We start from the raw sequence: 71745 nt of genomic DNA, 5'->3' as shown, positions 1-71745 counted from the left end.
TGTGAATTCAGACAAACAATCTATTCTTTGTCCTGGTAAAAGATTTATGGGTTTAATGGTCTTGATCCTTTCGACTTTTTCTTCAGATTCAAGCTCATGCTTCATGATTTGAAGTAAAGTCAGGTTTTTGTTTCCGTCCTTTTTGTTTCTTTTTTTGTTTTCCATTCTTTTGAAAGAGGCAGACAACCTTGGAACGACTTGTTGTTCCTTTCCTATTCTGAACACAATACAGTCCCTATTTCGTCCAATGTTACGGACCCTAATCCGATGTCATGTCCGGCATCATCGATCTGTACAAAATTTGCACTGATCGTTTTTCTCTTATTTTAACCGAGACATTTAAGGCAAAATTATGAAGCCTTCTTTCTCCGTTCATTGTTTCAACCCTGGTTCCTTCGGGATAATATAGTCAGTTGCTAATTATCTCCTTTTTGCAAAAATTCATATTTGCACCAGTGTCGATGAAGGCTTGTCCTTTTTGTAAGAATCTTCACAAAGTACTCGTCTCTCCGTATGCAAAACAGATATATTGAGAGGAGAGGATGAAAGAAGACGATGGAGGAAAGGGAGCAGCCGGCTTAACACAAGCCCTGCGCTCCTTAATCTTTTAATTAAAAGAATAACCCTAATAGGTTACAACAGATTTGTACATAAAATTATAAAATATTACAAGAGAGCCACCACCTAGTAACTTTAGGCGTGTGGATATAAGGAGAATGGATCGGGTCTGAACAGACCCGATCCCCATACGCTAATAGCTCCCCTCAAGTTGTGCATAAGATTTGATCATGCACAACTTGTTCTTCAAATCCCAAAAATGCTGCCCTGTGAGACCTTTAGTAAAAAGATCAGCTATCTGTTCATTGGTGGATATATAAGTAGGCAAGATCTCGGCTTCTTCAACCTTCTGACGAATGAAATGTTGATCAATCTCTATATGTTTGGTGCGATTATGCAATGGGATTGAAAGCAATTTTTATCGCACTTTGATTGTCACATAGTAATGATGACCGAACAATAGGAAGATTGAGCTCCCCAAGTAAATGACGTAACCATGACGCTTCAGCTGTCCCTGTAGCCATTGCTCTAAACTCTGCCTCAGTGCTAGATCGTGCAACAGCACGCTGCTTTTTACTGCTCCAACAAATGAGATTAGAATCAAGAAAGAGACACAAACCTGAAACTGATCGTCGGTCATCGGGATCGCCTGCCCAGTTGGCATCAGTATATGTATATATGCTATGTCCAAGAGAAACATTGGAACATTTGGTGTAGACTAGTCCATCTCCAAGAGTAGCTTTGAGATACCGTAGGATCCGCTTAGCGGCATCCATATGTCCTTCAGTGGGTGCATGCATGAACTGAGAAATCTGATTTACAGCATATACTATGTCTGGGCGAGTAAAGGTAAAATATTTTTAACATACCAACAATGCTGCGATAGAATGTGGGATTGGAATATGCAGCAGTTCCATCAGATGCAGTCAATTTAGTATTCAGAACACTAGGGGTACTGATGGGTTTGCAATTAGTCATACCTGCCCTGTCCAAAACATCAAGGGTATACTTGTGTTGTGTAAGAGTCAAATTATCATTTGTCCTGTCAAGTTCAACACCCAAAAAATATCGTAATTCTCCCAGATCCTTCATCTTGAATTCTTGCTTCAACATACCTTTAACATAAAATATATGTGAAGAAGAATTCCCAGTTATAACAATATCATCAACATAGATAAGTAACCAGGTGGTAGCTTCTCCAGTGCGATAGATAAACAAAGAGTGATCGAGAGAGCTTCGGAGAAAACCAGCTTGTTGTATGTGATGAGAAAAACGATCAAACCATGACCTAGAAGCTTGCTTCAACCCATATAGAGACTTGTGTAATTTGCAAACCTATTTTTGAGAATCATGAGTAGCGTAGCTGGGAGGTTGCTCCATGTATACCTCTTCCTTAAGAATTCCATGAAGAAATAATCACACTGGAGAAGCTACAAGTCGTGCTTTGACATCTAACTGATAGAGAGGCCATTCATACGAGACTGCAAGAGAAATAATCACACGGATTGTTCCCATCTTGATGACTGGACTGAATGTTTCATCATAATCTTCCCCATATTGCTGAGTGAAACCGCGCGCCACAAGTCGTGCTTTATACCGATCAATGTTACCATCTGGTTTATATTTCAGTTTATAAACCCATTTGGATCCCCACAACATTCTTATCAGCTGGACGAGGGACAATCTGCCAAGTCTGACATTCATGCAAGGCTGCCATTTCCTCATTCATAGCTTCAACCCAATATTTTTCCTTACTCGCATTGTGATAAGATGTTGGTTCCACCTTTTTGCTGACTTCTGTCATAAACAGCTGAAAATCCAAAGAAAAACTGTTATAGCTCACCCATCTATCAATAGGATGTCGCACGCGTTGTGATTGGCGTGGAACTGCAGTAGGAACTGATCGTCTAGAATACACCAGGCCTGAGAACCGATTATGCATAGGTGGCTCACTGGGCTGAGAAGATGAAGGCATGTTGTCCAAGGAAGTAGTGCTGCTCAAGGAACTACTTACAGATGTCTCGGGCTCATTAACAACTTGCTCATTGTGCTAGTCAACATTGCTGCCCCTTGTCTTAAGATTTCAGCATGAAGCCAAGTATCATAAACTTCATTTTTGTCCTTGAGTGTCACAGAAGTAGCCTTGGGATCCTGTAACCTGTTCTCATCAAAGACAACATGCCGTGAAATATGTACACGCCCAGTTTTAGGGTTGTAACACCTATAACCCTTGTAATTTTCTGCATACCCTATAAATCTACATAAAACAGCACGATCTTGAAATTTGCTTTGCAAAGAAACATCAACATGCACATAGCACACACATCCAAAAACACGCAACTCCTCATAACGTGGCTGCTCTTGGTGTAAAAGAAAAAATGGTGATTTTCCATCAAACAAAGCCAATGGCAATCGATTTATAACATGTACAACCTAATGGAAAGCCTCGGTCCACAATGTCATAGGTAAGTCTGTTTCATGCATCATGCTTAGTGCACTTTCAACAATATGCCTATGTTTCCTTTCAGCAATTCCGTTTTGCTGAGGTGTATGCGGACATGAAATTTGTCTAGTGATCCCATTATCTAGTAAGTACTCAATAAATTCATTAGAAATAAATTCACCACCACCATCACATTGAAAATGCACAATATTACTAGAGTACTTATTTTGAACCAAGGCATGAAATTGAGTGAATAAGCGAAAAACTTCTGATTTGTGTTTCATGAAATGGATCCAAGTATGTCGGGAATATGAATCAACAAAAATGACATAGTATCTACTCCCAGAAGAAGAAAGAACTGGAGCAAGCCCCCAAACATCAGAATATATGGTGTCAAAAACCTTTGGAGCTCTTTTATTTATTAATTGAAAAGGAAGGGCATGGCTCTTACAAATATGACAACTCGAGCACATGCTGGACTCACTGACAGAACTCAGACTGGACTTATCTAAGAGCCCGTCTGCAACAAGATTTCGAACAAAAGATTGACTACAATGAGCTAACCGACCATGCCAAATTGATGGTTTATTATACTCTGTGACATTGACTTCACTATGACTTGGAAAACATGAATCGGAAAGGCGAGATTTTGACATCTGTGGAGCTCCTTCAAGGACATACATATCTCCTTTGCGAGTGCCCTCAGCGAATGTCTTCTTGGTTCGAGCATCCTTGACATAAACAGAAGAGGGTGTGAATTCAACAGAGGATTGAGTATCATCAATAAGCTTGGACACTGAAATAATATTTTTCTTGACACTTGGAACAACAAGAACATTCTTTAATGGAATCGAAGAAGAGCCCATAGAAATTTGTACATTTCCAATGTGTGATATTGTGTGATGGGAACCATCTCCCGTGACAACTGAGCCTTTATCTAAATAAGGGAGAGCACTAGAGAGATTACCTGCGTCACCAGTAACATGAGCTGTTGCTCCAGAGTCCACATACCATTCTCCTTGCTCGTTTTGTTTCAAATGAAGCTTAGACAGGGCTGTCATGAGGAGTTGCTGTACGTCTGCTGAAACATTAGATCCAAATGATGATGAAGCTGACCCTGCTGCTGCCTTGTTCTCACGTCTAATCTGATTATTTTTGTTCTGCGGGTTGTGTCAACATTCTGACTTTACATGCCCCCTCTTGTTGCAATAGAAACAAGTCGGAACCCTTCTAGATGTGGCAGAAGTAGTGTTCATGCCCTGTGGTGTTGGGAGAATCCCTCTTCCCATTCCTGCCTGAGGAATCCAAGTACGAGTGCGATTCCCTTGCAATGCATGTGTCCCTGTGATCAGTACATTGTGACTGTTGGAAGGAATCAAATTATGTCGCTGAACACAACTAGCTTCGTGTTGGAATAACTTAGCCTTGAAATCTTCGAAAGATGGAAGAATAGGTAGGACTTCCAAGGCTGTGCAAAAAATATCAAAATCTGTTCCCAGTCCACTCAAGGCTTGTTGCACTTTGTCCTTGTCGCTAACGGGATGTCCAATGGCAGCAAGTTGATCACTTACACTTTTAATTTCATTCAAATATTCCAAAACAGTACGCATCCCACGCTTGATGTCCTGAAATTGCCTTCTTAACTGCAGAAAACGTGCTTCGGATACTTGAGAATACGTGGTGGCAAGGGTAGACCACAACTCTAGGGCTGTTAAATCATCATCAATACCTCCTAATACTTCCTCTGACAAAGTAGAAGTAATATAGGCAACAAGGGACTGGTCGTGAGCCAGCCAAACTTCATACTCAGGATTATTTTCAGTAATGGTTTCATATTCAAATCTGATTTCACTCATAGCCGCAGCCCCAGCAGCTTGATCTCCCACTACGGTCTTCTTCACTTCACGGTCAATATACATAGGAGGTGCTGGAGTGGTCCCATCGATATGCCCGTAGAGTCTATGACTTTTAATAAAAGGGACTATTTGACGTTTCCAAGTCAAATAGTTACTATGATTCAGCTTTTGAGAAATAAGTTGGGAGAGAAAGCTAGAAGATAGAAGAGAGGGAGTCGGCTGATCCATAATTGATTTAGGGCAACGACAGAAATTAGGGCAAAACGATAAGAAAATTAGGGCACAACGATTAGGGAAAATCACGCAAGATTTAGGGCAGAAACTGAAAAGAGGGATGACCATGCCAGAAAAGAAAGAATTTAGGGCAAATTAGGGCTAATCACATCAAACTGAAATCACTCACCGGAGGACGATGCAACCTGGCTCTGATACCATGTAAGAATCTTCACAAAGTACTCGTCTCTCCGTATGCAAAACAGATATATTGAGAGGAGAGGATGAAAGAAGACGATGGAGGAAAGGGAGCAGCCGGCTTAACACAAGCCTTGCGTTCCTTAATCTTTTAATTAAAAGAATAACCCTAATAGGTTACAACAGATTTGTACATAAAATTATAAAATATTACAAGAGAGCCACCGCCTAGTAACTTTAGGCGTGTGGATATAAGGAGAATGGATCGGGTCTGAACAGACCCGATCCCCATACGCTAACACTTTTTTCCATTTTCCTTTTTTATCCGTAGCTATTTAAACTGGGATAATTACGGAAAGATCAGATAAGGACATCTTTTTGATCTGTTTGATCTCAAAAGTTTTGAGGCTACTTTTTGGTGTAAAATTCTAGAAATTGATAGGAGTTGTACCTTTTTCCTGTATTGCCTTTGCAACCTTTTTTGAGACCGCCCATTTCTCTTGTTGTTTTGGGGCTATTGAGACTTCATCATCTGAGTATACTCTGCTATTTTTTGAACCTGATTCTTCTGAAGTTGAGTCGTCCGAGTTAGTGTCCTTTTCACTACTGTTACTATGAATAATCTCATAGGGACTGGTTGATGCAAAATTGTTGCAAAATTCGCTTTTGCATTCTAACTCGTCAGGTTCTGATTCAGATTATGTTGAGATCATGACTTCTCTTTTCCTTTTTTTTGCTACCATGCAAATGTGTCCTGCTGCTTCTGACGATGATTCTGTAAGGATGCTCATTGTTTCATCATCTTCATAAAACACTTTCTAGATAGAACACATTTTTATTTTTGACGCATTCTTCAAATTCTGCCTCATTTTCTATCAGATCCCAGTCTTTTTCGATTTCTGGGACTTCAAACATCATCTTGATTTGTCTAGGAGCTCTGTGTGGGCATTTATTTGCATAATGTCCCTTCCTTCGGCAGGCAAAACACCTGTCGTCTTTTTTTTGTCACTATCTCTCCTTCTCCGGAAGAATCTGAATGGCTTGAACGGCCTCCTCGTTTTGGTTCGTCTGAACCTTGGTTTGAATCTTTTTGGCAGATTATATTCTTCTGCTTTGTCAATCTGACTACAAATATTTTTTTCAACTTTAGGCAGTTCAGTGTTTGCCTTAAGTCGGTAACAGAGCTTTTTAATCTTTTGTCGGACAATCTGTTGTAGATCAACCAGATTCAAACTTTCGACCAGGATATTTCTATGTGATAACTCGTCTAACACAATGTTACCAAGTGATTCTGGTAACGAAGCAAGGAAGGACATACCGATTGTTGAGAGGGCATGTGCGCCTAAGCGGTATGCTTCGTTGAGATAATCCTCTGCATATTGCTCAAATTGGCTTAGGTCCTTCAACTTTCTCTTCGTAAACATCAACCAATCAGATGACTAGTGTGCCAGAAGGTTGGGCTGAAATTCGAGAATTATGCGGTTGCCCAAAACTGATAAATCATCGTTCATAATTTTGATTTTCTCAGAGTTTGGCAGAAACTTCCACCAATTTGCCACTCGACTTGAGAAGGTAAACGGTAAAATTTTCCATGCCTGATCTGAAGACATCCGCTTCTGAGTTACCACCATAGCGAGCTTGTAGGCTGTAGCTGTAGCTGGGACTGCCTGTGAGCATGTTTTTCAGGATATTTGGAAAATATGCTCTGCCAAGATTTTCTTTCTTTGTACTTCTAGCGTTGCAAAAGAAGAATGATGACAAAACTCCGACACGAATATATTCGGAGCCAAAAAGCAACCCAATGAGTCATCTGTCGTCTTCTGATCATTGCACCTAAAGCAGAAGTCTTAGTCATGAGTCATCTTTGTCTTCTTTTGATCACTGTACTGGCGAATCTTGTAAAGCTTAAAGCCTATGTCACCAGAATGCAGGGTGTCGGTGCGGGTGCGGATGCGGGTGCCAATGTGCTACATCTCAAAAAATTACGGTGCGGCGGTGCGGGGAGGGTATTTATTATTATTATTAATTTATTATTATAATATATTAATAATATCAATTTTGATAAAAAAAACTGAAATCAATAGGGTGCGGGTTGGGTGCGAATCTGGGTCGCACCAGCACCCGCGTCGCGTCGACGCGGGTGCGTCACCAGGGTTGCCGCACCCTGGTGACATAGCTTAAAGCTTACCTTGTCACTGTTTTCTTTTTTTAAAAGCATCGCTCAATGCGTGCTACTTTTACAGGCGAATTTATTCGCTGAATTATTGTACCATCACTCGTTGTGTATAAATTGATACCACCGAGCCCCTTACCAAGCATCGGTCTTTTAAGCATGCTTTCTTATATATATATATATATATATATATATATATATATCTATTTTCTTCATGTTTGTTACTGGATTTGTATGTTCAGAAAATAATTACTTTTGGATTCATGTTGGACTTATACCCAAATCTGCTTTTTAGAGTTTGTAACTTTATATATACAGTTTTACTTTTACAGCTCATATACACATTCACACCCTTGTATATTATTTTTTTTTTCGTATTTGTTTTATATATAGTTCCTAGTTTCTTTGGACGGCATAAGGTTGTTTAGAACTTTTAGAAGATCAATCACCTAGGACCACCAGAACTTTTAATCGCTAAAATTGCAAGGGAGTGATATTTTTGAAATATAATCATATGCACAATAAATACAGTTCATTTATTTCTAGAAAAGGTGCCTCTTGAGCTTGAAGCAAGAACATGGAACTTTACATGTAATCATTTCCTCTAAGTCTAAGCAACACAGGTTCACTCTAAAGAATTGTTACTTTACTATGGAATAGAGATAACCTTAGTAGTCAAGAGTGCTAGGCAGGCTACGTGGTGGACCTTCAAAAAGTTCTAGATCGCAAAGCCAGGTGGGGCCTAGTCAGGCCACAAACAATAAAAGAGAAAAAGAAAAAAGAAGAGTAAGAAGAAGGAGAAGGAGAAGGAAAAAAGAACAGGAAGGAAAATGGCAAAACGAAAAAGAAAAAATGAGAAATGGAAAAATAAAAGGGAAAAAAAAATTGATGGGTACCGAGGTCTTAGGCATGCTTTGGACTACTAAAGGACAATAACAGAACCACAAATTGCACCCTTGGCCACACTAGGATTCATGCAACCAACTTGCTAAAACCAGTAAACCTTCAAACTCAAACTATGTACGACTCGACGACCAATCCATTACACAGAACTACAACCAAGCTAAGCCACATATTTATGTCACCAGGTACAGCTTTAACATAATGATTAAAAGTGGTCACAAAACATATACTGCCAATGAAGTGCTTCCATGACTACCAGAACACTAGGTTAAGAAGTAGTAAAACAAGCACAAACCTCCATCCTGTGCTTTCCATTGAGAGCTTCTATAGCTGAAATTGCCTGATCCTTTGTTTCATATTTTAAGAAAGCACACCCTGCAAGTGCACCATAAAAATAACAAAATAGCACATTAACCCACATGCAAACCTTATTCAGGCGAATCTGACAAAATTTGTAAAAGAAAGAAAGGAGCATACCTTTGCTTGTCTGTTGAGAACCCCTTAGAATTTGTAGATCTCGGATATTTCCATATTTTGAGAACAGATCAGAAACTTCAGCTTCAGAAACCGTCTTTGGGAGCATTCCAACAAAAAGTTTGTGTTCTATGTGGACAGGTAAGCATGATTAAGATATAGGGTACAAACAAGAAAGGAAAAAATATACTGATATAACGAAATCTCACCTAGTCTTTCTAGTTCCCCATCAGCATATTTCACTTGCAATGGGCTGGCCGCCTGAAGGAGGATCATATCAAGTCAAACAAGCACAGCAGCCAAATAGAGAGCTGCTAAAATCTTGTGAATGGCTAAAAGAACAAAAAGTCTGCAAATAAAGTAGCAAGATTGTTTGCACAAAGTGTTTCTTGAAAGACAGTCTAATTGTGTAAAATGCGCACAGCATGGTTCTCTTGATAAATGAGACACTGCAATGTGAACACACCAGTAAAGCCGCTACTATGAACTTTTAGGTGCACCTACAAACAGGGAGCTCCCAAACATATCTGTTTGAATCACTATCCAAATACCAGTCTTAGGTTTTTATCCGCGAGCTGTTCTTCAGTTATTCAACGGAAGGTATCTCTTTATCGGAAAATCTCAAGAATTCAACAAATTAAAAAATATACAGAAAACAGTAGAGAAATTATGAGCTTTCTACTGATTTTCTTACAGAAGCATTGATCAAAATAAAAAATAGTGACTAACATATTAAAACAAACATAAAAAAATTTAAAACGCTAGTGGCATGTTTATCATTTTATGTCCACAGATGAAATAAGCACTAGACTATTAGTCTATTAAAAATAAGTATTAGTCTATTAGAACAAGAGAACATGAGAATCTTGCTTACCTCTATATAGTTGTTATACCTTCTATTTCATATCATCTAACCTAACAGTATCGAAAAAAGGCAAATCATGTGTCATGTTCGTATTCTTGAAAACCATGTAATATATGGTCATATCATTATTCTGCATTATGCTGTATTCGAGATTAAATATTCAATTGCATATGCCTGCTAAGATAGATGGAAAACAATACTTTGAATTTTGAATCATGAAAACTTGGCATGCCTTCGCAACCTACAGGCAAATCCAAGCAAAGCCCTAGTGACTGCAGAACCTGCAGTAGACTAAATATAAGAACCCTAGGCCCTCTTGTTAGGTGCCAACTCCAAAGGAATTGGGCTGCTTCAAATTAAAAAATAAAAATAAAAAAATTATTGACTAAGTACCAAGTGAAAAGAACAATATTCTGGTAAATACATGGAACAGACGAGTTCAGAAAAATGATGGACCCAAAACATGCCAAAAACTGAAATGCATGAGGTAAAAATAGAAAAAATTCCATCTGGAGAAATTCAAGAAGCTTACCCCTGGAAGCGTTCGCTTGTTATGACATGCACTAATAGCCTTGTCTGCCTCTTGCCTTGATGGACATATGACAAAGCAGCACCCTGGGAAGTAACAATAATGATTTAGCCAAATTTTAAATATACCGGATAACTTCTTGGTTGCTTGCTCACAGCATCATAATAAACATATCCATCAATGTGAAAAATAAATCAAACCAAAAAGCAAAAATGACATCTGCACTTCTTTAGGAGAAAATAACTTTGTAAACAGAATGGATGGTTTTCTTAGTTATGTCTTTCACTAAAAAAAAAAAAGTGATGCAAATGAGTCGGATCAGTAGAAAATGCAGGTATTTCAGAACCTGCCTTACAGAAAGTTATTATTTGTGAAATGGAATTAGAGTAGAATGTACAATTAGTCATGTAGAAACACGAACCACAAAGAGAGAGAGTGGAGAACAAACACACAATCTACGTGGAAAACCTCAGAAAGAGGTGAAAAACCACGGGGAGGCTCTGACCTAGGGGCTCACCGCAACCCTAGGAGAGAGAAAATTATATTTCACTTAATTCAACACTAAACACAAGTGACAATATAAAGAGGGAGAGAGGAGAAGCCGCCTAGGGTACCGAGCCCGCCTCGGTACCCGCACCCCATAGAACCGGGTCCAGATATGGACCCGGTTCCCATAACAACATATTCTAACACTCCCCCTCAAGCTTGGCATACATGTCAAACATGCCAAGCTTGCTAACATTCTTTTCAAATGAAGAAGTACAAAGCCCTTTAGTTAGGACGTCTGCAACTTGATCTTCAGACTTCATATATGGCAGAATCAGCTCCTTTGAGTCAATGCGTTCCCGGATAAAATGACGGTCAATCTCCACATGTTTGGTCCTGTCATGTAGAACTGGATTATTGGCAAGATTAATCGCAGACTTGTTGTCACAGTACATCTTCATTTTATCTCCCAGTTCCACACCAATATCAGTCAAAAGAATCTTCAGCCACAGCATCTCTGTAACCCCCATTGCAACAGCCCTGTACTCAGCCTCAGCACTAGACCTCGAACATACTTCTTGCCTCTTACTTCTCCAAACAACTAGGTTACCTCCAAGAAAGATACAATACCCTGTAGTAGACCTCCTTGTGTCAGTGCAACCTGCCCAATCTGCATCTGAGTAGCCCTCAATAGTAAGTTTGTCTTGTCGAGTATACAGCAGCCCTTTTCCTGGGTCATTCTTTAGATACCCCAACACTCGTTCTGCACTCTTCCAATGACAATCCGTGGGAGCATGCATAAATTGACTTAGCACATTTACCGCATACGTGATATCAGGGCGAGTTAGAGTAAGATAGATAAGCTTACCAACTAGCCTCTGATATCGCCCTTTTCCTTCCTCATCCAGAGTGGTGCCCGTCTTGATACTTATCTTAGTTCCCGACTCCATAGGAGTAAGATAGGGCCTACAACCAAGTTTACCTGTCTCCTTTAGTAAGTCAAGAGTGTACTTCCTTTGATTCATAACCAGCCCTGTCTCTGATCGAGCAATTTCTATCCCCAAAAAGTATCTCAGCTTACCCAGATCCTTGAGGTCGAATTCTTTAGCTAATCTCTCTTTCATCTTTCTGTTTTCTTCTTCATCACTGCCCGTGACAATCATATCATCAACGTAGACAAGGAGAAGACTCACCAGACCATCTCTCTGCTTTATGAATAGGGTATGATCTCCATTTCCTTGCTTGTACCCAGTAGACTTCATAACGATCCTTAGTCTCTCAAACCAAGCTCTAGGCGACTGCTTCAAGCCATACAAAGCTTTCTTGAGGTGACAACATTTTCCCTCTTGAACATACCCGGGAGGCATGCTCATATAGACTTCTTCCTCCAGATGGCCGTTCAAGAACGCATTTTTAACATCAAGCTGGTCCATGCGCCACTTCTTGTGCACAGCAAGAGCAAGAATAACCCTCACAGTCTTCAACTTTGCAACAGGGGCAAAGGTCTCAAGATAGTCGATCCCATACTTTTGGCTGAACCCCTTTGCAACCAGACGAGCTTTATATCGATCTACAGTGCCATCAGGTTTGTACTTCACGTTGTAAACCCACTTAGAGCCAACTAAGTGTGTCCCTTTAGGGATATCAACAACTTCCCATGTTTTGTTCTTAGCTAACGCACCCATCTCCTCCGTCATAGCATGTAACCACTTGGGATCATCCTTAGCATCATCCACCGACCTGGGAATAACAACTTTGGATAAGGTTGTGATAAAACATTTGTAATTTGTACTGAGCTTAGCATAAGAAACAAATCTCTGAATAGGGTGAGAAGTACATGACCTGGTGCCTTTGCGCAAAGCAATAGGGAGCTCTTCATTCGATGGACTTGGGTCATCCGGGGAGATCACAAGATTGGGATTGGTTCTATCCTCATCACCAACATCTTCCACAGTAGCTTTCTCCTTTCTGACATAAACCTTGCCAAACAAGTGATCCCGGGCAACAGTGGGCTGAGCATCCACCGTGACCCCTTCCATATGACTGCCCTTCTCATTACTGACCGTGACCGTGTCAATCACACTGGGACTAACCTTGTAATCCAAAAACTCCATAAACTGAATCAGCTGATTAGAGGAATACTCTTCCCCTATGTTCCCAAGACACTCCCCCTGAAGAGTATTCACCGGAAAATACGACTCATGTTCATGAAATGTGACATCCCTCGAAACATATACTTTGGAAGTAGTGGGATCCACACATTTATACCCCTTCTGAGTGGAAGAGTACCCCAAGAAAACTCCTTTAATAGACCGGGGATCAAGTTTTTTGAGAGTAGGGCTATGATTATGCACAAAACAACTGCACCCAAAGACACGAGGAGTAAGAGGCCACGGATTCTGAGTAGGCCACAGGGTAGAATAAGGAGACTGACCATCCAGCACTCTAGTAGGCATACGGTTAATGAGATGTGCACTAGTGAGAAGTGCATCACCCCAATACCGCTTCGGGACATGACGTTGGAACATAATGGCCCGGGTAACATTCAATAGATGACGATTTTTACGTTCAGCTATACCATTCTGAGGAGGGGTATAACTACAAGAGGTTTCATGAACAATACCCTTTCCTTTCAAGAATTCATCAAGGGATTGGGAGACATATTCTCTTGCATTATCCGTACGGAAAGCTTGAACAGTAGTATGGAATTGAGTCTCAACAAAGGCAACAAAGTTTTTCACAACTGCTGGAACCTCACTACGTTCTCGCAACAAGTACACGAACGTACATCTAGAGTAATCATCAATAAGCGTCAAAAAATAGTGACAACCACCACACGTGGGTACTCCAGAAGGACCCCAAACATCGGAATGAACTAAGGCAAACGGATGAGTGGATTTATTCAAAGAAATAGGGTATGAAGCCCTGACATGTTTAGCCAATTGACACACTTCACAAGCGAAGGAGTCAATGGAGACAGAAGCAAACAAATGAGGAAACAACTTCTTTATTAACTGGAAGGGGAGATGTCCAAGACGCTCGTGCCATCGCAGAACAGTAGATCTATCATTCACACCAGACAAGTGACCACTCGTGGCAGAAATCAACGCTGAAGCAACTTGGACCGGCAGCCTGTAGAGCCCATCAGTAACCGAACCAATCCCAATCTTCTTCCCCGTCACCAAGTCCTGCAGGGAACAATGATCAGCAGAGAAAATTAGATTACAGTTTAATTCTTTAGTAATACTGCTGACAGAGAGTAAGTTCACAGGAATATGTGGAACATGCAGGGCATTGTGGAGATGATATTTGTTCAGCAGGGACAAGCTCCCTTTCCCAGCCACAGAGATAGAAGACCCATCTGCCATAGACACGCGTTGCTTGCCAGAGGAAAGTTGATATTCTTGAAAGAGTTTAGAGTCCCCTGTCATGTGGTGAGTGGCTCCACTATCAACAATCCAATCACCAAGAGAAGGGTTACCTTGATCAGTCGAGGCAACGAGGGCTTGGGCTAGCTGAGCCCCTTCAGACGTGGAGGACTCCTCAGGGGTAGTAGATAGACGGCTGATGTACGCCTGTAGCTCCTTGAGTTGAGCAGGAGACAACTTGGACTTTGCACCACTAGAAGAATTGCTCTGACTGGAATCAGACACAGTAGGGCTACGCTTGCCAGAGGGAGGACGACCTCTGACCAGTCTCTTCTCGGGATGAAGATCCCAACAGAAATCCACCGAATGCCCCAACTTGTGGCAATGAGTGCAATGTCGGGCAGGACGCTGCCCAGTCCCTGAGGCACGGCTGACAAAGGCAGAAGGGCCATGACCGGTGTCAAGATGCATCACCTGGCGACGTTGTTCTTCAGACTCAACACGAGCATATACTTCCTCTATCCCCGGAATCTCATCACCATTAAGAATCTGGCTACGAATAGACTCAAATTCATCCCGCAGGCCTCCCAGAAACAAAAACGTACGGTCCATCCATTCCTTTTCCCAGTAGAGGGAATGATCTGAACCGCACGTCCACTCATCAGTCACATGATAATCTAGCTCCTCCCATTTGGTCTTCAGGGCAGCATAGAAGGCAGCAACAGACAAATCACCCTGTGTCAGAGAGTAAATATTGCGTTTAATCTGATAGGTGCGCAGATGTCTCTTCTTGCGACCATACATCTTTGCAAGCACAGTCCACATATCAAAAGAGGTCGGCTTCCGCAGAATGAGGGGCTGGATATCGGATGACACGGAGCTGATAATCCACACCTTCACTTGGCTGTCCTCCAACGCCCACGTGGCCCATTGAGGATCAGATTTGATGGGCGCAGGTTTGTCGCCAGTGATGTAAGAGAGACGCCCACGGCTAGTAATCCCAATCTCGAGAGCGGCAGACCAAGATAGGTAATTGTCCTTGGTCAGACGGATGGAGGTGACCTGGAGCGGCACGTTCTCAGTCTTGGAGGCGCTGCCCGTGTCAAGAACGGCATCTTTTTGAGTCCCCATCGCTTCTGCCATCACAAACAAGCACACAGCAACAAGAGGCACAGCAGCGGAAAGAGGCAACGGCGACGGGAAGGAGACAGCGGCGACGGCGGCGGGAATGAGGCAGCGGCAACGGAAAGCAGGCGACGGCGCAACACAGAGGCCACCCACGGTGGCAGAAACAAAGAACGGGCCGAACGGAGGACCGCGGAGGCGCAACAGAGGACGGCGGAACAGAGGACGGCGGCGGCGGAACAAAAGGACGGCGGCGGCAGAGCAGGGCGACGTCACAAGTGCAGCAGCGGCGTCGGAACAGAGGACGGCGGCGGCGGAACAAAGGACAGCGGCGGCAGAGCAGGGCGACGTCAAACGGGCAGCAGCGGCGCCGGAACTTCAACGGCGTCGGGCGACGAAAAAACCTGACGATCCTCGGAAAAAACGCTTCTCCAACTCCCTTGGCTCTGATACCATGTAGAAACACGAACCACAAAGAGAGAGAGTGGAGAACAAACACACAATCTACGTGGAAAACCTCAGAAAGAGGTGAAAAACCACGGGGAGGCTCTGACCTAGGGGCTCACCGCAACCCTAGGAGAGAGAAAATTATATTTCACTTAATTCAACACTAAACACAAGTGACAATATAAAGAGGGAGAGAGGAGAAGCCGCCTAGGGTACCGAGCCCGCCTCGGTACCCGCGCCCCATAGAACCGGGTCCAGATATGGACCCGGTTCCCATAACAACATATTCTAACAAGTCATGCATGAATTGTAACGCTCGACTCGTTTTGTAGGTGGGCCGGATCGGGTCCAGACACGAACCCGAATCCAGTAGCGTGGGAGCCCGACGTCGCCCTCTTCTCCCTCGTCTCCCACGTTTCCCCTCTTCGTCTCTCCCTTTGCTATGACCACAACGCAGAGAAGAGGAAGACGGAGGTCGGTGCAGCGGCGACGGAAGTGGGCGGCGGCGGCGGCAGCGCTCAGGTGAGCCATCGGTCTCTCTCTCTCTGTCTCATCCTCTCCCTCCCGTGTTGTTTCCCTTTTCTGCCAGCTCTCTCTCCCGCACTCTCTCTCTGTCCATGCTCTCTGCTCGAGCCTCTCCCCTTTTGTCTGAACCCTCTTTGCTCGCCCTCTCTCTATGCACGCCCTCTTCCTCCCACACATCCTTGCACTCTCTCTCTCTGCCTGCACTCTCCCCTCTCCGTCAGCACCCTCTGCCCACGCTTTTCCCTCTCTCACAGCCCCTTTTACAACTACTATGGGCCTCTTCTAACGACAGACACCTCTCCCTTAAACCTCCTTTTCGCCCGATTTTGATTCTCTTATCGTTGTTTGATCGGATTTCAGCTTGGGGATGTGTTCTTCCCCCTCATAACAGCGGCTAGAATGCGTTGGTGTGGCGGCATTGCGGGATTTTAGCCGTTTGAGGACCTCTCGAACTTGTGAGGTGGCTGCCGGGAGGACTGCAGCAGTTCAGACTCTTAAATTGGGGTGAGCAAGGCCTAATCGAGCCTAGATTGTTGTATATTTGTTGTTGGAGCATGTATAATTATTAATGGAGCATGCTAGATTTAAGATTTGATGAATTAGGATGTTTGTTAATGACGTTACTATTTTGGGGAAGGTCTAGGACTCATGTGGAGGAACGATGATCCATGTCTACAATGATCTTATAAGCATGATGGGTTGATTTTCGAAGCAATTAGGAAGCATGGTAGAGATTGTATTGTTGTGGAGAACGTTAGAATCGTTTTGGTGAGCTTGGGGAAATATGCTTCTATTGAGGTGCATATACGTTGTATCTTGAGAATCTTATGGTGGGGAAGACACCTCAACTAAGGAAAACAAGTGAGAATCGTACATGTGATAAGTCGAATACAAGTTTTGAGTTCTAATCATTGGCGGCAACCTCGTGGGTTGGGTAGAGACCCTTTTTGGAGGGTTTCATGGGTCGACACCCATTTGAGGCGAAGACATGCCTGGATGACGGTATTTTCATATTTGTATCGATGGTAAGCAAAACGAGTAGAGAACTTACCATTTTGTTATGTTTGCAGGTACACCGGGCACGTCAAGTAGGCCTTGAGCAATGTGGGTCATAGTTCAAGGTGTTTACTGGACGCGCGACAGGTATGGCGGCATTCCAGGCAAATCCCTGCCTGGGCAATTGTGTGAATGTGTGTTCCTAGGATCGTGGGATCCTAGGATTGTGATGTGATTGATGGATTGTTTTGTGAATGAATGTGTGTATGCATGCAAATGGTTTGATATGCAAATTGTTTGATATATGATATGATTTGTTTTGAAAGGCTATGAGAAGCATGTTTTGAAAATGTTACGCATTTGCATGTGCATGCTAGGATTGATAACTGCTTAGGACAGATGAGGTGGGGTATCGAGTCGAGTATCTCCTCGACCCCAATTATGCATTAGAAAGCATCCTAAAATGATAATTGTCTAGGACAGATACGAGCCAATCACGGATCGAGACTACTCTCCGTGGTTTGGCTAAGTTTTGAAAGGTGTGATTGATGTGTGTGATTGTGAATGGTTTGTCATGTGACAAGTTCTGTTTTGGAAAGCTATTAGAAGCTTGTTTTGAAAACTATTACGCATTTGCATGTGCATGCTAGAATTGATAACTGCTTAGGACAGATGAGGTGGGGTATCAAGTCGAGTGTCTCCTCGACCCCGATTGTGCATTAGAGAGCATCATAGAATGATAATTGTCTAGGACAGATACGAGCCAATCACGGATCGAGACTACTCTCCGTGGTTTGGCTAAGTTTTGAAAGGTGTGATTGATGTGTGTGATTGTGAATGATTTGTCATGTGACAAGTTCTGTTTTGGAAAGCTATTAGAAGCTTGTTTTGAAAACTGTTACGCATTTGCATGTGCATGCTAGAATTGATAACTGCTTAGGACAGATGAGGTGGGGTATCAAGTCGAGTGTCTCCTCGACCCCGATTGTGCATTAGAGAGCATCATAGAATGATAATTGTCTAGGACAGATACGAACCAATCACGGACGAGACTACTCTCTGTGGTTTGGCTAAGTTTTGAAAGGTGTGATTGATGTGTGTGATTGTGAATGATTTGTCATGTGACAAGTTCTGTTTTGAAAAGCTATTAGAAGTTTGTTTTGAAAACTGTTACGTATTTGCATGTGCATGCTAGAATTGATAACTGCTTAGGACAGATAAGGATGGGTATCGAGTCGAGTGTCTCCTCGACCCCGATTATGCATTAGAGAGCATCATAGAATGATAATGGCATAGGACAGATACGAGCCATCACGGATCGAGACTACACTCCGGGATTTGGCCAAGTTTTGAAAGATATTGATGTGTTTGATAAGATGTGAATTTTTATGAATGTGAATGTTGTGAATTGTTGCATATGTATTGCCGCGGGCAATAATGCAATTGATTGGAATTGGAAGGTAGTTGTACCTGTATTGTATGACGGCTAGCTATGATTGTTGATGTTATGTGTAGACCTCGTGAGGAGGCAATTGGAGGTGTGGGTGCACTCGTGAAGTGAACCAACCTCATGAGCTAGCCGGTCATTCTGTGATTGGGCAATTATAATGATAATAATGAAAGAATAAGAGATGAGAGGCCAGTGGGTTGTGGCATTGTGTTTGGGAGACGTCCCGCTTTCGCCACTGGTCTCGCCTGTTCGGAGCGTAGGCAGTGCAAGACCCCAGGGTACTGTTGTGTGTTGTGCTTGGAGCATGGGCTCCCGCCTTCCCAACCTGGGTGTCCTAGGGAAGGCTGAGTATCTCTCTTTGGAATTCACACATCCATGGATGAGTGCTCTACCGCTGCAGCGGATGAATAGATCCATACTGTTCTGGGCCACCACGGGGGTTGTCTCTCGGCTATGGGCCGCCCGCGATGTGCACGTGTCTGTGTTTGCACCCACAGGAACTGTCAATTCACTAAAGCTAATGAAAATGAATGTAGGTGAATGAAATGTGTGTGAACGAATGTATGTGATTGATGGGCATGTGAATGCTATGACTGAAATGAAATGTTTAAGCATGCCTTGCATGTGATTGAGATTGTGTTTCTGTGGCCCTTGAGTGGTCTTTTCATGTCGTGGTCTATGTTAGGGGTTTTCTTGGCAAATGATGTGCTTATGCCCTGACACGACATGACGATAGATTGTTTTTATGATTGTAGATTTGAGCCCTACCTAAGAGAGTTTGAGATTTTTCTGGTTTGTTGCCATACTGCGAAGGCTAAGCCTTCAGTTATTTCTTTTTCAGGTTTTGGCGGACCCGGGGTAGCAGGTTGATTAGACGGCTTCACTCACATCCTACTGGGGAGGTTTTGGGTCTTTGGTAGTGTCGGCGCGTCATGGTTTGGTCTTTTTGATGTCTTATTTGTCTTAGGCATCAAAGTTGTGGTTTGGGGCATTTTTGTCATACACATAGATGTGACTTTGTATGAATTGAAATTGTTATATAAATGAAAGTTTGCCCCATGGTTTCAAATGACATAGCTCCATCTTTTTTTGAATTGTTGTGTAGTCGCACCTCCATGCTTTAGGTTTATAAAAAAAAAAAATTGTTTGAGGGTCAAAAGGTTGGGGTGTGACATGAATGAGCATATGTTCACATCTTAGTGTCATGTTATTAGAAGTATCCATGTGCATAGCATGCCACAGATATAAGAAAAGAAAGTAACCCACTGGTGCTCATCCAATTTTAAGGGAAACAGGATTGGGTTTAACTCATCTATACCAAAATACGAAGCAATCAGATTAACAATAATAGATCAAGCTTGATAGCTGAACCTAGAATCAACAAGAAGATAAAATCTTAAACCATAATCACAAACATTGATAATATTGTGATACTTTCGGCATTTGAAGCCAGGCAATATTACCAGAAAAATATCATACATTTTCAAAACATAGGCATTCTCCAGCTCGAATGCTTGCTAAAGAGAAAGGGGCATCATGATAATATCACGAAATTTCCCCGTTTTAAACAGGCATATAATTTTAAATGTACATTTTTACTTCCGTTTGTTCTATAATTATAAAAAAATTATCAATGATTGTAACATTTTCATAAGAAAAATAATAGAAAACTTGTAGTTCCATAGTGTTCTTGTTATCTTCTATATTGTTAAAATTCATGAATTACCAAAATTTTTTCAAGAACAAAAGTTACAAAATGAACTTCCCAAGAAACACTAATCTGTGATTAAGTTTTTACTTTTTAACATAAACATTTTTCTTATTTACTGTGAAGTATGAACATCAATTAGGAAGGTGAAAGCTTATGGGATGTGCATGCATGCTCAAATACGTAATGCTGCAATAATTTATAGCAAATTCATCCACATGCACAACTTTATGCACATGACAAACACACACATTTGTCATCTATGATGAGTGCATAACTGCAACTCCAAAACCTGAAGGAACATGAGAAAAAACTTATTTAGAGGGCCAACCCTCACATTTTCCCAACGATCATTCTGAGTCCTGGGCTCTAGCAACCATGGCAGCAACAGACAATGATTTAAGCTGCTTTTTCAACAAGTTGCACTGGCCATAGACTGAGGATAAACATCGAAATAGTGGTAAAGATATTTACCGATCTTCCAATCCTTACCACCGTTAAGGGCAATGAACTAGCAAGCAAAATAACATTGAAATATGAACATATTCGTAACTGACAATGTGAAATTAGATTTGGATTTTCATTTTCTTCTACTCTTTTCAGCCACTTTTAGGATGTTTTTTCACATTTTTACCTATTACGAACTAGTCCTATGGCAAAAACCACACTTTCGTTCCAACACATTCAATTCTCAAAAGATGCATACAACGAGATATTTATAATGCAAGTAGAAATGAAGAAAGCAAAGAATCTACAACAAACTCATGGAACACATCCAACCAGGATTAGCTTTAGGCGGCCACAAGGAAAAGCCTATAGTCATCCACTCATCCGAACAAATTCACAGATTCAAAGCCTGATAAATAATCAGTTCCACACAATTCCGAGCTGCCTATTGCTACCAAGTTCACCATAACTACGATAAAGATGGGAAACAACCTCAATTCCTAATTCAAAATCATGGACGGAACAACCTTTTCCCGTCTCCAACTCAAGCAGTCAAAACCAAACCCGAGACAACCTCAATTCTTGCATCCAGGGCAAGCAATCTCTAAGACCAAGCCCGAAACTACCTCAATTTGCATTCCAACTCAAGCAATTCAAAATCAAGCTCCAGGCTATGTCAAAAACAACGAAATGTGATCATTACATAAAGACCGAAAAAAATAAACATTCTAAAGTTATATATGACCACAAAATGTGAACTTTTAAAAAGAAAAAAAGAATCTCAGCTCTACTTTCCACTCTAAAGGATCAAAACCCACGCCGACAAACGACCAATGCTTCAAAAGAAAATCAAAAATTCCACGGTTTCCAAAATGTCAACCTCAGAAAACAGTAACAAATATGAAACGAGAGAAAGATCAGGACACAAGCACCAGATCCAAAGCCGGGACATCCACGAAAGGGAGAATTCGCTCACCTCGCGACGCCTTGGAGAGCTTATCCTTGATGATATTGACCTCGTCGACGAGCGCGACCTCCCTGAACATGGCGAGAAGCTGCGCCTCCGTCATGCTCTTCGGCACCTGCCCGACGAAGAGCTTCACGCTTTCCCCCGCGTTCGCGTCGGATCCGCCTCCTCCGTCCCCCATCTCTTCTCCACCTCCTCTTCCCTTCCGTCCGCCCTCTCTACTTCGTTCCTCGAGGAAAACGAAGGAAGCGCGGGAGAGTATAGTCCTCTCTGCCTGCTTATCAGTCAGATCTTCTCCTCCTTCTTCTTCTCCTTCCTCTTTCTCCTTCCTCTTCTTCCTGTTGCGATCATGAGAAGAGGAGACGACTCTCTCTCTCTCCTTCTGCGTTCTTTCAAGGACAACTCCAATGGCTTCCCCTCTCTCTCTTTCTCCTGGTTGGCTGAGGCGAAAGGGAAGGGAAGAGAGAGAAGGAGAGAGGGAAGAAAATACTACACTGCGGGCTCGCCCGCTAGATTTTGACCAAATGAGTACTAAAATTAGTTTCCCAAAATGCCCTCCGGAGCCGTTCGGACGTGTTCCAAATCGCGATAAATAACAGAACCTGTCTTTTTCTTCACCTTTCTTTCAAAATTTTCCTTTGGAGTCCCAAAGGTTTCCGTAAATTACCGGAAACTTCGTATCGCCGGTTGCTCATACGAAGGACTCGGCAAAGGAGTCGATTTGAATTGCCTTTGAATGTGCATGAATATACTTTAACAAAGGGTGCACAATTAGTCGAACTCGTGAAACTAGACTGAGTTTAAGTTCAATTCCAGCCCACTTCATCCATTGAACAAGTCAAGTCGAGTTCGAGTTGATAAATTAGAGCTCGAGCTCGAGTTTGATTTTTTTTTTTAAATACGTCTACGGTGGCATGATTTGCAAGCAAATACTAGATGAATGATCGAAAGTTCAAATAGCGGGGGCCTTACCTTTTCATATGCCAGAACATGTCTTTTCTCTAAGAGAATGACAAGGTCCCTTTGTGTAAGTCGTAGGTCTTGCATGCATATATATACATCTATATAAAAGTGTTTGAAACATGTATCAAGGTCACAGCCAAGGAATGGTTCACATGGGCCATGGCCCCATCTCATTTTTTTTTTTAATTCACATATAGATTTTAAAAAATTTCATTTGTCTTGCATAAAAATTTTGAAAAATGATATTTCAGCATCTGTCAAAATTTAAAAACTTTAATTCGACCATCCTCATGAAAAATTTCATGGTCTACTCCTATATATCATGACGAAATATACACATGTTATACATTAACGGAGCTGCAGTTGCATATGATGTTATTGGACTTGGGTTCTGATATCGAAATAAGGCCGGACTTGAATCCAACCATATGATGTGCCCCCATTAGATTTAGGTCAAGGCCAGAGCCTCAAGCTTCAAGCTTTCCACTGCACCGCTCAAGCCTTTGCTTAGTACCCTTTAGCTAAAAATTTATAGCTTTGCTACTGTTGTTGAGCTTATAAGAGCTAACTTTTCATTATAATATCAATGCAATACCTACTAATAACTCAGCCCTTAAATAGACTATAACGAGTTTAAATTGAAAAAATATAATATTAAACTATGCAGAGGCCCATACCTGTTGATTCAATAACTAATAGTATAAATTGTGTGCTTTTGCAAGCAAAATAATTTACCTTGGATTGGTTTTGACCTAATGGTTGCCAAATCTCACCTAATTAGATGTTTAATTCGGATTCAAACTGGGATTTGAGTTTTTAAAATAAATGCAATCTACTGACATGACTTTTAGATATTAGTAGGACAAATCTTTGTCTGATATTGGACTTAGTTTTGGATTCAATCATCCAGTTAATTCAGTTAGGATTCAGTCGTCGCGTTGTCTGAACTGAAGTTGGCTGAATTAATCTGGTTTTGAGTTGGTAAGCAAGTATTTCCGATCCTGTTGACCTTTATAACTACCGGCAAAACATGTATGAGAAAAACAAAAAGGTTAGGCACTTTTTCGGATATGGAGAAAAATATGTTGCTTTCCATGAAAATTTCCTCTTCGTACAGGGAGCTCTCAGTGCAATGACAGAGCTACCGTTTCAGTGCCATATAATTTGGATTTGGATCGGATTCATACTAGATTCTGGATATGCACTAATGAACCATTGGAGTCAAGTAAGCTTGAGTCAGGAATGAATGCTTAACCGGTGTCATATTAAAGCAGTGGTAGAACTGAAAAAAAAAAAGTTTAGGAGAACTAATAATTTAAAATTCAAACTTTTTAAGGAAGAACTTCTATATAAATAAATAAATAAAGAGTAATAAGACATCACTATATAAATGAATAAATACGACAATTTTTTGTGAGCTGATTTTAATTTTCAGAAGAGAAACACTCCCTTTCCTTTCATGCGTTGCATCAGCAACTAATTGACATTGCTTTGTGTAAAACTAATTTTAAAAAAAAAGTTAATGACAACTTATATTTTCACTTTAAAAAGTGCTATATCATGAATTTATCGACTAAGTGAATTAGACAAATCATAATCCAATCCGTATGGTCTTTATATTTGTTTTGTCCATACGTTATATAAACTTATTCATGAGTCATTTGATAAATTTGATTGATGGTTAGTCACATGTACAGTCGTTTTCATCATTAATTAGTATCAAGATTATGTGTATTAATTATTAGTTATTTGATCAACTTCATTTATAGTTCACAAACTATCATATATTAAACAACTTTTCAAAATCGATTACAGATAGCATGAAGACTGTTCATAAGTTATGAATGATGGGTATGGTCATATTTAAGGGTGGAGCCAAAAAATTTGTATGAGGGGACCGAATTAAAGTTTTTAAATTCTCACATGGGTTTTGAAATATCATTTTTTCAAAATTTTTGTATAAAACAAGTAAAATTTTCTAAAATTTACATGTAATTTTTTTTTAGGTGGGGCCAGGGCCCATGTGGGCCCTTTCTTGTTTCCGCCACTTGTTATATCATAAGATGCTTGTAAAGCTTTTATAGTTTTAAATGGTTGATGACACTAGATGGTTGTCTTGGTTCTTAACATTTTTTGGGTTAGAGTCGAATCTGTTAGGGGGAGGGTTGGGATTCGTCGAACTAGGAGCACGATCCTAGAAGTGGGTCTAATTGTTACTTTGGTATGAGAACTGGTTTAACACTTGGACCTAAGTTCCTACGAGCGGACGCGTGTGTCTTCAGGAAAGGTGGATTGTAACACCCCAAAAAAATTAGTACAAAAGGCAGGTTGAGATCTGCCGAACCAAGGGCCCGAGCATAGTAGTGGGTCGGGTTGTTAGGCTTTGTGTAATGGTAAATCTCCCCATCTCACCCATTTATGATACATTTGTAAGACCATAAAATCAAAATAGAGTTGCTCACAATCACTAACCATATTTTTTCACATTTATATATTACGAAACCTATTTGTTTGCTTATAACATTAATGCCCGGCCATTTGTTGTCACCTTTGTTTTTGTTTTTGTCTCATTTATGGTTTTATATATATGAATTATTATGGACGAAAAGTCCAAAAATAAGCATGTAGGTTATATGTTGGGGCCTCATGCATGTTTAGTGTGTGAAGTGATCAGAAAGTCCAAACTAGATCCACAAACAAAAAACCCCCTCATATAAGGGCAAAAACGTGTATATATATATATAAACATTTTTTTGTAAAATGGCTAGAATATTCATTTTTTTTATAAATAGCCCACCGCGCATACATGAGTATTGTTGTATGTGCTTATGCCTCGAACATGTGGTGCACTCATGCTCAAGTCATAAGCAGTAGTAGAGCTGCGTATGGATTGGTGCGAGCTACTCCAACCCATCAAAAATTCTATCGCAATGAAGCGGAACACGGATCCAGCCATGTGTGGTGCCCACACCAGACCCAGGTGAGTGGTTCAAGCGCCACTCAGTGAAAAATTCATTGCTCCACCACTGAGCATAAGTAGAATTAGAAAATTCAAAGTGTGCAACTTCTTTTTAGAAGGATTTGAACATGAGATTTGCTTAAAGATCATTTAAAAGCTGTCGATTTTGGCATCTATAGGTCAAGCGAAAGCTAGAAAATTTATTCAAGCATTTGCATTTGATAAGACGTTCACTAAGTTAGTTTAATGTGGTGGCTCGAATATTGATTAACTAAGTACCACACCTTTTTGTTTTAGATAAGCATGAATCTTTCCTGAAGATATCAGATATCAGTAGCCTTGCCCCTTGTATAAAATAATGGGTCATACTTAATTTCAATAATTTCCTTTCGACAACTTTAAAATTGCACAAAAACTAAAGCAGTCTAGCTGGTTAGACGTGCGGTATGCGAACAACAACGTCCTAAGTTCGATTACCATGAGCCTGGTCGGCCAAAGAACTTAAACCCAAGAAAGGATTTTAAGGGGTTGTAAATAGAAAACAAAAAATTACGATAACGTTTACTTTTAAGATGAATAAAATAGCCTCCATTTCTATTGTTCTCGAACACGAGCGCTCTATCTAAGTTGTGGCAGGTACGAAATTTCTGGGGAACCAGAGGGGTTTGACTGGGACAAAAAGATCAGTTTCCGCCAAATTTCCACCTGGAGGGCATTTAGGTAAATGGGGTCAGCAACGGCCTGCAAGGCTATCTCGGGGAACCGCAAAGAGCGGACCGAATCGTCTTTCGGGAGAAGATGGAGGACTTTTTCGTCATTGTGGCCCATCCAATTGTACACCCTCATTGCTCACGATGTGGGACCCACAGTCCAGCCTGTCCGCTGCCAACTCTCTTTGCCAGTTTCCAGCTGCGACTGGGTGACGTCACCCGCGCTGCCACAGAGTTTCGGATCCAAATACAGTAAAATCCGGTCCCGAGAACCATATAGAATCCTTTAAAAGAGAGAGATAGAGAGAAAGTTATACTTAAAATAAATTTAGTTTTTCCTTTTCTAAAAATATGATTTTATAGATGCGATTTGTAGGACTTGTTTAATGTAGATGAGCATCTGAATAATGGGAATCCGACATGTATCAAGCTCTTCCTTTGCTTTCTAAAAGAATAAACGATAAAAACGCTTTGAGATTTAAAATACCTATATTTTAGTCAAAATATAGACAGCTTTTCATGTTTTACGAAAACTAAGTTTCTTAACGAGTTTTTTAAATTTGGTTTACTTGTTTGGATGATATACTCAAAAATCCGATTTAAAAATTAGTTTATTTGTTTGGATGACATTAGCCTCCCTTATTGCTCTTTTACCCACAATGTTCAGAGTTATATCGGGTACAGACAATGCTTCAACTTACATGGAAAACCCACCCCCATTTAGACTACCAAAATATAGCCCTATGTGAGTCTAACTAGAGAGACGTCGCATAACACGCGTGAACTAAGTCTGGACATCGGGCTGGGTTGGGCTGGCCCGACCTGATAAGTAGTCAGGCTTGGGCTGCCGCCTGGTCTACACTCGAAATCCAGGTCCGAGTTCAGCCCGACACTTAAAACCTGAGCCGAGTCCGAGCTCGGCCCGATTAAATTAAAAAATATGTATTTTAATATAAAAATAATATATAAAAATAATTAATCATAATTAAATATTATAATTATTATAGAAAATAAATATATATATATATATTAAAAAAATTGTTGAGCTTGGGCCCACCCAAGCCAGCCTGATAATATATCAGGCCGGCGCGATGCCTTTTTGGGATGAGTATCGAACTTAGGCCCACCCGAGCCAGCCCGATAATATATTGGGCCGACGCGCGATGCCTTTTTTCGGACCCGAATCGGGCCCAACCTGATGCCCAGCCGTAGCTCAAACCCACAAATCTGAGTGACATACTCAAAATCTGGCTTTCTATAGGTAACTTGATGGTGGTCAAGTTTTTCACTCTTTTTTACAAAATTAGGTTTTACTAAAATAGGGTTTTTTGACATTAAAACACTTAAAAAAACTAGATTATAGAGACAAAACCAGACCCAAAAGATTATCTTACGAGATTTTATTTGGGTAGAAACAAATTGGGTTGTTCAGGCTTTCGACTAGATTTAGGTGCAAAATGAATACATATACAACACACGCATGTTGATGGTGAAATTTTTATCATTTGATATGAAAATGTTAAAAGGTTATGTTTTAGAACATGTAAAATCATAAACCTTTTACGCCATCGAATTTTGCAGCATAAGAAACCATACCCAATTGGAAAGACTTTCTTAATCAATGCTGAAATTTTTAAAGGCGCCTATTTAATCTTTTTACAAATTCTAAGAGAGTGTGTTTAAAAATTTAATGTATATTTTTAATTTTTTTTACTTTTCTAGACACTAGAACCAAACGAAACAAAAAAAAAAAAAACTTGTATTTTATTAACCAAAAATCACATTCTTAGGTCTTTTTAACCATTATATCACTTGATCAAGTCGCTTTTAGAGAATTATTATCACTCCAAGGCATACTGGCACTAAGGTGGGTATGAGTGGGCAATTAAGGAGAATGCACTTTAAGAGAGTGTTTGTTTACCCTCAATCTTAGATTTCAAGGGATTGGAGCCTTCCTTAAACTCACGATCCTAACAAGCTGAAAATTTGAAAACTATGAATTTAAATTCTTTATTGCCCGAATCTGGATGTCAATATATTCAATTTGAATCGGATATGAAAAAACTTTTAATATCAGTTTAAGAAATCAGATTGAATTCGGATTTAACAAGTGACACCCGATCAGATTCGGATTCAGATATATATAAATATTCATTCGGATATGGATTTGTAATAACCCTGTCAGACGTCAACGATTTATAGGTTTGAGATTTAAGAGCTCAAAATCTTAAAATCACCTAATATCTGAGATCCGGGGCAACCAAACACTAGCGGCCCACACCTTAGGGGGACACCACTCTATATAAAAGAATATAGTGTTTTGTAGGACCGGTGGGGCAACTGCCCACACCTGCCTATATGTCTCCGCCGCTGCCAAAAACCCATCGAAGTCACAAATTCTCCACCCTTTCCCTTTCAAAGGTCTCAATGAAGGTCACCCACATGGGCGCTCAAGACTTTCTCCTGCAAATCATGACTTTCAAACATCATTAAGTCTTCGATTGCAAAGAATGCAATTTTTTCAAAGACAGGTTGTTCAACTACTAAAATCCAAAATCATAATTGTCTTATTAATGTACATGTTGGATAAGAAGGAAGGAAAATCATAATTTAAGAAAAGAAAAACCCTGCATTCACGCTAATCGTGAAAAAAGAAGGAAAGGAAATTCCATGTCTCAATCACAAAAAGAAGGCCAAATTGGTTGTCATGTAAGAAAAGGGTTGGGAAGTCTCACGTTTGCATGCACAACTATGGAAGATTGAGTGACTGAAAGTCTTAATTCGAGTCAAAAAGAGGTCAAAAGTTAGAAACCGGAGCAGTTCACGTCTCTTTACGTAAGGACAAAGGGAAGGTGCGACTTTTGTTTGGTGTCCAAAGAAAGAGCGAGAGGGTTTCACACTGGGAGATGATTAGAACAAAATATGGTAAATATGAAAAGCTTGATGCACATAAATTAGCTGTAAGAATTTTCTCTCTTTTATAGAACTCTGTCCTCCATATGTTGCCAACATCATAATTAAATTGTCTAAGAGAGAAATATTGCGTTGGTTGTATTGAAAACTATTATATATATATATATATATATATATATATATATATATATATATATATAAAGAGAGAGAGAGAGAGAGAGACGGAGAGAAAGAGTAATTGGTAGAAACTAAACCAATAGGTCCAACAAAAACCAGACTCTTTAAATATGATATTTGAAATGTTTTTATAATATATAAAGAGAAAGAGAAAGAGAGGGAGAGAGAGTAATTGGTAGAAACTAGACCAATAGGTCCGACAAAAACCAGACTCTTTAAATATGATATTTGAAATGTTTTTTTAATCTAACCTTACAAATATGATATTATGGATAGTTTGATGCAAAATATATTAAGTTGATCATTTTTTTGTTTTAATAGTGTCCTTTCATATAAATATTGACCTTGGATATATATTATCTAATAGATTAGGGCTAGCAGGCACAATTGTTGACACAATATGCATTCATTATAAATATATAAAAACATTCAAATTAAGCTTAAAATACTATTCTCTCTCTCACTCTCTACATATATGAAAAACACATATATTTAAGTTACTGAACGTATATTCATTAACAGCTCCACCTGAGCAATGCAGTGAATGCAGGCCCATGAAAAAGTGCAGTCTCCACGGTGGTGGTGGCTCTGCTGACCATTCAACAAGTAGTAAATAAAGTTGCCAATGTAACTTCTATAGAAACCAAAATTATGACTGATTTTTCCAGCTACTTTCCCACTCTTCTCCTACTGACTTTTTTGTTTTCCTTTTTAAAGATCATCATCGCCATCCTAAGATTAGGTCACACAGAGGGAAATGGACTTGAAAATTCAGTTCCATCTTGAGACTAGTCTCTCTCCCTCTCTCTTTACTCTTTACACACACACACACACACACACACACAGAGGCATGCACTTAATTAGATACATTTAAAGCCATCAACCGTGAAAAAAGCAGTCTGATCTCCGGTGGAACCCACGATGTACCAGTTGCAGAAAAGGTGAGAAATCAATACATATCTTCATTGGGTCATATATGGAAGCACTGAAAGCTCTACCAAACTTGACAATCACTTGAAAAAGCAAAAGGTAGTTAATGATCATATACTGTCATGCAATGGACTCACCTTGTGGCCCACCAACATTATAACAAGTACTTTTGGTTCTATTCTGACAGCAAGCAGGTGATAGGCGTAGGTGAGGCAGATGAAGCTCTAAAAGGACATCATCAACATCCCAAACAGGAAGTTTGAATGTGAGCTTGTGTGTTTTTCCAAACATTAGATAAAGAACTTTGATAAAAATAAATATCATGTCTAAATAGGCAAAATCTGACAAAAACAGTGCTAGATAAAAGCAAAATACCACTTAGAAACTAGAAGAAATAGCATTTAACTAAAGACATTTTGAGTCACTTATCAACATCTTGTTTTAAAACTGAATGTAGCAAAACTTAAAAACAGTTATCACCTGCAGGCAAATGCTGAAGTTACTTGGTTTATAATGCACTTTATGTACAAAATATATCTAATTATGTTTTTTATTAAAGCCTGCAAGAGTTAATCTCACATAAATGCTTATTACTTTCTTACCATATGCCTTCTATTCTTTAATCAGATGAATGAAGTCTGTATGAACTGAGCCTCAATCCAGTAACTAACCTGTCTCACAATCTGAGTATGGACCAGCAACTTAAGAAATGCAGAGCCACAAACCTCTATTTTCTTTGATCTGGTTCTGTAGATTAGCCTGTTACTGCATATTTCCAAAGAACGCATGAATATTTTCATCACATTTTTTATACTTTCGAAGCAAGACGTTGGAAATTCTACAAAACCCAAGATCACACAAAAAATTGACCATGGTTCTGCATGGAGAAGGTATCCAGTTAAGTTAATGCAATGTTCCTGTCATTCGCATCACCAGGCTTTGCTATGTCATTAATTTTGCCGTGTAAAAATTACAGAGGAGAAGCGAAAAAAATACAAGGCCTATTTTATACATGCAACCAAACACGTTACATGGAAAAGAATTTCAATATACAAGTGCAACCACTATACAGAATCGAACACCTATAGCTATAAACTTGATGCCTCTTAAATGAAAACCATGGACTGCCAGAGAAGCCATTATGATAGACAGATTTACACCATATGTTGCATTTGCTATTGGACGCAACACATGCAAACAAGCAGCTTTGTTCCCACAGCCTTCAACTTTTAAACGTTCTTGAGGAACGGGTTTTCTTGTTATCCATAAACAGCAGATGTCTGAAGAACCAGATAAATGAGGAATATAAGAAAAAACGAACATCCAAGGATAAACTGATTCTCTGATGTCTACTATTTACACAAGGGCAGCAGCATTCACCTGTCAAACTCCAGCTTTTGGATGACGATTCCATTTAATATAAGCTCAGAACTGTAAGCCCTTGCTCCTGCATGTCAAGATAGTTCAGCAAAACACATTCCCTGGTAACCGAAATCACTTAAGTAGTTCCTGAAACAAGATCAGCTGAGAAGCTTTCTAACACCTTTTTCAAGAAGTGGTATGCAGATTGAACGATCTTCTTCGCAGGAAATAATTAAAAGATCCTCTATGGGAGACCTCCCAACTCTCTCAATCACCTGAGGTTATTTTATTAGTTTAGTTAAGCTGCATTTCCAGTTGAAACTTGAAAAGGCAGGATAGTCTGAAAATATGAAACTACTAGTCACCATTAGTCCTCTGGTTACAAGTTTGAGCTCTAAAAGATATTCCCAAAAAAGAAAAGGGTACTCTTCTAATAGTTACCAAATCATGATCAGTTAGTGAGTCAAGTGGTCTCAAATGACAATAAACCCAAACAACATGGTAGGTGCCTCCAAATATGGCTAGTAGAAGCAACAGAAAGAACAATAACAACAATCAGCAGCGATTGGGAATTCCAAATGATGTATCTTGAACCTTAGGGACATCATAAACCAAAATTTTATAAAATTCAACAATGAAACCCTTTACTTCTAGTCATGGTTCTGGCTGGAAAATTTGTATTACTGCTACATGCTTGGTGAAGCCATAGAAAGATATAATATGACAGGTTCATAGTTAAGATGCTCTTTAATGATAAACCCTTTGAACCATGTCATGGTAACCATATTTCAAGAGCCTGACATAACAAACGAAATATCAAGCTGCTATAAGGATGAGGTAGCATGTACAAGAGCATCCGCTTGTGATAACAAAACTAAAACATTTGCAATAAAAAAAGAACAGCATAAAAACACATTGAACTAAGTCCAAAATTTTATTTAAAGAGAATGGCACTAATCATTTAAGGAACAAACTATAAGGAGAACATAGTGTAGAAAGGCAAAGTATCCCAAAACCTCATAACTTGCAACAGAGAAAATCATTTAATGAATTGAACACTTAAAAACTAGCAATGCACCAAACTAATCACGTGCTAAACCATTCTTCCGTAATAAAAGACATCTGAGTTGAGAAACTGACTTACACATGAACTCTAATCTAAATCAGTCATGATGTAACTTAATTGTTATACTGTACTATTCATAATCAAGGTCATCAATCAAGATAATCACAAGAGTAGAAGCATAAAAGTTTACCAGACCATGAGCTGCCTTGACCAAAGTTATTATCAGTTCCTTACTCGGTTTTACATTCTGGGTGACCAATACTCTATGATCCTGCAAGATATATTATGCAACCCAAACTCGTTAACTTACAGATAAGTACAGATTCGTATGCTTTTCTCCAAATAAAGTCCATTCAATTTAATCTAAGCGAGTGAATCTGCACCTATTCTTACCTGAAGCAGAGGTTTTTGGCCGGCATGAACCAATGAGGAAGCCATGTTGAAACCAATCTCTCGTTCCTTCTTTGCATCACGCAATATGTACTTTTTCTCATCAATAAAGCAACAGGCTTGTCCACAACTCTCAAGCCATGAGGGTGTGACTACAGGTTTACCGAGAGCCATTGATTCTAACATGTTTCTAGTACGCACAAACTTATCCGTAACAAAGTGTGTAGCATCCGAAGATGATGATGCAGTATAAATTCCTAATCGAGACAAGATCTACAAAAAGAAGAAAAGGAGATAATATGACAGAACTGTGGCCTATATCAAAATAAAATAGAAGGGAAGAAGACTGATTCCAACAAGTACAGTAAGGGAAAAAAAGGGAACCTTTTTCTGTTGCTTGATGACATCTGCGCCCAAATGATGGCTAAAAAGAACACGGATACTAGCAATATCTCTCTTCTTACGAGGAGAATCTTTCAGAATAGGTGACAATTCCGGTTTAATGGCATCCAATCTGATCAACTCCCTACTAAGGGAGCACATTGAGGATCTTGTCTTATAACAATGTGTAACATCACCATTCACTGTATAGATAGGTGATGCTGCATCAACATCTTTTAATGGTGTAGTAGGAACAGAACTGAATTGATCTTTATCCTTCTTCATTATTTCTGCACCATTCATGCTACAGTGAGAAGTATTAGATGTGGTTAATGCCTGTAAAGCAGATGGTGATTTTTCATTCAGAACATTAGCTGGAGCATAACCACCTGTGGATGCAGTATCAAATTTGCTACCCTTCTGGTGAACAAAATCGTCCTTGGGCTTCTTGATCATAGAAGCATGTGCGCTGGGACATCTAGATGGACGTCTTTTCTTAATTGAAACCTCTCCATTACAGGGAAAACATGGTGCACTAGCACCACCATCCAGATTCCCTGCACCGTTCAGGTGGATTGTTATTTGGCCTATATTTGGCGGACTTGAGGCATTTGTACTAGATGACTGCCTTCTCACCTTAACATTATGTCTGATACCAGATGTCATTTGTTCAGCAGCTACCTGTTTGGGGTATGTGGAACTTGTGATATTGCAAGCACTTGCTTTTTTCTTTTGTGAAGAAAGCTGCTTCTTTTCTTCATTGGCTTGTTGCATTTTATTCATGGTAGTAGTAGCTGCATCATTTAGCATGTGCCTTGACAGTGGAATTGAAGAAGAAACCGGTCTTTGTCTCTTTGATGCAACAGCCAAGGAACTCCTAGTACGTCTAGTTATTCTTGCATCCAACTGATCACTTTTTCCATCTTCACAATTTCTGAATACATTTTCAGACTTGTCAGACTGCTTTCCTATAGAGTTCCTGGTACGATGTGCAACTGGTTCAATTGACCTATTGAGATCGATAACAGATCCTGATGAACCATAGAGCCAAGTTTCATCAGAATCTTCCTCTCCTTTTAGACATTTAGAGAGCTTCACACTCACATTTTTTCTCCTCCTGGCAGAATTCATTGTATTACATCTTTGCTTCGCAGATCTTTTTGTTATTGATCTCTTCTCCACAATGCTATCCTTTGAATTCTTTGGGCATTTTTCAGTGGCATGGTATTTTTTTCCACCCACCCTAGTGCCACACTTCATCTGTTTGGATAATTCCTCAGTATTAACAGAAGTAAACAAGGGTTCTGACGTTTTAAAGAGGTAACTTGAGTCTGGAAACCGCTTAGACTCTTTTTCTGCTGACTGACTTATAACAGGAATATCTTCACAAACACTATTAAAAGGTGAACGACAACCTAATTCTTGCATTGCTTCAGCCGCCATTTGTGTATCAACACCAACATCATGAATACCAACTATTAGACCACTGTGATCTGGAGGCTCCACTAGCTTCTCTAACCTTTCTGTATGTTCTTGCTTCTTTAAATTGCCAAAAAGACTTCGTATAACCTTGGCATTTTTGACCTGCCCAATGTCAAGGTTTGTGGAACGAGACAAGCTTATTCTTGAATCTGAGAGACTAATGTTCATGCTGCTCTTATGGTCTTCAGGCAGTCCTTTCTGGTTCTCCAGAAATTTTTTAGCTAAATTTTCAGCTTTTCCAGAGGTTAATTTTTTTGATATGCATGGTTCTGTGAAAGATTTTCTCCCATGGCCATTACCAAAGAAAGATTCCCTTCGTCTGGTAAAGAAATCACCTCCTCCTTCATCCTCACGGCTATCAATCCAATCATAAGTACCTATGCTTTCCATTGGATTTTTCAGGTCTTGCCTTCTAGCCAAGCTCTGAGGCCCTTTTGCTCCTGACATAGAGGCCATTTTCAATCCAATACTCCTTTTGGGAACAGTTTCCACATATAGTTGACCATCAACAGTGTCCAATAATTTCTCAACAATTCCTAATGCATTGGCTTGTGAAAATTCACCAGGTTCCTGTGAACAAATGTAGCTCAACTCTGGAACTCGCTCACCTCTACCCAGCTTGGACGAGTGCACATCTTCAATTTTTTCAAGGGTATTGTCAAATAACAATTTATTTCTCTCATCCTCATCAAAAAAAATTCTTGCTTTAGAATCACAAATTTCATCTTTACATGCATTTTCATTCCGTACCTGCATGTTACATATAAACAAACATTTACCACTTCAAAACTTACAGAAATTTCAATCGGCATTAGAGCATCCTTGTTATGCTTCATAAGTTCATATTTTATGAGTTCATGAAAAAGGACAATAACCTGTTTCTCCTTCAGTTCAACCTCAGTAGAATGCATATCAGAAAGCAAGTCAGCTTCTGTTTGATTTGGAATTGTGTACAATGATGAAGTGTAAATGGAAGGAGAATTTGCTTGTGTAGACCCTGAGTTCAAAGGATGAGAAAATGTTATTTACTTAAATGGCTTTATTAGCAATACCTGAAGCAGATAAAGAAATCACTAAACCATTAATGCACAACTTAACAGATGTATTGTATTAGAAGAGATGAACAAAAAAGAAAGGCTTAACCATGAAATTGGAAAATTACAATATGCATCATACCGTCAAATAAAACTGTCGAGTCCTTATAAAATCCAATTTGCAAGTGTAATTTTTAAGCATATAGTTTAGACATTCTCCATCAATTTCTATGGTTGGATTTGTGAAAACAACTCAAAAATGGGTGAAGTAGCTGGTTGGCCATGATGGCAGGATCGACGCCCTATATATGCATGCATACATATAGATGTGTGCGTACAAACAATATATACATACACAAATGTGTGACTCAGTCTAAAAAAATGGCTATGCCAAAAGGATGAGAAGGTATGTCACATGGATACAGAAAACAGGCTACTGTGGCATGTCACATGGATGCAGAACACAGGCTGCTGTGGCATGTCACATGGGAGCAGAAAACAGGCTGCTGTACTTGAGCCCACTCTGGTCTGGATGTGCATATGTTTGTCCAAAGCAAGATGTTGTCTATACTTTAACGCAACAGAATATCATTCTTACACAAACATTACTCCAACTATTCTCTTCCGACAAATAGCCTCCTTTTAGTATTAAATGAAAAGAAAGTGGTTAAGCTTGTTGTCTTTTGTATGTGTCACGGTCTAATTAATCTCTCTTCCCCCCACCCCCCACTCTCAACCTTTTGTCTGTGTGTGTGTGAATAGGATCCATAGATTTGGTCATGCAATATATATACATATATATATATATATATATATATATATATATATATATCCAGACCTTTTAGCCAATGTTAACAACTTAACAACAGTGTTATCCGTATCGTATGATACGCCTATGATACATGATACACCTAGCGTATCCCCCATATTGTGCGATACGGGGGCCGTATCGTACGATAAAGCCAATACGGCCCAATATCTTACGATATGGTGACAAAATGGGAAAAAACCTTGTTTTTTGTGCTTCCTTTTGAAATAGCTTCTCCCTTTCACTTTCTAAACATCTCTAAGAGCTGTGGGAGGGGAGGTTTTACTAGTTTTCTAAAAAAAAAAATCAATCATATGTTGGTGAAGACATTCCATTTGAAGGCATTGAAAATTAAAATGCAAAACAATGAACAAAGAAAATAAGGATGAATATGAAGATGATGATGATTAACATTGATTGATGATAATCATGATATTTGGTACTTGGCAGTAACCAATTATATGTTATGGACTTGTGATATAATCTAAAACATTTTAAACTTGTGATTGATGCTTATTATGTTATCTTGAATCTATGATTTCTCCTTTCTGAATGTGTTGTTGATGTATTATGGCTTATGAATGATGAATCATGAACATTCTTTATGTGAGATGTTTTTTTTTATATGGAACACATTTTTCCTGATTTTTTTCTCTATTTTTTACTTTTTGTATTTTTTGAATTGAAAATTTAATTTTGCGATACACTATGCTACATTTACGATACATTATGATACAGCGTATAGGTCAGCTTGACCGATATGCGTTACGACATGCCCTTTAAAACACTGGTGAACAGTTTTCCACAAATCTAACTGCAAGGAAGTTGTCAGACTGTCCAAAACAAAAAAGTACCAGAAAAAAAATTACTTGAATACTACATATAGATTAGATTCTATAGAATCGTCAAAATCAACAATTTTAGTTTGATGATCTCATATATCCAAAACACACATTATATTCCAGTGTCTTTTTATTTAAACAGTGGTTTTCATAACCTATCTACATCAATGGTTGGATTTCTAGGATCTGGCCGGACAGCAAAATCCACTGATAAAATAGCCGAACGGCCAAGGATGGATGGATCTATATATGCATGTATGTGAGGAGTACATCTACACGTGTATACAAAATTACAAACACGCATACACGTACACACAAATGTGTAACTAAGCATCCAACCGTCTAAAATATTGTCAAAAATATTATTTTCAGGCTTCGTTGATGAGGTTTTACTTAGCTATTAAACATGAAGCTTTTTCTTCTTAAGAAAATCTAGAGGAACTCAAAATATTTTTAAATGTAAAAAATAATTAAAATTTACAAAAATTTGAGTTTTCTGATAATTGTCTTACAAAAGCGTTCATCAAAATCCAAAATAGTTATGAAATATTAAGACAATTACTTGAAAACATTTTCATGAAAAGGGAAAAACAAGAGGCTTTCATTTTGACAATTTCTTCAAGATATCTAAAATTTCCTGGCTCTGGCAAGGAGAAAGAAGCTATGTCACATAGAGACACGAGCTACACTTGTGTTCACTCAGGTTTTATTTGTGCGTCTATGCTTACTTGAAAACGTTTTTTATGAAAAGGGAAAAACAAGAGGCTTTCATTTTGACAATTTCTTCAAGATATCTAAAATTTCCTGGCTCTGGCAAGGAGATGGAAGCTATGTCGCATAGAGACAGCAGCTACACTTGTGTTCACTCAGGTTTTATTTTTGCGTCTATGCCTGTCCATACATGAGTCTCTATGTTCTTCACACTGTATCTCATACATGATTTTCTATGTTCTTCATACTGTACCTCAATATGTGTAAAGTTTTGCATAAACACATACACAGACATATATATATATATATGATAACTGCAGCTATTCTCTCTTCATTGAATTCTCTCATTTCAGTATGAAATGAACCCAGATAGACTAGCTAAAGTTGTCGTCTTTTCTACACGTCACAACATATATTTGTGTGTGTGCTGTATCATAGATTTGGTCATCTGGACCTTTCTAATGGATCTTAGAGGGTATTACACAAATCTAACTGCATGGATGTGATCAGAGTGTCCAAAGACAGTATGTTTAAGAACACAAACAACATTCATTGTGTGGATTAAATTTTATAAACATCAAAATCAACTGTCCTAGTAATGTCACAAAGTCCAATCTACACATCACATTTCGGTGATTTGGATTTGTAACCACTGGGAAGACGCAAAAACAGTAGGTGGAGGGATACACACACACTTGACACACCCGTATTGGGATGCATGTGACATAATATGACTTTCAAGTGTTTCAAATAAGGCAAGTTACTCAATATGAAAATTTGTTTGGAAAATCTCAAAATTTTAGTCCATTCTTGGCTCCATCAAATTGAACCAGAAGCTAAAAATGCACCTTTTCTTAAATCTCAAAACAATGAAGTAAAATCAACACAAACTATGTAAATAACGTCATGTTTGTAGGCATATTCAACAAACATAACCACATAATCATCCATGCAAGTACATGACTAAGATGGGGCAGGAGTAATGATGAAAAGAAAGAAAAAATAAGTGAAATACCCAAATTATTCTCATCACCAGTTGAAGTGTCTGAGTCAATGGACAAGCATTTATCTGCATGTTTGCTCAAGCACCTAGAAGCAGCTGCAACTTTCTCATTAGGATCAGCTGAAACTATTCCGTGTACACCTTCTGCAATATGACCCTTAGTGTTAGTTAAAAATTCATCTTGGCATGCTAAATTTTTAAGCCAGACAACCCACCATCATCACTTAATCTGCCAATTATTTCTGTCCCATTGGAATCCCTATCTGAACAGTCTTCTTTCTCAGATTCATCAACCAACTGAGTTCCCAATTCTGTGTCGTGCTCCACATCAGCAAATCCAGATGTATATTGATTATCTACTAATTGAGTTTCCTCATCGATACCAATTGCATCATCCACCAATTGGGTATCACCCAAGTTATTACTCCCAGACAAAATTTCAGTAGGGGATTGATTTTCCAGAGCTCGAACAGTCTTTTTTATTTTCCCGTTTTCAAGATTTTCACCTGTTTTACGAAACAGACAAAACATTTCAGTTTGAAAATATACACGTAACCACATCCTCGATGTTCCTATCTGATAAATCTCTAGCATAATATTTAACAGCATTAGGCATTGAATAAAAGTTATCAGTCAGCTTGAACAAATTGTGCATTCAGCACAGTACTGTTAAACTGATTAATTACTATCAGATGCTATGTTATCAAAGGCTTCGGTCATCACCTAGGCTAGCTGTGGCAATGTTTAAAAAGTCATACTCGCTTAGGATGCCTAGGCTTGCCTACGATACTAATAGCCCAGGCCTTTTTTTTTTCTTTGGACAACCTAAATTTTTGTTCTTCTTTTCCTTTTCATTCTTCTTTTTTCTTCTTTTGAGAACTTTTTTCATCTGTTGTTTTTTTGCCACTTTTTTCACCTTTTTGTGTCTCAGGCGATTTTACCTTAAAAGTATATGTCTGTATGTGCATGCATGTGTTTGTGTGCATTTGCACTTAGTCATAGTTACAGTTACAACCCATATAGTATCATGCTTTGAAGTTTGAATACTTGTATATTTCTTTAGGTTTTCAACTCTGCTTTGTATATATATGTATTGTCTTAATAAGTTTTCTTGTTTATTAGAATTATAATAGAAGGCAGTATGGCATACAGTGTTTATGCAAATTGGGATTATATGGAGAATTTATATTTCCTTTTTTTTTTAATTAAATTAATAACTTTTGGGAAATGGTAAGATTTTGCATGCTCTGTAACTTTGATATTTAATTGTAAGTTTTCTTTTCTTTGTGCTATATAACCTGCAAACTTTATTTTTGTTCAACTTCATTAATTTCAATCTTTCAAACATTGAACCATGCCTATTATCATGTTATGAAATGTTTAGCATGTGTTTTTTTTATTGTGCATTTTGATTGTTTTATTGTTGTAAGTTGACAGTTAATAATTTTTTCATTAAGAAACGCTGCAGTTTTATTACTAATTTTAATGATTAGTATTGCATTTTCTTGGTTTCCCTTGTCTGGAGGGGCCCGTGTGATGCATCTACTCCTGCTTAGTCACTAAGCTCATCCAACTGCCTAGGTTGCATCTAATATTTTTAAAACATCATGTGTGTATTTTACTTGTTTATTTACTTATTTATATTTATACTTTATAAGATTTAACGTGGCTGGGTGTGTGTTTTACTTTAACAACTGTGTATATATTTACATATGTGACTACTGACTACATATAAACATCTAATGTTATGTTGTATTAGATTCAATATTCTTCTTTTTTTTTGGGGGGTACCACTTAAAACTCTAGTACCTAGACTCTACGCTCTGATCATCACCTAGGCTCTGCTTAAAGTTTTTAACAACATAGAGAGGAAGTTGTCGCAGCAAGGAAAACTGAGAGGACGCTCCCTCAGCTTTCTCTTTCTTCCTTTTGGTTAAGTAAAAGCAACTGTCAAGGTGAAACTTTGCAACCACAACAGCATCTAGTCCAGATTATGTGGCCAATGTTTGACAGTCAATGAATGCTTGAATTTTGTCTTCTTTCCAGCACAAATAGTAATGTCTAGTGTTCATACGAAGATGCAACATTCTAGTCAAAAGAAGTTTTATTTTTCTAAAGTTACCATTGTTTTTTCAAGTGATATAAGCCACCAGAGTGCATCGAGCCATCTCTACACATTATGGCCCAACTCATTGATCTGCACAATGTGCACGATTGATCCCAATTGGCGTCGTTTCTTTCAGTTCGACACAACAATTGGCACGATAATTTTGCCTACCCAACTACGGAGGAACTCATCTTCACATCACCAATAATCTCCAAAACTAAAGGAAGTGAAAGGATGACTATAACCGGAAAGGAGAGGGGCAGAGTGAAACAGTACCGGCCGGTGGAGATTCGGGCTCAACAATCTGGGTAGAACTTGACTGCTTCCGGTTATTGCGTCTGGACTTAGCTCGACCCATCTGCAATTCAGTTGATGGGATGCCAATGTTTCCTTTCTTGTTTTCATCAGAAATAAGAAGAAATGGAAAGTAAAGAAGTAAAACAAAAACGTCCTAAAGAAAGAGGGTGACGAAGGGATTCAAGATCAGAGTCTGGACGATGAGTGGGGAGAGAACGCGGCAAATATGGAGCCCATCGTGGGAGAAGTGGTGATAAAGAAAGAGAAAAAGAATGGAAGAGAGGGTTTTGAAGCGAAGATGGCGGAGGGAAAACCCTTTTATTTTGATAATTGATTGAATATGTTTATGGGTAGCCTCTTGTCAAACAGGGCATTTGGTCTAGTGGTATGATTCTCGCTTAGGGTGCGAGAGGTCCCGAGTTCAATTCTCGGAATGCCCCCATAAAGTTAATAGTAATAATTTTTTTTATCAATTGTATCGAAGCAGGTTGTTTGTTATGAGCTTCCGTTACTATTTTTATGTATAGTTTTGATTACCTTAGCCAACAATTAATCTTGAAAGTAACGTATAAAATGTTATAGTAAATATTTTTTATCAATTTTATCCAAGTAAGTTGTTTGTTATGAGCTTTAATCGTTAGTTGAAAGTTGAAACTAGTAATAACCTTCATTTATTATGTAGAAGCCATAACAAACAACTTGCTCAGGCTTTTATGTATAGTTTTGATTACCTTAGCCAACAATTGATCTTGAAAGCAAGGAGCTAAAAAATTCGCAGTCTTGTTTTTTCATTTACAAGGTTAAAAGACTTTTACTCCAATATTTCAATTTGTTATCCGTTTTTAGTTTAAGGTATTTAATAGCTATCACTTATTATGTAGAATCCATAACAAACAGCCTGACTTTTATGTATAATTCCGACTAACTTAGCTAATGATTTGATTTCAAAAGCAAAAGATTAAAAACTTGGCAGTCTTGGTTTTCCATTTAAGAGGCTATGACAGTCTTTTACTTCAGGATTTCATGAAAGGTGGGATCTTGTTTGAGAAAATAAAAAATATAATTATTTTAAAATTTTAAACAAGAACATGAAAACAAAAAGTTTCCTTTTTTATATTTTTTACTTCTGGGGCACATGAATCCTCGTTGTTGGTATTGTTCACACCACGTTATTTTGATTTTTCTGTCGTAAATGTTTTCTACAGTTTAGCTAACTGCAGCCCCAGTTTTAAAATCATTTTCACCTTCCATCTCTTTGGGGCATTTGACTCTATAAGAGGCTGCGCATGCAGTAAAATTAGGATATTTTTTTTTTATAAAATCATCAAACTATCGGGAAAAAAGCTCAAGGACAGTAACTCTAAAAATTTAAAAAGTGACTAAGAAAAGGAGGAGAGAAACAAAAATGGAAGGGGCAATGGATGCCGTTAAATTCAGAAGTTCCAGTGTTTAGTATAGTTTAGAATTAAGAAAAAATGCAATAAATAAACGAAACAAAAAGGGCATGGGGGCATTCCGAGAATCGAACTCGGGACCTCTCGCACCCAAAGCGAGAATCATACCACTAGACCAAATGCCCGCTTTGTGGAAGAGTATTATTATTGAATTGTCATCACAAAAAAACTTTGTTCCCTTAAAGAAATTAAGATCCTCATAGTAACTCGATTCTGCGGATTCATGTTGAGCATGTAATTCTTAACCGAATCCAAGTCAAAGCTCAAGGCCCCAAAAAAAAGTAATCCATACACGCTAAATACAAGGTCATGTCTATCAGATTCAAATTTAAGAACTCAGATCCAACATCTGAGTTCGAGTCTGAAATCGATTAGACCTGATCTGGTAAATGCTAGCTCCAAGCCGAGTCTGACACTATTATATCACTAAAACACATTGCTCAGTGTTTGGGCCTGATCATTTACGCTCAATCAGTCGACGGATTTTCATATGATGCTGTTTCTACTTTATTGTTTAGGATTTGATATCTGAAGTTATTTCACAACCAACATGGATGACAGAAGTTGCACCACACTGATTTATAGAAAAAAGATGCCTAGTAAGGTTATGCGAATCGACTGCCTCAACTAACTTCCGATACCAGATCTCAAGGCCAAGAAGTCCTGGAGAGTTGATTCCAGGATGAAATCATACCATTCAGTACCATGCACCGACCAGCATGACGATACATGATTTAAAAAAAAAAAAAAACACACACACTAGAAACAGGGAAAGCAAGCAACAATAGGAGTAGAACAATCACAAATGGAAGTTCGAAAGTCTGTTTTCTGTTAAGTGAAGCAAAGCAGGAACCTAGAAATGTGTTCTCCCCATTAACTTTGGAAATTCCACATAAGCAAACAAAGGGAAAGAGAGGGAGCAGGAACGTCCAGATGCATCGGCTGATCCAATGAAGGTCTTTTCCGAATGCATCTTAAGGAAAGATCTTATCAGAAAAGCAACAGGGAGAGAAAAAAAAAAAAGAAAAGGAAACAAGCATGTGAGGCTGCTAAAGACCTCCTAATCTAATCCCAAGTTTTCAATTATGCCATCATGATAACCAGGCAACATGCAGGTCAATTTTTTAGAATTTTCTCCTAACTTGCTTTGGACCAAGAATGCAGATTTTGGCACCAAAAATTTCCATAGAATATCCATATTTTGAAAGCCAAATAGGAGGAAACTTACTAGCGCTTCCCCCTTCCTCCTGTGTGAATAATTCACAACATAACAAGAAGTAGAGGCATCAATAAATATGTGTTAATACATTATTTTTCAGACCTTGTTTTCATACATTTTTTCTTTTCTTTTTCATACTTGTTTCCTGCTAAATACTATCACAAGAGCAGCTGCTGTACAAACCCACCACCCTGAGTCATTGATGACATTAGGGGGGCTCATTCTCATCGACTCATGGCTAAAGATCGAATAATCGCTTCATAATCTATGAAAAAAAATCCGTATCAAGTATCTTGTATCAGGGTATCACCTTGTCTCTCTCAAGCAACTCCTACCTCAGCCCAACTCTGGCATTATAAATTGGTAACACCTCTGCCCTTGATTCAGATCAACAATCATTCCAGTGACATTGGCATATAGGGTAATCCCTCAACCCTAATCTCTCATGAGTAGCTTGGCAACCATACAAGAAATAAAAAACTTCCACTTATAGAATCTCTCTCCCTTTCATATGATACCATAAAGACAAAAGAGACATCAGGCACAAAATATATCTCAAGCTTGGTTGGTCTTGGAAAAAAAGAGAAATCAGACATTGACCTTGTGCTTTCAGCTTGAATGTTCCATCTTGTACATGGAAATGGAAGTCAAATTCAATTATCAAGGAGCTTCCCATACACAGGGATTCTAAAGATTCTTACAATTTTTTTTGTACGGAAAGGAAGCAACAAAGTGCTCTATCCATTACATAGATGGCAAATAAGTAAAAGAAAAGTGAAGGACTTTCAGCAAGGTGGTGGTACAAGATCAAAACTAACTTTTCCTCCACAAATCAACGCACTCGCAAGTCCACATCTGTATGAAATGTCACAATTGTGCTATGAACAATCAACAGGATAAAACAGGAGAACAGAAAAGATCATCCTGAAAATTGAAATGGATTAATAAAAAAGGAACGCCATTACCAATTGGAAAAATGAATGATTTTCTCCATCATTTGACTAGATCAACCAAGTCTAACAATTAAGTGTTATAAACCTCCTCCACTCAGGAAACACCCCAAACAAAACATGGATGAGACAGTTTTGGAAAGCAAGTAGAGGGTCAACCAAAAAAAGCCTACTGCTAGAAGTATAATAGGATCCTACATGGTCCAAAGGATGAAACAGGTGACAAGCAGCTGATCATCTTGGCTATCTACTTGACCTGCTTTTAGATAATCCAATGTACCACATTAGACAAGAAGGCTTCCCCAAAAAAAAAAAAACATTGACAGGTTATTCACGGTGGGTTTTTCTCAAGTTGCATTCAAAAAACAAGTGAAAAGACCTTTTGGGAGAGATGCAGGATCCAATTCCCAACAGCCTTTCAACCTTCCACCAGCTTCGTCTTGTAACTTAAAAGCAGGAACCTGATGAGAGAACTGCAACAGGCATGCTCTTGGTATATTACTTTCTGGTTTCTTGGACTTCTTGAAAATATAGTGGTGTCCCTTGATCCTTGTCAAATGTCGAACCCTCACCCCCTCTTCAGCACTGTAAGTGGAGATAACTTCCACGATTGAGCACTTGTGGCTCATGTGATCAGATTTTGTCCACGCAGAACTCCATCTGTTGTATATCACCCATACCTCACCTTGTCGTGGGTAGATCCCAAATTTACCCTCTGTCCGGCTTGGTTCATTTCTTACATGGTGAGAAAACAATTCTGGGCTGACACAATCACAATCTTCAGCTTTAAACACACCACAAGAAACAGGTAGTTTCCTAGCAAGCCACATAACCTCCTCAGACAACATATCCTCATGACAAATTACCAGCCATATAATATGGACTTTGTTCGCCGAATGATCTATTCTTTTTATCCAAGCATAAAACCTAGGCATGTCATCAATATTGTCAAATACTGCCCAAATTTGGTTTTTTCGGAACTTATTAATAGTTCTATCATTCATAAAGTCATAGAATTCTGGAGCCGGAAGCTTCTTGAGATGATCACTGGGACCAGACATAATTATATCATTCTGCCTGCATACACTAATACCATTATCGTTCACCCCAGATACTGACAAATGTTTACTAGCGCTCACACTCACAGAATCTCGTATAGAAACTCTTGAAGAGCATTCAGGGCTTCCAAATACATAATTTTCACTCATTCTCATTGTCTCATCTTCGCACAGCTTATTGCCATATACTTGTTCAGGCTTCTTATCCATGATGTTGCTCATTCGCTGCAAACCTGATTCATTGCATTTAACATCCTCATCTTCCTTCATATTCTCATCAAGTTCATCCTTCAGTATTTCCTGAAATCCAGATGCTTTCGACTTCTGCAGACCAGAAACAGGTTCCTTGTACACACTGCTAATTATGGGTTTTGAAGAGCTAGCTCCTTGACGCTGTGAATCTGTTAATTGAACCTCAACTTCTCTTGAAGTTCCCATGGAAACAGAATCTTTAAAATTACATAGAAATGCAGCAATATCGAGCTCAAATGAGCCTGCTGGGACGCCCTCTTTCTCATTTCCCTTCATACTGTATGCTGGGACCTGATGAGAAAAGCGATAGGATTGTCTTCCTCGGACATGAAATGTAGCTTGACGTCCCTCTTTTGTCATTCTGATGTACAAGCTCTGAAATCCTTTCACTTTGACCAGCGGCACAGCATCTCCACCTGTATCCTTTGAATAATCCATCAGCAGTTCTACTATGTCATAATCAAAATGAAAATGGCCTTCTGGACTAGAGAACCAATTGATATCCCAGTCCTTGTAGAGGGCCCAGATCTCACCTTTTTTAGGATAAATTTTGTACTTTATTTTCCCATGGCCTCTTTCAAATTTGACCAGATGAGAAAACATTAGACGATCTTCGGTAGCTTCAGTTTCACCAAGAGTATATCCTCCACAAGCCACAGGTAGCTCAGCATCCAGCCAACTTTCTTCTTCTGTACAACCAGGAAATGCCTCTAGCCATGTGATGAGCAGTTTGAAATCTGTAGAAAGAACTTTTCTGATCACTGCATAATATCGAGGCAGCCCATGCAAGTTGTCATACACAGCCCACACCTGATCAACTGAAAAACAAGCTCCTGTCTTATCAGAATCAAAGTCATGGAATTCTGAGTCTGGTAGCTCTAAATATTCTGGTTGCAATGGGGTATTACAATCTTCATCACTGTCATCAGGACTCTCGTGCTGGGTGTGTTGAACTCTATTAATACTATCTTGTCCTGCATCATCTATTCCTACCCTTCCTGTTTCCAACTTGTTCTCTTGCCTAGAGTGGTCCAATTTCTGCTTGCTGCTCTGCGGATTCAGGGGAGGGCTAAGTTCAGGTGCCCCATATGTATTCCCTGTATGTTGAGTTGAATCCATTTCATTCATCAGATCACTTCCTGAAGTTTTATTTATGTTTGACCTGCTGGAACAAGGGACACTCACAGAGTCATCACCCTCATCAGTTCTATCTTCATTGTAATTAACATGTCGCCTAATTCTTAAAAATCTTCGTGGGTGGTCAGAGCTTGCCCAAGCATTTTGTTCATCAGGAAACTGTTCCTCCATGTCACTTTCAATAGATTCCTTGCTGTCAGCACTCTTGCTGTCACTGGATTCAGATTCAAGTATTCTCCTTCTCTTCCTTGAGTTGTTACTCAAATGTTGCTGCTCCATGGTAGCTTTCTTTTTTAACTCATCAACCTTTTCAGCTTCAGATGTATCTCCGCATTTAGAACCCTCAACTTCACCACTGTTTTCTGATGTCCTTAACGCACAAGTAGCATTCACCTGATCACCACTGTTTTCTGATGGCCTTGACACACAAGTAGCATTCACCTGAGAATCCGTGCAACTAACGTCAGCTGCAAAAGCCTGTGGGGGAGCATTATTAGCACTAGGGCCATACCCATTACGGATGTTATCTTGTGACTGGGGATACAATGATTGTGCTGCTATTGTTTCAGTTCCAAGCCTAGTTTCTCGCACATTTATACCAACGGCAATGTAGACATTCATACAATTCCCGCATCTAATCCGTTTGTTCATAACAATATTGGAATACTGGTATTTTATTGAGCAAAATGGACACATTGACCAAAAGGTTGCACCTGTTGATTGTGCCTGTGGCTGCCACTCATTGGCAGTTCTCCGCTCGTTCTGCTGCTGCTGGCAACTCAGACCTGCTTGTGGTGGACTGATAACCATGTGATCAGTAGAGCCAGAAGCAAATCCAGGAGATTTCCTTGCAGAAGAACTAAAATCAGGGGAAGGAGGATTCTGAATGTCCGAAAGCATGGTTCCGATCATTGCATGTCTTCTCTTCATGTCATATAACCCTCTTTTTGCCTGATCAGAAAGAATTCCCACTGCTTCCCCAATCAGCTTAAAGGCATACTCTGCACCAGAAAGTTTATTCTTATCAGGATGAAGAAGAAGAGCAAGCTTCCGATACTGTTTCTTAATAGTGGCCTCATCGGCTGTTGGCTCGACTTGCAAGATCCTATACCAGTCCAATTCAGAGCCCTGAACTTTGTTTTCACCAAGACAGTGAACATTGCAGACAGCTAATATCTGTGCAATATTCTCCAAATCAGGACAGAGTTGCTTTGCCTTTAAGGTAATTTTTTGTGCCCCCAAATAATCTTTAACCTCCATCTTCTTTTCTGCAATCCCTATAGCCCTCAAAGCCTCGTCCCTGTTGCACTCCATCATAAGATTCTGCTCAAACTACAATATGTTCAAATGTCTTCACTTAGCAAACACAAGCATAGAGAACATACTATGTCGGCCCCAATTGATTTGACCATCATCCCATGCATCTAAAAAGCAAAACCATCATTCCTGTGATCAAACTTCAGCTTTGAAATTGAACGCATACAGACAAATTCTTGTGGAAGAAACAAGATAGAACCCGAACTATGATAAGGATTAGGGGCCAGGAGTCAGAAGGAGAACGATGACAGCGTCACTGAACGACGGATCCAAATTCCCACGAGTGAACTGAACCCCGAGATCATTTGAAAGCTTGAGATGTTTGTGAGGAAACATCATAACGCTAAAGACGAAGGCATGCAATCAAAGCAAACAATAATAATAATAATAATAATAATAATAATAATAATAATAATAATAATAATAATAATAATAATAATAATAATAATAATATCCCAGTAAAAACCCGGCAAAGTTTGCTAAAGTAAAAAAGATTAACTAAGATGACAGCACAAGCATTTTGAGACATACAGACCCTAAAAATCAATATCAACATATTAAAAAAAAAAGGTAAAGCAAAGAAAGCCACCACTAAAACTAGGAAGAAAAACCAGAGTCTTAGAACTATTTCATTATCGCAATCTCCTTCAAATTCAAAAAACCATATGGATAAAAATCCATTTCGTTTCTACCAACAACCTTCAAAAGGCTAAGCAGCGCAAATTCCAATAGATTCACCAAGGAAAAGGGACCCTAAGTGAGAACAAAAGCCGTAATTTGACAAGAACAGACAACAATTCTAAAAGCACGCAGTGATTAATTCGTTACAGAACCTCGAACTACCAAAAGAAAAAGTACAACCTAAGTTGTCCAACGCACATCCATCCATTCAACCATGCGAAGCAAAAACCCTAGTAAACAAAATGGCGGGAAGCACTTCTGCCATTAAAAGCCCAAAAACTGATCAACCAACAACCCCTCCCCAGATTATGCGTGTTACAGAGAGAGGGGGGGAGAGAGAGAGAGAGTATTACGTGCAAAACTCGAACGGGACGGTGCGGAAAGATTAAGGAGGAGAAGTGCGCTTCTGCGCGCCACTTTCGATTTTCGTTTCCATTCCCTGGGGAGGGGAGACGGATCAGTTTTGGAGGAGAACTTTCATTTACAGCCCTACCATTTCCTCGTAATTAGCATGATACGGCTATTTCTTTAAATTTCTTCAGGAATCTGCGTCTTTGATAAAAGCTGTCGAATAAAAGCCCAATTAAAGACAGAAAAAAATGCAATTTCTTTTCAATATTATCTTCCCTCATCCGATCGAATCGTTGAATTTAATATTGGTTGCCGTTTAAGTTAATAAAAATTCACTTTAATATGTGTGATATACCTAGCCGGTGCATATAAACAGCATCAACTATTCAATGTTCACAGTTGTTATTTTTTAAAATTATAAAAAGTATGTTCATGACACTTTATTTGACAAGCATATCATACCTTATGCAGATCCTGATACAGCTTGTTGACGTAGGTGCCAAGCAAGGGAAAGGAAGAAGGGTCTTCTTCTCATAAAGTTTTTATTTAATAGGTTTTATTTAAGTTGTGGGCCTATGGCTACTTTTCTCTCAAAATGATATGTAAACTCAGTTCCAAATGGGTTTTTTATTTTAAATTATTTGTTAAATGTAGGAAAAAATCTAAGTTTGGTATTTTTCCCCTATTTGCGCTGCTTGCTTGTGAATCCAAAAGAAGAAGTGAATAAACATAGAAAACGACCAAGAGCCTACCCACCATCTCATGATAATTGAGAGGACCTGGTCACTTATGATGAGATAAGTTGCAAATTTTTATTAATCGATTACAATATTGTTACAATAAGGTTCCCACGAAGGGTGGAGGCAAGGGCAGGGGCCATGGCCTTCCTTCCTTCAGATTTTAAAAAATTATATAGCAGCTTTTAAATTTTAGTTTAACCTATATAAAAATTTTAAAATTATATTTTGGTTCTTGCTAAAGTTTTGAAACTATAGCTCAACCCTTACAATGAAAATTTTCCTTTAACTGCTTAGCTAGACATATGTAAAATGCAACAGTGTCAGTGCCAGTTATAAAGGCCCAATACTCTCTCTATATATGCGTGTAAGAGCTCATTGAAATAGGCCTGCTCACTGAAGCAGGTTCACTTTTGTCAAGATTCTGAGCGAAACTTTCATTTTCTTTTACATTACTCTCTTTTTTGTCATTTCTCTACTCCAAATTGAAATCTCCTCAACTCTATCTCTCTCTCATCACAACAAATAAAAAAGAGAAGATGATGGTCCTGGACACAACTCTAACCTCAATAAGCTAAAGCCCCTCTCCTCCTCCTCCTTTTCTTCCCATCCAGGAAGTTTAGAGTTGTTTTAGGACGTGGATGGAGAGCGATATGCCCGTCAACTAGAGTATTGCACATCAAATTATTTGAAATCTAAAAGAATAGTGTTCATAGGAATCAAATTGGCAACCACACTTTCATTGGCACCGAGTCCGATAGTTACGTTACACTCCTTAGGGCTGCACAGGTTACAAGAAATAATGCTAGATGCAAAGGAGATTTAAATTCACATAATGTTACAAATGACTAAAAATAAAAAAATCTATTGTTAACATCACCATAAATCATTGTAAAAAACAACACATATAGTTGTTGTGTTATAACCTGCAGCTAAAGCTGTTAGTGACAATTTTTAATTTTAAATTATCCATATGTGGGGTTTGAACTCATATATATATATATATATATATATATATATATATATATATATATATATATATATATATATATATATATTACTTAATTGGACTTGGATTTAAACTAAGATGGAAGAAACCATTACAATAATTGGATTTGGATATTACAATATGACTAGCGGGATATTGTGCAATTGCATTTAGAGTGGAACTGGGATATGAATAAAAAACTACAAAATACTCGAATTCAGATATGCATGAGAATCATATGTCCAATAAAGTCAATATGTTAAATTCTCCGTTACAAGGGATATTCATATGAAATTAGTAATGAGAATAAACTACCAACAAAATGTTATGAATGGTCAATAAATTATTAAAGAATTAATTTAAATAAAAATATATATATAATTAAATCAATGTACAATTTTTCAACTATTATTTATAAAAAAAGTAAAATACCACAAATTTACCTTATGACGTACCCCACATGATAAGCTCTGGGTCACCACCCAAGACAAATCATCATGAGGAGTCTCTAAAAGATTGTCGTAGTTGCTGACGATCTTTATGTGACATAAAACAACGTTGCGTATAGATAAAGTAAATAAAGGTGAAAGGAATCTCATACGCGTCAAATAAGCAAAGTTAACGACATGCCATGCGGTTTTTTTTTTTTTGAATAAAAGGCGAAGACGGTTACCCTAGCAGTCACTGTAGCACTACGACAGACACTATTGTGCAATGTCATACTTTTGACTTTTTGAACACGTTCGACTACCACCTCATCTAGCACGCGATAGCGATCATCCTTCGACTTTCTTCGCAAGTAACTGTTTTTGTTTGTTAGTACTTTGCTTATTTGAGAAGGAATTCAATTCCTTTTCCATGTTGTAATTTAATTTCAAATATTGTGCCTATATAAGCATTATCACTGAATGTATAAAGAGTCCTTAAATCATCCATCCTACTTTAATCACTTGGTTGGCTTCAGGCCTTTCTGGTTCTTGCCTTCTTTTCTGTTCATCTTCTTTTATTTTCCTCTTTCTTTATTGACAAACCACTTAAACCTAAAAAATAGGCAACTCCAATAAAAAATCCTATTTGACATCTTCAGGTAACATATATTCCTCATACTGTTGTTTATCTCAAAGGCATTACATGCAAAAATAAGTTGGAGAAAGAAATAAAAACCTATATTTGAACCAAGACGGAAGAAACCTTTGGATTTGTATATTACAATATGACTAACGGGATATTGTTTAATTACATTTAGAGTGAAGCTGGAATCTAAATAAAAAAACTACAAAAATACTCGAATTTGGATATGCATGAAAATCATATATTCAATAAAGTCAATTTGTGAAATTCTCCATCACAATGGACATACATATGAAATTAGTAATGAGAATAAACTACCAACAAAATGTTGTGAATGGTCAATAAAGTATTAAAAAATAATTTAAATAAAAAACATATAATTAAAAAAAATCAATTTTTTTAAGTATTATTTAAAAAAATAAAATGACAAACATTTTCCATGTGACGTACCTCACATGATAAGCTCTGGGTCACCTTTCAAGGTAAATCATCACGAGAAGCCTCTAGAAGATTATTGTAGTTGTTGACAGTTTTTATCTAACATAAGACAGTGTTACGTGTAGATAATATAAATAAAGACAAAAAAAATCTCATACGTGTCAAAAAACAACGTTGCGTAAACTATAGTATTATGGTAAACTATTGTGCATTGTAGCACTTTTGACTTTTTTGACACGTTCAACTGTCACTTCATCACAACAGCTGTCCTCCTTCGAATTCATTCACATGTAACTGTTTTTGTTTCTTAGTACTTTGTTTGTTCGGAAAGGAATCCAATTCATTTTTTTAAGTTGTAATAATTTGAAGTCCGATGCCTATATAAGTACCACCACTTAGTCTATAAACATCATCGAGTCCTTGAATCATCCATCCCGCTCTTACTGCTCAGGTCTTTATGGTTCTTGTCTCAATCCTTGCTCATCTTCTTTCTTTTACTTTTTATTTATTGACAAATAACTTAAACTTGAAAAAGTAAACAACTCCAATCAAAAACCCTATCAGACAACTCCATGAAACATATACCTCTTAGACATCTTAGCGTAGATGTTTATCTCACCTTAGAAAAAAGAAGTCTTAATGCAGTTCATCCAAAAATAAGTTGGAGAAAGAAAATAAAAATTTGAATTTGAATTAAGATGAAAGAAACCATTACAATAATTAAATTTGGATATTACTATTGGTTAATTGTATTTGGAGTGGAACTAGGATTTAAATAAAAACTACAAAAATACTTGGATTCAAGTATGTATGAGAATCATATATCCAACAAAGTCAATCTCATAAATTTTTCATGTATAAAATATCGACAAAATGTTTTGAATGGTCAATAAATTATTAAAAAATTAATTTAAATAAAAAAAATATGATTATATAAATGCAAAAAATTTCAAGTATCATTTAAAAAAGGTAAAATCAGTAGAAACTTAGGCAGTTATACTCTGGTTTATGCTTCATAATATTATGAATACGATGAGTGTCGGCTATGGGATCTTTTGACCATCAGCCCTCCGTCCTAGAATCCGACCGCTGCAATCTACATCGGAACCAACGCCGCTATCACTGGATCTCAGAACCGCCAGTAATTGTGCGAGGGAAAGTAGGAAGCAAAAAGTACGAAACGGTCAATGTGAGATATCTCTGTCGCTTTCATTGCAAGGAAGGTTTCATACAGAGGAAAAAGGTTGTTGATGGTGGGGAGTGGATACTCTCTATTATGAACAATACAAACTCTTTTCACGCACTCTCAAGAGGGGGTTAGAAGCAACAAAGAAGAAGAGACAGATTTATGTGGTTCGAAGCAATAACCTCCTACGTCCACGGTCGCACAGATCATTACTATTCCCTTACAGAAGAACACAGATACTCTCAGAGAAGAAGCACAGAAAACTGTGGCCCTCCTCTCAACATAAGGATTAGGGCGAAATCCGCGGTATTGCTATGAGTGTCCAGTATGGATCAAGTTCCATACACCAACAATCTCCCACTTAAAATTTGATCCATCCAAGTGCTTGTAGATTACATGCTCAACCTGTGTGACGCCTCCTCATCAATCAACCTTGGAGACTAACTGAGGTTACACATAACCTCAGCTTCTCAACAGTCACTGGCTTTGTCAACATGTCTGCTGGATTCTCTGTTCCACGAACCTTTACAAGAGATAATATCTTCTCTTCTAACAAGTCTTTAATAAAATGATACTTCAATTCAATATGCTTTGTTCTAGCATGAAACACTGGATTCTTGACTAAATGAATTGTACTTTGACTTTCACAAGAGAGAACACTCTTCTTTTTCTTTACATGCAATTCTTTTACAATAGCCTTTAGCCAAATCATCTCTTTACTGACTTCTGTAATTGCAATATATTCAGCTTTAGTAGTACACAACGCAACAACCTTTTGAAGCTGTGAAACCCAACTTACATAGGTTCCTCCTAGGGTGTAAATATACCCAGTAGTACTCCTCTTACTCTCAAGATCACCACCCAAATTTGCATCTACAAAGTCATGCAAAAGTAATTCATTTTTATTAAAGCAAAGGCTCATACCTGAAGTTCCTTTCAAATATCGTAATATCCACTTCACAACCTCCCAATGTTTCTTCTCAGGCTCAACCATGTATCTGCTCACTGCTGCCACTGCTTGTGCTATGTCTGGTCTGGTGCATACTATAACATACATCAAGCTACCTACTGCTGAACCATATGAAATCTTTGACATTTCTTCATGTTCTTGATATGTCTTAGGTGACAAATCCTTGAACAATTTGAAATGATTAGCAAGAGACGTACTAACAGGTTTAGCATATTCCATCTTAAACTTGCACAAGATTTTCTCAATATAATTTTGTTGAGACAAATTTAAGGCACATGTCTTACTATCCTTACTAATTCTCATCCCGAGGATTTGTTTCGCAGCGCCTAGATCTTTCATATCAAAGGAGCATCAAACTCATTTGATAGTTGTTCTTCCAAAGAATTGTTCTCTTGCAAATTTGAGTCTACAATAAGCATATCATCCACATATAATAGTAAAATGATATAACAACTATGAAGGTTCTTGAAATAACAACAGTGATCCATATCACACTTCTTAAAGACATTTTGTCCCATGAAGTTATCAAACTTTTTGTACCACTGTTTCAGTGTCTGCTTCAAACCATAGATACTCTTCTCTAACTTGCATACAAGGTTTTTCTTTCTTAGTACCTGAAAACCTTCAGGTTGCACCATATAAATATATTCCTCCAAATCTCCATGAAAGAATGCAGTTTTTACATCTAGTTGCTCCAAATATAAATTTTCAGCTGCAACTAAACTTAATACCAATCTTATAATAGTTAGTTTTACAACAAGAAAGAAAATTTCTGTATAATTTATACATTCTTTTTGTTGAAAACCTTTCACTACTAACCTTGCTTTATACATTTTCCTTCTATCTCCTTCTTCTTTAATTTTGTATACCCATTTGTTTTGCAATGCTTTCTTCCCACAAGGAACCTCAGTTAATTTTCATGTCCTGTTAGCATGTAGAGAATCTATCTCTTCTTTCATAGCTAACTCTCACTTGACTGAATCTGTAACCTGCATTGTTTCATCAAAACACTCGGGTTTCTCCAGCATCAGTTAACAATAAGTAATGTAAGTAAGGAGAATACATTCGATTTGGTCTTGGCCTTCTACTTGATTTCCTCAATGGAGGTTGGGATGTGCTTGGCTCTTGTTCCATCTAACTGTTTTCAACTTGAGTTTTAATTGCAACATCATCTTCAGAGATATCTTCAAGTTCTATAATGTCTTCACTTATGTCATGATGTTCATTCTTCTCAGACATAAGACTATCTTTGTCTTTATACAGAGCCATTTCATTGAACACTACGTCATTATGTCTATAATTTTCTTCGCTTTATCATCCCAAAAACGATACTCAAACTCATCATTTTCATAACCAATGAAATAACATTTCTTGGATTTAGGATCTAATTTATCCCTTTTATCTGAGTCTATATGTATATAAGAAACACAACCAAAGACTCTTAAGTGTGCAAGATTTACCTCCTTGTTGATCCATGCTTCTTCAGGTATCCTATAGTCCAAAGGAATAGAAGACCCATGATTTTTTAAGTATGCAGCATTACTGATTGCATCAGCCCAAAACATCTTTGGCAAGCCTGAATGCAGTCTCATGCTCATTGCTCTTTCACAAAGGGTTCTGTTAATTCTTTCAGCAACCCCATTTGGTTGTGGTTTTTTAGGTATTGTCCTCTGTGTTCGAATCTCATGATCTGCACAAAAGTTTTTAAACACTTTGCTGTCATATTCACTTCTATTGTCTGACCGCAGACATTTAATCTTCTTTTCGGTCTGATTTTCAACTTCTGCATTTTACCTTTAAAAACATTGAATACGTCATATTTATGTTTGACAAATTAGACTCATACCTTTCTGGTACAATCATCAATAAATGTGACATAGTATAGGGATCCTCCAAGAGAACGAACTAAAGCTGGTCCCCAAACATCAGTATACACAAACTCTAACTTTTCCTTCTTTGGAGGCCGTCCAATTTTGGAGAAGCTGACAATTTTCTGTTTCCTGAAGACACAGTCTTCACATAGCCCAATGTCTACATATTTCAAGTCATGCAACTTGTTATTTGTTATCATGGTCTTCATTCCCTTTTCACTCATATGCCCAAGCCTGCAATGCCATAACAAAAATTTATTTTCACATTTTGCCACAACCACTGTGTCTTTCATATCTGCGGTCATGTACAATGTGTCAAGTTTGTGACCTCGTGTTATAACCATAGCACCTTTCGTTATCTTCCAAGATCAGCCAACAAAGGTAGTAACATAGCTTTCGTCATCTAACTACCCGACCGAAATGAGATTCCTCTTCAACCCTGGGACATGTCTGACATTTTTTAACTTCCACACATGTCCATTCTGCATTTTAATGTGAACCTCACCTTTCCCTACAATATCCAGAGGTTCATCATCTGCAAGGTATATTCTGCCAAATTTTCCTGCAACATAGTTGTGCATACTTTCATTAGAATACGTCGAATGAAAAGAAGCACCAGAATCTAAAATCCAAAACTCTATGGAACTGTGTACACTCAAAGCAAGTGCATTAGCTATATCTTCTGCATTTGCTGAATCATCTTCACGATTTGGGTTCTTCTTCTACAACAACCTGTAATCTCTTTTCTAGTGTCCTGGCTTACCACAGTTCCAACAGTTATCACTTCGAGGTTTGGATTGACTCATTCCCTTAGATTTGGACCTTCCACGCTCTTGGTAGCATTGATTAGTTCTGCCCCTATTTTGAACATTTAGGGCAGAACAGAGAGGTTTTTCTGCTTCCCTTCTGCGAATGTCCTCACTAAGTATTAAATCTCGAACGCCACTAAACTTCAATTTACTTGACCCCAATGAACTACTCATGGCGGTCACAGTGACACTCCAACTCTCCGGTAGAGATGACAATAATATCATGGCTTGAACCTCATCATCAAATTTAATATCCACAAAACATAATTGAGAAGTAATAACATTGAACTCATTTATGTGATCCGTAACAGAAGCACCTTCAACCATTTTCAAATTAAATAATCGACACATTAAATATACCTTATTCGAAGCAGAGAGTTTTTCGTACATATCTGTTAGCGTCTTCATCAAACTTGCTGTCGTCTTCTCGTCAACAATGTTGAAGGCGACGTTTCTGGCCAGCGTCAACCGGATCTGGCTTGTCTATCCAACAACTGCCAATTTGCATCAGCCATTGTTGCGGGCTTCGCTCCCATGAGCAGTTCATGCAGTTTCTTCTGATACAAGTAGTCATCGATCTGCATCTTTCAGAATCCAAAGTCTTTACCATCGAACTTCTCGATTCTGACTTTTCCTTCTTCCAGTGCCATTGTTCTTATCGCGAACGAACGTTGACTCTGATACCAGTTGTTAGGAACAATACAAACTCTTTTCACGCACTCTCAAGAGGGGGTTAGAAGATACAGATTTACGTGATTTGTAGCAATAACTTCCTACGTCCACTGTCACACAGATCTTTACTATTCCCTCACAAAAGAACACATACACTTTCAGAGAAGAAGCACAAAAAATTGCGGCCCTCCTCTCAACATAAGGATTAGGGTGAAATCCACGGTATTGCCTATGAGTGTCCAGTATGGATCAAGTTCCATACACTGACACTCTCCGGTCACTCTACCTCTCCCGAACGGAAAACCACTGGTCCACCACCATCTCCTCTCTCTCTTCCTCTTCCTCTGAATGCATCGAGGGTTTCAGGCGGAACCGATGAGCAGAGGTCAAAACGTTTGTCATTCTGAGTTCTGTCGCCGCAGCCACTAGCCAGACGGTGCGCAAACAGCAAAGGTCCCCCATTTGTCTCTCGCTCTCTTTCTCTCTCTCATGCATTGGCTTGTGCCGCTGGCTTTCTTGTTTTTTGATGCAGGTAAGAAATGATGTTTTCGGGATATGAAGAACAGGAGTTTGTGAGGTACAGGGAAGTGGGCATTGTTGGGTTTTTAGGGCTTTATATAAATTGCTTTGAACGAGTTCACTTCATGTCTGTTCCTAGTTCTTCCAAAAAATCCAACTAGAAAGTATGTGTTTTTAAGATGACAACTGGTTAAACCAGCCTAAAATGGGGGTTTCAACTATCTCCCACACATCTTATGGTGAAACACGCACACATTTACAGATTCTTTCCCTTTCTCACTCTTTGTTTAACCCCCGAACAATGGAGCTCTCTCTCTTCTCTTTCTCTCTTAATGGGACTTGTTGTGCTGCACATTATCGATGATCCATTCGTTTGTTGAGATATTATTGAGTTCATTAATGTATCTTTGCAAATTGTTTTCTCTCTGCTGAAAACAGTTATTTTCAAAATTTTCGAGGACGTAGGCTTTTCACAATACACTTGGCATGTAGAATTTAGCTTCTAAAGACAATACACAGGAAGAGTGCTGGATGACCAATGAATCTGGTACTTTGAAAGCACCTTAGAAGAATGGCATAGAAACTAATCACTGATTGCACTTCAAATGGTAGATGGCAAGAAACACCTGAGCAAGAAGCCTGGGATATTGGTAGCAGCCATCACCACATGAAGAGGCAGTCACTCGCTAAATTTTGCAGGGAAATCTCCAATTCAAGCACAGAGCATGGGCACAGGCACACAGGAGAACCAGAGAAGGGCTGCAATTTTGGAAGCTCCTACCTTCTAGACCAAGCGCAACAAATGCAATGTAAAATACAAGTACTTCCTCATTGTTCGGGTCAAAATAATCCGTGAGATTCCATTGACCACCAACCATGGAGGAGATCATGCAACTGCTTCTGTGGTATCTGAACAACTGAACAAGTCTTGCTTGCACCACGGCAAATATGTGAATTGCTGATTCTCAAATAACTGAGCATCATGAACCTGAGAACCAGAAGCCGGAAATCGAGGGCAATCAGAGCTCAATTAAGATGGATTTGCATGGCAAACAGTTGAGTGATAAGACCATCAAGCCGAAGCAATTGCATGCAAAATTAGGTGCACGCCAATGGTGATGACTTATTTAAACAAGGTCCACAGTTGATGAAGTGGTTTCTGCAGCTGGCTCAGGCTGCTGATGCGGAACAGCTTAGTGATCTGACGTTCTATTAATTTCTATAGGATGATCGTCCTTTGTAATTTGTTAAACCAAGTGACTTCAGGTGATCACGTGACTTCTGAGAATCTGAAGCACTGGCTTTGGTGACATTTGCGGAAGAACAAGTGGCTGATTGACTTTGGTAACATCTGCAGAAAAAGAAGTGGCTGAGTCAGGGTGTGCGGTGAAGGTGAAGAGAGTCGGAGGCATCATTAGCTGAGGCAAACGAGAAGGAAGAGATGCCAAGGAGGCATCATTTGCTAGTTTTTCTCTCAATTTTCTACCATTAATTGTTTAAGAGTAAATTTCCTTGAACTTGTCCAAGGTATTGAGCCTGGTAAAATGAAATACTCCTCCTATAGGGCTGAAGGGCCGAACTTGATCTGGCCTAGAACTACTAGAGATTGACTTGTTAACATAAATGATTCTGATTGTGCTTGGGCTCACTTACACAATAAATAAATAAATAAAACTTACTTACACAATAAATAAACATAAGAAGAAACAATGTTTACATATGAGTGGAGCAGTTGCTGCTATGAAGAGTAATAGTACCATTTGGGGAGGAAAATAATGGAGCATGACACCCTTTACCTGTAGGCAATTGCTCCTTATCAACTATGGGGCTTCAAAATTTTAGGAAAATTTCATTTTAAACCAGACTTTTTTCTATAATTGCAAAAAGGAGACCCTTTTTTGTATTTTTCTTAGTAAGTGTTGCAACTTTCATATACTAAGGGCTCGTTTGAATTGTTGGAACTAAATACTCGAGTAAAAAGTTATGGGTATTTAGTACCAGGTGAAGTTTTGTTCTACATTCTGTATTACCTCATTTTGTTTAATGGAATGGAGTTATATAGTTCTAAGAACTTTTAGTTTCATGTTTGTTTGTTTATGCATGGAACTAAAGTACAATCTTCACGGCCCTCTTTGGCTGCCGATTGCTGGTCAAGGAAGCACCAGGCAAAAGGGAAGTGTTTAAGCTTTTGAAGGCTCTTGGGTCAGGTGGAAGGTGATAAGAGAGGGGAAGGGAGAAGCTAAGGAGGAAGAGAAAGGCTCAGCACTACTGCCTACTGATGAGAGGAGCACGACAGCGTAGAGCTCTTTTTGGAACCTCTTTGTAAAAGCTGAACACTTCACTGTGAAATGAAATAAAAAAAATCCTAAAAATTCACTGTGAATTTATAGCGGTGGCCTCCCCTAAGGCCACCGTGTTTTCCACCGGCACTAGCCATGGCAGCAAGCCAATTTTGTTCTGGTGGGACTTTATTTATGGTATTAAAGTTTCACAACCACGTAAAAGGTTTCTGCACAGAAGTTTTCTGTTTGTTAGGAGATGGAACTTTTTTTAACAAATCTGAACTTTAGTTCTATTTTCATGGTACAGTTCAATTCAAGATCAAATTGCGTTTTGTTGCTTAGATTGAAGCTCGCACTACACGTCAAGTATCATTTTTTTTTGGCAAAATTTTGACTAAGTGACCCCAGGATCAAATGGAGTTTTGTTGCCTAGATTGAAGCTTGCACTACACGTCAAGTATCAAAAAAAAATTTTTTTTTTTGGCAAAATTTTAACTCCTAGGTCTTCCAAGATAATATTTCTTTAATTTTACCAAGGAAGAAGTGTTGAAGATTTTTTCTATCATAGGTCTTTATGTTTGTGTTTGGTTTCACCAGTCAAATGAAATTAGCCTGAGAGAAGAGGCAAAAGAAAGGAGAAAATAGTCTACAATTGGCGTATATTTTGAATAGAAAAAGTTTACATAGGATAAGTTTTTCTCTATTTTTTTTTTACTTCCACCAAGCATGAAATTACTTTAAGTTTTTTGTTTTAAAGATATCCAAACTTTTGTTTAATTTCAAAACCTATCCATATGTGCCTCAAGGGGTGTAGTGCAGACCATTAAAAGGTTGTCAATTTGATTTTTGTGAGTGCTATTCTATTCATCTGAACGCAAATGGTGAGTACAAAAAACTTAGTTGCTTCAGTTTTTTTGAGGTATTTACCTCCATGCCATCTCCCTCCACTATACCCATCTGATCTGATCCAATTGGCTAAAGCAGTGTTGCACATGTTCCCTTGCAGATGTTGAGTTAAATAGGATATTCTCGTTTCATACCTGCATATGACAATATGCTTTTTTTTACTTAATTTAACTATGCCAAATATGATTTTAGAATGAATTTAGTTGAAAACATGTGATTATTTCAAAAAAAAAAAAAAAAAAGACATAATGGTGGTTACCCTGCCTACAATGTGCTAGGATAGGATCATGGTTTCATTCCGCACAGGGGCAAAGTTAAAAAAATTTTATTGCAGAGGGATCGAACTATAGTTTCAAAATATTAGTTTTTAAAATTTTTATATAAGTTAAACTAAAATTTTTAAAATTTATAAGTAAAATTTCATTTTTTTTCTAAATCAGAGGTGGTGCCATGGCCCTTGCCGGCTCTTGCATCAGAGTCCTACGTGCCTAAAGTAATGGCTAAGCCCAGTTCAATAAATTATCGAGCCATGCATCAAGAGCCGATAACATTGCACTAATGAGCCGACTCCTGTGCTGGACTAGCATTTGTTAGGGTGATAAACTCACCCATTAGTCGGTCGCCCCCAACTTAAATCTTTTGGCAATATATATATATATATATAGATATATATATTAAATTTGCATGTTGAATATTTGTATTTTGTGTTGAGATTGGTTTATTACATTGAGACATTGAAAACTTTGGTCATAAATATGAAAGATTAACAAAAATATATAGCAGGACCGAGCGGATACCTGACCGGACGCTTACCTCAGTACCTGCTTAATCCCGAGCTTGGCCTGGCACGACTATGTTTTGACTTGGGTACGGGCCATGCAATAGTCTAAATAGCCTCAAAGGGTGGCCATAGGTCTCCTCTTTTCTTCTTCTTCCTCCTCCTTCAACACCGTGTCTCTCTCTCTCTCTCTGTGTGTGTGTTTCTCTCCGAGTCACTCTCTCCATTAACTGCAGGTTTCACTTTCGTTTCTGCCCATCTACTGCTTCTACTTTAGCACCAGCGTGCTCTCTCTCTCTCTGTCTCTTACTGCACGGTTTTCTTTCTGTTTCTTCCATCTTTTACTTCACCATCAACTTGGTCTCTCTGTCCCTCTCTCTCCCTCCGTAACTACACGTCTTCTCTTTCGCTTTCTTGATCTCCCGTTCCTCCTTTGTCTTCAACTCTCTCTCTCTCTGCAAACTGCATGTTTCTTTTTCTGTTGCATGACCATCTGCTTGCCCTTCTTCTTCCACACTAACTTGGGTCTCTCTCTCTTTTTCTCTCTCTGATATCTTGCATCACTGCAGGGTCTCATAAGGAGAAGACCAGGGTGGGGAACGCAACTCAGCGCTGTAACCAGCCGGATATACAACGCAGGTGCTCTCTCTCACACACTCTCTTCTAATCGTTGGTTTGGAGGACGTTTATCTATGGAGGAGAGGAGCGCTAGGGATAGGGCCGAACGACGAACGTTATAACGGCCGTCGTCCATAGGGATCCCGAGAACGACGGACGGCCTAAGAGCCTCCTGGCCACCGGTTTCCGGTCGGCCCATGCGTGAAGGAGTTCCCCCTCCGTGAAGCGTGCGCCGGCTGTATCCACGGTTGAGTCTTCCATCCCCTTTCCGTTACAAGAGCCAGCAAGCTAACCTTTGGCTATCAATCGTTACAGCAAAACATTCTTAAGAAACAAAGGAACTCTTCTCTTCTACCATTACCAGAAAAAGGAAACGCACTCTTTCCCCCTCTCTCTCACATTGGAATGCAGGGTTTTCTCCTTTCGCTAACGCTGTCTCCGTCCATGAAGAATTGTCCCCTTTTTTTTTCCTTTGATATTGATGACGAGGAAGAAAACTTGGGATCAACCCGAAACGAGGACAACACCATGAGAAAATGGCCTCGTTTGTCTTTATGAATGCAGTCTGTTTTACGAATACAGAGAGATCAGTTTCAGATTGGTTTAAACTTTAAACTGCCATTATTGTGCTTTATATATATATATATATATATATATATATATAGAGAGAGAGAGAGAGAGAGAGAGAGAGAGAGCTTAAGTTCAAATCTCTCTCTCTCTCGCCCTCCTATGGATGAAAAGAAAATTTTATTTCTCCTGCTGTCGTGATGTACATGTTGCTCACGATTCTTGTATTGAAGAATTGATCACTTCAAAGTTTCTATTAATATTTTGGTTTTAGCTTAAAATGATGTCCCGAGATTAGCTGACTCTGTCGACTGAAGCCAGTGAGAAGGAGGGAAGGCATGCTACTACTGTGACTGCGTCTGAGAAATGGTAGACCCCAAAGAACAGCCGACCAAGAAGCGCCGACTATTGGTTTGCAGCATTGGACAGACAAACAAAGAAATGGTGCCTCAAAGTGGGTCACCAGATCAAGCAATGGAAATGGACACAGATGAACAGGAGCAGCAGACAGAGAGTCCAACAGTGGAGGATCCTACTTTCTGGACTATGTGTGATAAGTGCGGTGTGAGATACAAATACTATATGATTGTCATGGATAAGCAACTCCGGTGCCGCCATTGTAAGCAAAACTTTGCTGCTAAAAACATTCCACTTACCATGAATGTTGGACGAGGCCATTCAATTGTGGTTACACCTGCTACACAACCTGGAAAGATTTCTACAACTGGACAGGTTTCACCAAGTACACAAAATGGAAACATTTCTAAAATCGGATGTATGTCGCTTGTTCCTCTTTCAAAGAATGACTTCAACTCCAACTCCAAGGACAGTCTTGATTGCCAAAAAACACAGCTCCAGGAAGCTGATAAACTGGGAAATGGGACTGAAAGTGATAACAGCAAGACAAGGATGCCATTAGCTAGTGAGGAGTCGGTCGAGCAGATGTCAAATTCAAAGCAATTAGTTGGAAAATTGGAGGCAGCCCACGATGAGTTGTTTAAGCAAGGACTACGGATGATGATGAAGGGTTTCTTCATCCGGGCTTGTGTTGCTAATGCAGAGGACCTGGGTGATCTTTTGTTTTATGGGAGAATAATTGTTCGAAATTTTGATGACCTTGGTATCACTGATCCTGGATTGGGTGCCCTTCTTGAGAACTTGGAGAAACAGGCTGCTGATGTTATCTCCCAGCAGTCTTTAGCTTCCAACTGGACATCTGCACATGAATTGTTTCTTAATTTCATGAATGCAGCTGAATGTGAGACTTCTGAAGCAATGGCATTGAAGGCATCCATTGATGAAGAAGTGGGAACCTACACAATGCAGGTGGAGGAAGCAGAAGCATCACTGGCTGAGGCCAGGGAGAGGGAAGAGATGGCTAAGAGAGCTAGGATTAAAGCGGAAGAAGATCTAGCCAGGAAGAAAGAGCAGCTAATAATGGGTGAACGGTCAAGGGAGAAGGCCAAACATGCTTGTGAGGCGAAAGAAGATGCATTGGCCAAGGCAAAGGAGAAGGTGAACAAGGCTAAGGAGGAGCTTGAGGTGAGCATGGAAGCACTCAAGGAGAAAGATGCCAAGTGGAGAAGCCTTTGTGAACCTTTGCCTGGTGTAATGGACTTTGCTCTCTAATTCTAGGGAGGCTTGTTAAGCTCATGCTTACATTTCTTCTTAACTAATATTTTGAGCATCTGTATGGAGATGTTTTTGATCAGATGGTTTACAATAATAATCTTTGGGATTAGCCTAACAGAGCTCTTTTTGGCATTTAGCTTGTATTTTAATGACAAGGAACCCTCCAAAGACCCAGGGATTTCTGAGGAACAACACTATGGGAAGCTGAGATTATAAAATGGCAGAGTTGGGACTCAACTCAGGTTTTCATCGACATCCATTTACAAAAATCCCTTTGACTGCCTATTTACCAACTATGGAGCTAATCCCACTAAATGCACAGAATCCAAGTGCGTTTGACTCATTTGCCTCCCTTGATTCTCTCTAGCTAGGCCCACCTTGTGCTTTGGTTTGCAGATTTAATCCCATGACTGATGCTGTCGCTGACTGACCCCGCCTAAGTCTGGCCTTCTGCCTAAACCATTTGTTCCGCCCGGATAGGCACAGGCAGTCTGCAATAATTGCTCTGTTTTTTAGTTTCTCCTTATCTGTCTGCAGAAATATATCCATTCGTGTTTCTTGTTAAAGCTCTTGAGTATCCTGATGCACAAGAATAATAGCTAGGGGTGCAGCTTCTCAGTAGCTTTCATTTCTCATGAAAATTTGGCAACACAAATATTTCAAAGCAGATCAATCTTCTCTGCATAAAAAGTTCACCACCCTATTATATGGGTAAACCCCATTATTTTTGCAAGAAGCCACAAGTTGTTACTAGTATTATTATATCTGTTGTTGTAACTGTAGTTAATCAAACATAAGAAGATCCAAGTTAACAGAATTATCATCTCTATCTTTCTGTTTCTGTGGCGTAATAAGATATCCTGAAGACTTTTTGGAGCAAACCATGAACGGTTTGGACTTAGAACTGCATAATGAGTTGAGCTACTTAAGTACAACTCATCTAAATGCACCTTGAACTTGACTGGTTTATCGAATAAGTCAGTTCGAGTCAAAAGATTAAGCTCGTTTAGTTTAAAGAGGTGATCTCGGATTTCTGTAAGCATGAGTAAGCTGGTTTAAACTTCATACGTGAAGGGTGTGTTATCGCAGAAAATACTGTTTTAGTATCAGAATACAAAACCTTTTTCTGTACTTAGCTTCGTTAAGATTGACAGCAGACGCTCTGCTTGAGCTTATAAGAGCGGATTTCAATCACTCTTAGGCTTCGTCAAGTCACGTTTGAGCTAGTAAACTCCGATTGCAGTCTCTGCTTGAGCCAGGACTTTAAGTTGCGATCAAGTTGAAATGGCCCAGCTCCACTTATGAACTCACTTAATGTAAATTTTGCAAGAAACAAAGCATGAAAAAATTTGTGTACATGATGGGCCAGAACAAAAGAATGGCTGGTCCATAGCGTCTCTGCCTCTCTCTCTTGTTTTTTTTTCCCAACAATTTATAGATGAACGACTCTAGTTAGATAGCTAGTTGAATATATATAGTCAACAAATCATGTAGCCAGTGCTGTCAATTTAAAGCATATAGTTGATTGAACGAAAAACAAGAAGAAAAAAAGTGTAAAATTAATAAATTAATAGTAAATGACAAAAACGCCAATCACTTTTTTCTCTTAGTTGTCTATCATGTTAGATCAATGACCTTAATTAGGTAATTAGGTGACTTAAAAAAAAGAGTCATCATTTAATTTTCCTATACATATATATCGATGGTGGTGTAACTACCAATATGGAAAAGATCAATGACTACGATTGTTTCTTAACAATTGTTTCTTATCCATCTCACGTATAAGCGTACATAGCTAGATCATTTATAGTTTTGGTAAATAAATATCAACAAGCAAAATATGAACATGCTACATATTTATGAACTAATTTAGTATACAACATGCTTTAATTTTAGTTAATTTCATGAAAAATATTAACTTTTCCTGCTAGCATTTCATAAGAGCCGATGGTTACAAAAACACACTTCTAAACTCAAAAAATTATTTGACTTAATTCTCTTAAGAAAATGCTTATAAGATTTGCATGAACAATGATGGTAATAATTTATTTATAGGAGTCCAAGCAAAAAACCATACTTCTAAACAATTTGTTACTCACCAAGGCATAAAATCCCCAAAATAATTCCTCATCAAACATGCATTGACTTGCACAAGAGACATGGGGTCTCGAAAATTTGTACCAGTGATGTGATTGGCTGCCTACTCACTGTTGACCCAATAAGGTGTACCAAACCCCCAAACCCCTTGGAACAAACTCGACGAATTCAACTCATAAGTCACAACTTAGAGAACAACACTAACACGAGTCAAACCAACAATAAATCATATATTACAATATTATTTCAAATTTGACGTGCCAAATCATGCTATTTTAAAAGGAAATTCCTACAAATTTTTTTTTTCAGTATATAAGGCTGGTATTTACCAATTTTTCTCTTAAAGGCATACATTTTGCTGGCACATGCCAAATAATGTACTGAATTTTGCTACTAATTCTCTAACTTAGGAGCGTATTTTAGATTTGTGCCGACAACTAATCAATTTTTGTGTTCTCTTAAGCGATAAGCTTTTGATTTAGAGGCCTTGATCAGCATTTTTTGGCAAAAATATGGACTGCATTGAAAATTTATTGAAATTAAGTTTTTTATTTTTTTATTTTTCAAACAATGGCACAATGTCAACTGTTGAATAAAAATTTATTTTTCCAAAAGAAATGTCAAAATTTTCTCATTCATGAAATGCACTTTTCCACACATATTAAGCCCAAAAAAAAAAACTTTATTGGCCAACTTTTTGTGCCTAATTCCGAAAACGGGCCTCATGTCGGTGAGCTGCGTTAGTTTCATAGAGGCAGACTAGGGTCTCCGGTCAAGGAACCCATCGATGACCGTTTGCCATTTCAGAAACTAAATGATTTGGGCTCCCGTTAGATTACAACTTGATCAAGTCCATCTGATTGGCTCTTGACTTACATGATTTTGGATTTATAATCAGCCGCAATTTTCTGAAACTAAATCCAAATTCGCCTAGTCGAGATTTAAATCTGACATGTATTTGGATGTGGACTAGTCAAATTTAAAATTCAAACAAAATTTGGATTTGCATAAGAACTCTGCCCATGGAATCAAGATCCTATCAGTAATCAAAATTTTTCTTTTTTTTGAGCAAATTCAATAAGTAAGAAATTGGACATAATCTGACAAATACAACACCCCTAGCCACAGCTTAAGAACTTATGAGGCCACATTGTCTAAATGGAAATGATAGTAGTCAAATATATTAAAATTTCAGATCAAGCCTTGTTTCTAATTAAGATGTTTAATGTAAACATTGTTTCTCATAATTAACAGATACCAACAGCAATAAATAACAATCAATTCTTAGAGTCATTACCAGAAAATAACTTATCCTTAGGCATTGATCAAAAGATCCCAAAAAGGGCTAGGTAAGTTGGCTTAAAGCCTTGAACCCACCAAGTTGAAAGAGGTCTATAGTTGCTCTGTAAGTCTAAGAGCTTCATAAACCCTAGGTTCAGGATTACATTAAGAGAAATGGCAAAGTTTTATTTTGCTTCTGCAACACAAATGTATGTCAGAAGAGGGGACATAAGATAAAGAAGATGAGATAGTACCCAAAATTTCAGTCATATACAGAAAATGCAATAGATGTAGAAACTGTTAATATAGTCAAATATCCCCAAAGATAATTCAAGAACAGCTGTTGCAGAATGGTAGTGTTTTAGTATAGATATCAATGGCCATTGGCCAAGTTAATTATCCAGAATGAGAGCTTGCAATGAAGTGTGATTAATGGAGGGAATCTGAAAAGCACATCTATTCTGTTTCAGAAAGCCAACTGTTGTTTAGCAGATGAGAAAACAGTCACGATAAGAATGAAGATCAGGCAGAACCACAGAAGATACCCACTTTCAAGCATGTTTCATCACCAAGAATGAAGCCAAATTCCAAAAAAGTAAATCAGATATCAAAGTCATATGAAGCAGATCATTCCAATGCTTCAAATATTAAGAGCAAAATGCATTAACCACCAGGTAAGAGGGTACATACAAAAAGCAGCATTCACTGCAAACCCAAAGAAGAATGGTCCTTATAGACATTGTTACAAGTATGAAAACTTAGATTACAGAAAACTTGACTGTTAGATGTTTACATTGTATAATATGAACAGTGAATCATTACTTTCTGGATATATATGTCAAGTCAGCCATTTTGTGTTCAAACTTCAAGGACTACAAAAAAGGTAACGAGGAAGGAGCCTGCTTTGATGATAGCGGAAAACAAGCATGTGGCTTCACAGAATCCAGTTCTTAGAACCCGGGGCTTGTTGGCAGAGAACTCTCCATTTATCCTCACTGGATTTAAGCTCTTCCACACACTTAAGCATCTCTTTCTCTGCATTTAACTGTTTCAACTTAGCCTTGGCCAGTGTGTTCTCCCTTTCTTCCAAAGCATCCCTTGCCTCATCCCTTGACGCTTCCTTGTTTGCCAGCTGCTGTTCTTGAAGAATTAGGTCTTCCTCTGCTTGAATTCTAGCTTTCTTTGCCATCTCTTCCCTCTCCCTTGCCTCTGACAGAGCTGCCTTTGTCCTTTCCACCTGCTTCATGTGGGTAGACACTTCCTCATCAGCAGCTGTCATCAATGCTAGTGCCTTCAACTTCTCTTGATGAATGGCATCTGCTGTCTTGGTAGATGATGCATGAGCGGCTTCAGAGAGAGAGACCGATGACCGGCGTGCGGTTACATCGGCGGCTTGCCGGTTTAAGTTCTCAAGAAGAGCACCTAGGCCAGGGTCGACAATACCAAGATCAGCAATACTTTGAAGAATTATCTTCCCATAGCGCTTAAGGTCACCAAGTTCGTCATGGCTAGCACCTTCGGTCCGGGCAAGGAAAGCCTTTAACATTAGTTGCACGCCTTGCCTGAACAACTGATCAGTAGCAGTCTTCGAATTTGGCACCGATTCCTCTGGATTGGAGCTCTTTTCCTGAGCTTCTCCAGCCAATGGAGACCTAATAACGCTCATCGCGCCTATGTTGGCATCACTGCCTTTCACTTGGTTCTGAATTCCATAGTGCTCCATTCTTTTAGCGGCACCCCCATTGGAGGAGCTTAACCCATAGTTTTGCAGGGTCCAAGGAACGCTGGAAATCCTTTGCGCTGCAAGATTGGTATCGACGGGAAAGGATTTCAGGGGGAATAGTCTCCGGCAGGTCTGGCAGCGGACGAGGCATCCAATGGCACTCATGGAGCATGACTGAGGCGCATTGCAGTGGGCACATGCTGTCCAGAAAGTGAAGGTCGGAATCTGCACGATAGCAGTCTCTGTTTGCGGCTCCGGCCTAGCTAGAGCTTTGTTCATTGCTTGATCTGGGGAGTGGTTAGAAGATGCCATGTC

At 38.8% G+C, this 71745-nt stretch overlaps 5 protein-coding genes and 2 non-coding genes across 19 annotated transcripts in view; 2 read left to right on the top strand and 5 right to left on the bottom strand.

The window, feature by feature from the left end:
- LOC116254423 (RNA-binding protein BRN1-like) overlaps nt 1-22225 on the bottom strand; it is a 27436-nt gene extending 5211 nt beyond the window's left edge. Inside the window, exons 1-5 of one of the 2 annotated variants that reach the window (XM_031629805.2) lie at nt 21741-22225; nt 10216-10298; nt 9028-9079; nt 8822-8947; nt 8640-8719 (exon numbers count right to left, since the gene is read on the bottom strand). In XM_031629805.2, coding sequence (XP_031485665.1) covers nt 8640-8719; nt 8822-8947; nt 9028-9079; nt 10216-10298; nt 21741-21912 — 513 coding nt within the window. In that variant the 5' untranslated portion in view covers nt 21913-22225. The remainder of the gene's footprint in view (nt 1-8639; nt 8720-8821; nt 8948-9027; nt 9080-10215; nt 10299-21740) is intronic. The other variant, XM_031629804.2, reaches the window with a different exon arrangement.
- A 9056-nt stretch (nt 22226-31281) lies between these two features.
- On the bottom strand, nt 31282-42138 carry LOC116254670 (uncharacterized). 2 transcript variants are annotated; one of them, XM_031630205.2, is made up of 10 exons: nt 41846-42138; nt 39678-39968; nt 39493-39606; nt 35940-36061; nt 33586-35814; nt 33205-33474; nt 33002-33082; nt 31927-32020; nt 31764-31830; nt 31282-31663 (listed from the first exon to the last, which is right to left on the bottom strand). In XM_031630205.2, exons 1-10 carry the CDS (start codon nt 41925-41927, stop codon nt 31606-31608), a joined length of 3408 nt encoding a protein of 1135 aa, XP_031486065.1. In that variant the 5' UTR covers nt 41928-42138; the 3' UTR covers nt 31282-31605. The 2 variants fall into 2 exon arrangements, with proteins under 2 accessions (XP_031486065.1, XP_031486064.1); XM_031630204.2 differs by having other exon boundaries at nt 39475-39606; nt 41846-42137.
- A 96-nt stretch (nt 42139-42234) lies between these two features.
- Nucleotides 42235-42306, top strand: TRNAP-AGG (transfer RNA proline (anticodon AGG)). The gene has a single exon. It is a non-coding gene; the product is annotated as a tRNA-Pro (tRNA).
- A 1067-nt stretch (nt 42307-43373) lies between these two features.
- On the bottom strand, nt 43374-43445 carry TRNAP-UGG (transfer RNA proline (anticodon UGG)). The gene has a single exon. It is a non-coding gene; the product is annotated as a tRNA-Pro (tRNA).
- A 1735-nt stretch (nt 43446-45180) lies between these two features.
- LOC116254360 (uncharacterized) lies at nt 45181-50420 on the bottom strand. 6 transcript variants are annotated; one of them, XM_031629735.2, is made up of 3 exons: nt 50288-50420; nt 45869-49360; nt 45181-45394 (listed from the first exon to the last, which is right to left on the bottom strand). In XM_031629735.2, the coding sequence occupies exons 2-3, from the start codon at nt 49251-49253 to the stop codon at nt 45372-45374; spliced, it is 3408 nt and encodes a 1135-aa protein (XP_031485595.1). In that variant the 5' UTR covers nt 49254-49360; nt 50288-50420; the 3' UTR covers nt 45181-45371. The 6 variants fall into 6 exon arrangements, with proteins under 6 accessions (XP_031485595.1, XP_031485598.1, XP_031485596.1 ...); XM_031629738.2 differs by having other exon boundaries at nt 45181-47215; nt 47333-49360; XM_031629736.2 differs by having other exon boundaries at nt 45181-49236; nt 49322-49360.
- A 13239-nt stretch (nt 50421-63659) lies between these two features.
- Nucleotides 63660-66444, top strand: LOC116254094 (uncharacterized). 5 transcript variants are annotated; one of them, XM_031629175.2, is made up of 3 exons: nt 63660-63748; nt 64082-64151; nt 65019-66444. In XM_031629175.2, the coding sequence occupies exon 3, from the start codon at nt 65064-65066 to the stop codon at nt 66324-66326; it is 1263 nt and encodes a 420-aa protein (XP_031485035.1). In that variant the 5' UTR covers nt 63660-63748; nt 64082-64151; nt 65019-65063; the 3' UTR covers nt 66327-66444. The 5 variants fall into 5 exon arrangements, with proteins under 5 accessions (XP_031485035.1, XP_031485036.1, XP_031485039.1 ...); XM_031629176.2 differs by having other exon boundaries at nt 65015-66444; XM_031629179.2 differs by having other exon boundaries at nt 64972-66444.
- A 4055-nt stretch (nt 66445-70499) lies between these two features.
- LOC116254939 (uncharacterized) overlaps nt 70500-71745 on the bottom strand; it is a 1927-nt gene continuing 681 nt past the window's right edge. For both annotated transcript variants that reach the window (XM_050078024.1, XM_031630610.2), the window contains one exon: nt 70500-71745. This exon is cut by the window's right edge and continues 67 nt beyond it. In XM_050078024.1, coding sequence (XP_049933981.1) covers nt 70642-71745 — 1104 coding nt within the window. In that variant the 3' untranslated portion in view covers nt 70500-70641.

The sequence above is a fragment of the Nymphaea colorata genome, chromosome 5, assembly GCF_008831285.2.
Source record: "Nymphaea colorata isolate Beijing-Zhang1983 chromosome 5, ASM883128v2, whole genome shotgun sequence".
Classification (NCBI taxonomy): Eukaryota; Viridiplantae; Streptophyta; class Magnoliopsida; order Nymphaeales; family Nymphaeaceae; genus Nymphaea; species Nymphaea colorata.
Note: the sequence above shows the minus strand (reverse complement) of the source record. Positions and strands in the feature narration are given on the sequence as shown.

What these genes read in the sequence shown, in the direction of transcription:
- LOC116254670 (XM_031630204.2), bottom strand. Translation starts at nt 41,927, where the DNA reads ATGGGTCGAGCTAAGTCCAGACGCAATAACCGGAAGCAGTCAAGTTCT. An exon ending in TCAAGGCAGCTCATGGTCTG is followed by an intron (nt 32,021 to 33,001) that starts GTAAACTTTTAT and finishes AAATAACCTCAG; the next exon opens with GTGATTGAGAGAGTTGGGAG. An exon ending in CAAAAGCTGGAGTTTGACAG is followed by an intron (nt 31,664 to 31,763) that starts GTGAATGCTGCT and finishes CTGGTTCTTCAG; the next exon opens with ACATCTGCTGTTTATGGATA.
- LOC116254360 (XM_031629733.2), bottom strand. Translation starts at nt 49,253, where the DNA reads ATGATGGAGTGCAACAGGGACGAGGCTTTGAGGGCTATAGGGATTGCA.
- LOC116254094 (XM_031629175.2), top strand. Translation starts at nt 65,064, where the DNA reads ATGGTAGACCCCAAAGAACAGCCGACCAAGAAGCGCCGACTATTGGTT.